Genomic DNA, 71,516 nt, shown 5'->3' with positions numbered 1-71,516 from the left:
GGAAGCAGCACCTCCAGTGAGAAACTGGAACTGAAAGGACCAGGAACTGAAGAAGGGGATGGAGGAGCCAAGGATTCTGGCCTAAACCACGCAGTCGTGACAGTGCTGTGACCTAAGAGGCTGAGATCGATAAACAGAAAAAGGAAGGTGGGCCATCAGATGACGAACTCCCCCAACGGGCATCAGATCTTCTCAGCCCAACGAAAGCGGTTTTCCCAGCGGTCCCGGGCCAAGCCGGCACCCGAGAGGAAGTCTACAAGGACAAAATGGCGGCCCCAGAAAAAGCGGATCATCCTAGGAGCCAGCTGCCCTATCTAAGGAACTCAGGACTCTGCCGCTTGTTTGCTGTGTGACTTTGGGAAAGACCTTTCAATTCTTTAAGCCTCTGTTCCCTCAGCTGTAAAATGGGGATTGACTGTGAGTCCCAAGTGGGACATGGACTGTGTCAGCTCTGACTTGCTTGTATCTACCTCGGTGCTTAGTACAGGGCCTGGCACATAGTAAATACGTAACAAACACCACTGGAAAAGAAAAGAGTCCTGGGGAGGCCCCCTCAGGGAGAATGCCGTAGGTTACAAGAACAAAGCACAAATACGACAACTCCGAACAGCGCTCATCCAGCTGAATAAATTGCAGGCGCCACGGCAACCCCTTATGAGGATGGGGGTTTGCCCAAGGAAGACAGTCGACGCTGTAGCTTGGTCCCCTGAAGATGATGAAGCTTCAGTTCATCGGACCCAATTGAGAAGTGTTCCTAAAGCAAGCGACGCGCTTCTACATTTTGGCTTTAAAGGTACCAGAAGATTTGAACTACTTTGTAATTGTGTGTGTGTGTGCATTCAGAGCCCTTTGGCGTCAGGGAGTGTATTGGTTGACTCGGCGACAACGTGGGAGCGGTCTGTGGCCAGAAGCCCCCCAACTTTCCAGGGGTAGCTTCATAGCTCTCTAGTCTCTTAGTATTTAATTCCTTTATAAGAGGAAGGAGTCTCATTCAACAGTGTTTTGCACATAGTAAGTGCTTAACAAATACCATCATTATTATTATTATTGCAAAGAGGGGAGGGAGTCTGCCAATTGGCTTGGATGAATTTATTTCATTATTTGACCTTTTATTGTTTACAACCTGTTATCTCTCCTTCTGGAGGGCGGGGATTGGGAACGATAGGTTCTCAGATCGTTTGTCTGAAGTCCGAAGACATATGGGACGACAAGAAATAAGACACGGATAGATACAGATTCTAGGTTGGATGTAAACTAAAAACGCCAACTGTGGTGGTGGAGTGGGTGGCAGAAAATCGGGTTAACCTATGATTTTCCTCAAGGCCTTACCCAAGGGGACCTAAGACTTCACCTGTCCTTTTGTTTCTTCAAACAAAATGATTTAATGAGTTATTTCATTTCCTCTCAAACCCTACCGTGATTGATTTGGGACCCGGGGAGATGAGTGAATGAAGAAATATGTGTACCTGTATTGCGGTATTTAAGTGCTTATTAGGTGCCAACCACTCTTCTAAGTGCTGGAGTAGATACAAGGTAATCAGGTTGGACACAGTCCATGTCCCTCATGGGACTCACAATCTTGATACCCACTGTACAGATGAGGTAAGTGGGGCACAGAGAAGTTGAATGATTTGCCCAAGGTCACACAGCAGAAATGTGGCAGAGCCAGGATTAGAACCAGGACCTCTGATTCCCAGGCCCATGCTCTTTCTTCTAGGTCATGCTGCTTTTCATGATAGGTTCACGGCAACGGGTGAATATTTTCCAGAGTCCACAGAGATAATTGCAAATTTCTAATAATGATGGTTCTCATTAAGCGCTTACCATATGCCAAGCAGTGTTCTAAACTCTGGGGTAGATACAAGATAATCAGGTTGGACACAGTCCCTATCCCACATGGAGTTCACATTCTTCATCCCCATTTTACAGATGAGAGAACTGAGTTCCAGAGGAGTGAAGTGACTTTCCCAATGTCACCCAGCAGATAAGTGGCTGAGTTGGGATGACAACCCAGGTCCTTCTGACTCTCAGGCCTGTGCTCTATCCACTAAAAGACGGACAAATCAATCAATGAATGGCATTTATTAAGCATTTACTATGCACAGAGCACTGTATTAAGCACTTGGGAGAGTACAACACGACAGAATTAGCCGACACATTCCTTTCATTCATTCATTCAATCGTATTTATTGAGTGCTTACTGTGTGCAGAGCACTGTACTAAGTGCTTGGGAAGTACAAGTTGGCAACATATAGAGACGGTCCCCACCCAACAACGGGCTCACAGTCTAGAAGGGAGAGACAGACAGCCAAACAAAACATGTGGTCGGGTGTCAAGTCATCAGAATAAATAGAAGTACAGCTATGTGTACATCATTGACAAAACAAATAGAATAGTAAATATGTACAAGTAAAATAAATACAGTAATAAATCTGTACAAACATATATACAGGTGCTGTGGGGAGGGGAAGGAGGTGGGGGGCAGGGGGAGAGGAAAAAGGGGGCTCAGTCTGGGAAGGCCTCCTGGGGGAGGTGAGCTCTCCCTGCCCATAATGAGCTTATAGGAACAAGAGGGATTACAGGATGCTAAAATACCCCGCTTAAAAGAGCAGGATTGTTTCTGTTTTACTGTATCCTTTTGGTGGAGAATCAGTGGTATTTATTGAGCACTTCCTATGTGCAGAGCACTGTACTAAATGCTTGGGAGAGGACAATACAACAGAATTAGCAGACCCGTTCCCTGTCCATAAGGCGTGGCTCAGTGGAAAGAGCACGGGCTTTGGAGTCAGAGGTCATGGGTTCAAATCCCGGCTACACCAACTGTCAGCTGTGTGACTCCGGGCAAGTCACTTAACTTCTCTGTGCCTCAGCTAACTCATCTGTAAAATGGGGATTAAAACTGTGAGCCCCCCATGGGACAACCTGATCACCTTGTAACCTCCCCAGCAGTTAGAACAGTGCTTTGAACATAGTAAGTGCTTAACAAATACCATCATTATTAATTACAAAGAAGCAGCATGGCTCAGTGGAAAGAGCCTGGGCTTGGGAGTCAGAGGTCATGGGTTCAAATCCCCGCTCTGCCAATAGTCAGCTGTGTGAGCTTGGGCAAGTCACTTAACTTCTCTGTGCCTCAGTTACCTCAACTGTAAAATGGGGATTAATACTGTGAGCCCCCCGTGGGACAACCTGATCACCATGTAACCTCCCCAGCACTTAGAACAGTGCTTTGCACATAGTAAGCGCTTAACAAATGCCATCATTATTATTATAAGGAGCTCCTGGGGCCGTCTTCTTTCAAATGACTGGTGCTGATGCAGGAGTTTTTAATCTTTTAGGACACCAGAGTGATCTTTTGGTTCAAATGGCCCTCGGGGAGTGATTCTATGCGTGTCTACCAAGGGTTAATGAGAGAAAAGGGCCAGTTGACTAAGCAACTTTGTGGAGACATGGCCTTGGGAAGCTGTGATAAGGAAGAGGGAGCAATTTAAATATTGAGCACAAAGAATATTCCTTAAACCAGGACTTACATTGTGTTTTACGAGCACAGGGAATATGGACTGTCTTGCCAGCTGAATTATAATTATAATAATAATAATTATAATAACGGTATTTGATGGGTGCTTGCTTTAGGCCAAACCCTCAACTAAACATTGCAGGTAGATACATGCTAGTCAGATTAGATGCAATACATTTCCCTCAAGGGGCTCACGGCCTATAGGGGAGGGAGAATGGGTTCTGAATCCCCATTTTACAGATAAGGTAACTGAGGTTGAGAAAAGTGAAGTGACTTGTCCAAGGTCACATGGCGGGCAAGTGGCGGAGCCAGGATCAGAACACAGAGCCCCTGAATTCCAGGCCCAGGCTCTTTCCATTACGCCACACTGCCTCTCACTAGGATGGGAATGAACCAACAGGTGCACGCATTTGTCTGGAGTATGAAGGTATTGTGGACGCTCTGAAATGGAACACGGACTCGGATTCTGGGTTAAATGCCCATGTGAAATGCTCACTGAGGTGACAGAAAATCTTATTATTCTTTTATATTCTTCAGGGCCTTACCAGGGCAATTTGAGATTGTATCGGTTGTGCGGACTCTTCACCATAATTTGGGAATAAATGGAATTGGGTAAGAAGGAGCAGCGTGGCTTAGTGGATAGAACACAGGCCTGGGAGTTAGAAGGACCTGGGTTCTAATCCTGGCTCTGACACCTGCTTGCTGTGTGACCCTGGGCCAGTCCCTTCACTTCTCCGGGCCTCAGTTCCCTCATCTTCTCTCCTACCCAGTGCAAATCCAATGGTTGTCACTAATCAGGGAATTTGAATCTAGTGAATGAAAAACGTGTAACTGAACAATCAATCAAGGGTATTTATTGAGCGCTTACTGTGTGCACAGCACTGCAGTAACCGCTTGGGAGAGGACGATAGAACAATATAACAGAGTTGGAAGACTGTGGGCGTTCCTTGCCCACAGTGAGCTTACAGTCTTTGGTCTTAGTATTTGTCAGGCCCCACAAAATGTTTCACCAAATGTTTGTTTCCAAACCATGTGGTGGTGGAATTGTGGCGAGTTTTTGATGTTTAGCCTTGACTGGCTGTCAAAGGGTGAAAGCCTATCATCATCATCATCATCAATCGTATTTATTGAGCGCTTACTATGTGCAGAGCACTGTACTAAGCGCTTGGGAAGTACAAATTGGCAACACATAGAGACAGTCCCTACCCAAGAGTGGGCTCACAGTCTAAAAGGGGGAGACAGAGAACAAAACCAAACATACTAACAAAATAAAATAAATAGAATAGATATGTACAAATAAATTAAATAAATAAATAAATAGAGTAAAAAAATATGTACAAACATATATACATATATACAGGTGCTGTGGGGAAGGGAGGGAGGTAAGATGGGGGGGTGGAGAGGGGGGCGAGGGGGAGAGGAAGGAAGGGGCTCAGTCTGGGAAGGCCTCCTGGAGGAGGTGAGCTCTCAGTAGGGCCTTGAAGGGAGGAAGAGAGCTAGCTTGGTGGATGGGCAGAGGGAGGGCATTCCAGGCCAGGGGGATGACGTGGGCCGGGGGTCGATGGCGGGACAGGCGAGAGCGAGGTACGGTGAGGAGATTAGCGGTGGAGGAGCAGAGGGTGCGGGCTGGGCTGTAGGAGAGAAGGGAGGTGAGGTAGGAGGGGGCGAGGTGATGGACAGCCTTGAAGCCGAGGGTGAGGAGTTTCTGCCTGATGCGCAGATTGATTGGTAGCCACTGGAGATTTTTGAGGAGGGGAGTGATATGCCCAGAGCGTTTCTGGACAAAGATAATCCGGGCAGCAGCATGAAGTATGGATTGAAGTGGAGAGACACACGAGGATGGGAGATCAGAGAGAAGGCTGATGCAGTAGTCCAGACGGGATAGGATGAGAGCTTGAATGAGCAGGGTAGCAGTATGGATGGAGAGGAAAGGGCGGATCTTGGCAATGTTGCGGAGCTGAGACTGGCAGGTTTTGGTGACGGCTTGGATGTGAGGGGTGAATGAGAGAGCGGAGTCGAGGATGACACCAAGGTTGCGGGCTATCTGCTCTAACACCTTCAATAGTCCCCCGAATTCATTCATTCATTTATTAATCGTATTTATTGAGCGCTTACTGTGTGCAGAGCACTCTACTAAGCGCTTGGGAAGTACAAGTCGGCAGCATATAGAGACAGTCCCTACCCAACAATGGGCTCACAGTCTAGAAGGAGGAGACAGGCAACAAAACAAAACATGTAGACAGGTGTCAAAAGCATCAGAACAAACTGAATTATAGCTATATGCACAGCATTAACAAAATAAATAGAAGAGTAATAATAATAATGGCATTTATTAAGCACTTACTATGTGCAAAGCACTGTTCTAAGTGCTATTGTTTTTAGAAAATACTTTCCCATTTATACTTTTATAAACATACTTGGGTCTTAAATTGGAGAGAATTATTAATACCATCATCAATAATGATGGTATTTGTTAAGCGCTTACTATGTGCGAAGCACTGTTCTAAGCGCTGGGGAGGTTACAAGGTGATCAGGTTGTCCCACGGGGGGCTCACAGTCTTAATCCCCATTTTACAGATCAGGTCACTGAGGCACAGAGAAGTTAAGTGACTTGACCAAAGTCACATAGCTGACAGTTGGCGGAGCCAGGGTTTGAACCCATGACCTCTGACGCCAAAGCCCGGGCTCTTTCCACTGAGCCACACTGCTTCTCAATATGTACAAGTAAAATAAATGCAGTAATAATTCTGTACAAATATATACAAGTGCTGTGGTGAGGGGAAGGAGGTAGGGCTGGTCGGGGGGATGGGGAGGAGGAGAGGAAAAAGGGGGCTCAGTCTGGGAAGGCCTCCTGGAGGAGGTGAGCTCTCAGTTGGGCTTTGAAGGAAGGAAGAGAGTTAGCTTGGCGAATGTGTGGAGGGAGGGCATTCCGGGCCAGGGGGAGGACGTGGGCCGAATGTGACCAAGACTAGAACCCTGGTCTCCTAGAATAACGACTGTGATACTTGTTTAGTGTTTACTCTGTGCGAAGCCCTGTACTAAGCAGTGGGGTAGACGCAATATCATCAGGTTGGGCAGAGTCCAAGTCCCACGTGGGGCTCACAGCCTAAGGGAGGACTGAGAACAGGGAGAATGAATCTGCGTTTTACAGATAATAATAATAATAATAATGATGGCATTTATTAAGCGCTTACTATGTGCAAAGCACTGTTCTAAGTGCTGGGGAATTTACAAGGTGATCAGGTTGTCCCACGTGGGGCTCAAAGTCTTAATCCCCATTTTACAGAGCAGGTAACTGAGGCCTAGAGAAGTGAAGCGACCTGCCCAAAGTCACACAGCTGACAAGTGGCAGAGCCGGGATTCGAACCGATGACCTCTGACTTCAAAGCCCGGGCAGATGAGGACACAGTGTGACCAAGATCACCCGGCAGGTCCAGTGGAGAGAGCTTGGGAGGCAGAAGGACCTGGGTTCTAATTCCGACTCCGCCACATACTGGCTGTGTGACCTTGGGGAAGTCAGTCAGTCAGTCAGTCAATAGTATTCATTCCCCAGTTTTTAGAACAGTGCTTGGCACATGACAGTCGCCTAGCAAATACCACAATTTTTGTTAATATAATTACCTCATCTGTAAAATGAGGATTTAGGACTGTGAATCCCATGTGGGACATGGACTGCATCCAACCTGATTAGCGTGTCTCCACCTCGGCGCTTGGTACAGTGCCGGGACCCTAAAAAGTGCTTAACAAATACCATAAAAAAAGGTAGTGATGCTCTAGTGCTCTGGACCCGTAAGTGCTCCATAAGTTTGATTAAATGAATGCTCTAACCCCTGAGTCAACAGCAGGGCTGGGCCCTTATCTCCCTCACAGGGATCTGGTTAAGTTGGCACTTTGTGAGGTCTTCTATGGCGACATCACATGAGGTGGAGTCAGAAGCAGCACTCTGCGGGGCAAAGATCATCCGGGAAGCCCGCCCCACCTCTTACCACGGAGCCTGTTTCTGGGCGGCCGCGTGGCACGCGGCAGAAGGAACCTCAGGAAAAACCAACGCTGCCAACCAGGGTTCAGAGCCTTCCCGCCCTTGGCCTGAGGAGAAGTACAGTCAGGCAGTCAGGCAGTCGGTCAGTCGGATTTTTGACTGCTTACTGTGTGCTAAGTGCTTGGGAGAGGACGATACAACAATGTAACAGGCGCACTCCCTGCCCACATGAGCTTCTAGTCTAGAGGGGGAGATGGACATTAAGAGAAATAAAGAAAATGACAGCTATGGACCTAGGTGGTGTGGGGCTGGGAGAGGGGGATGGATAAAGGGAGCAAGTCGGGGTGGCACAGAAGGGAGTGTTGCCAACTTGTACTTCCCAAGCGCTTAGTACAGTGCTCTGCACACAGTAAGCACTCAATAAATACGATTGATGATGATGATGATGAGTGGGAGAAGAAGAAAGCGGGGCTTAGTCAGGGAAGGCCTCTTGGAGGAGACGGGCCTTCAATAAGGCGTGGGGGTCGGAGGGGAGTCCGTTACCACCACCTGCATCAAGATGGACACCCCACATGTCCACATCCTTAACTTCTACTATTTTCCCCTCTCCACAAATTATAGATTATAAATGTATTGATATTAATGTAACGATAATTACCACTGTGGTAATGGTTAAGCGTGGGCTACTAAATGCCAAGCACTCAGAGCTAGGGTAGACACAAGCTAATCAGGTCCCACATGGGACTCACGGTTTAAATAGGAGGGCAAACAGGTTTGAATCCCCATTTTGCAGATGAGGGAACTGAGGCCCAGAGATGTGAAATGACTTGGCCGAGGTCCCACATCAGGTAAGTGGTGGAGCGGGGGTTTAGGACCAGGGTCCTCTGACTCCCAGGCCTGTGCTCTGGCTCAATGGAAAGAGCCCGGGCTTGGGAGTCAGAGGTCCTGGGTTCAAATCCCAGCTCCGCCAATTGTCAGCTGTGTGACCTTGGGCAAGTCACTTCACTTCTCTGGGCCTCAGTTACCTCATCTGTAAAATGGGGATTAATATTGTGAGCCCCACGTGGGGCAACCTGATCGCCCTGTATCCTCTCCAGCGCTTAGAACAGTGCCTTGCACATAGTAAGCGCTTAACAAATGCCATTATTATTATTATTATTATTATCCACTACACCACACTGCTCCTCAGTTACCATAAATATCTTGTTGCCAAAACCATAAAACAGAATACTGGTCTGGAAGGATGGTTGGCTTAATCCAATAATAGCATTTCCTATGTTCACCTACAGAGGTATAATAATAATAATCACAGTGCTACTTTATTAAGTGCTTACTATGTGCCAAGCATTGTACTAAGCACTGGGTAGATACAGAATAATTTGGGAAGACACGGGCTCTGCGTCACCTCAGTTTCTACATAGCGGGGAGAGCAGGTAATTTAATCCCCATTTTACAGAAGAGGAAACTGACACAAAGGAGTTAAGGCCCTTGCCTAAAGTCAAGCAGCTCAAAAGTGGCAGAGGTGAGATCAAAACACAGGTCCTCCGGCTTCCAGGCTTCGGCTCTAAAACATAAAAATTTCTGTTGACATTATGTTCCACTCAAGAGTGAGATGACATAGTATTTTTCTTCCTGACCTTCTATTTTCATTTCCTGCCTGTTTTGCTTCCTGGTATGGAGAAGCAGCATGGCTCAGTGGAAAGAGCACGGGCTTTGGAATCAGAGGTCATGGGTTCAAATCCCGGCTCCGCCAGTTGTCAGCTGTGTGACTTTGGGCAAGTCACTTCACTTCTCTGTGCCTCAGTTACCTCATCTGTAAAATGGGGATTAAAACTGTAAGCCCCCCGTGAAACAACCTGATCACCTTGTAACCTCCCCAGCACTTAGAACAGTGCTTCGCACATAGTAAGCTCTTAACAAATACCATCATTATTGATGATGGTATTAATAATTCTCTCCAATTTAAGACCCAAGTATGTTTATAAAAGTATAAATGGGAAAGTATTTTCTAAAAACAATAGCTTGGGATAACGCATTAAAAATGAAATGTGGTTAAATATAATACAAGAATCTCCCTCCTCTTGACAGTGTTGGAAAAATCTGTTATCCTCAAATCAATGGCATTTTTGAGCGCTTACTGTGTGCAAAGCACTGTACTAACTGCTCTAGACTGCAAACTTGTCATCTAGACTGTAAGCTCGTTAGGGACGGGAAGCGTGTCTATTTCTGTTGTACTCTCCTGAGCACGGAGTACAGTTTTCTGCACATGGTAAGTGCTCAATAAATACCGCTGATGGATTCAATGGACGAGCAACTTCACGACATTGCTAAAATCTGCCCTTTCCTCACCATCTAAACTGCTGATGCAAATGCTTATCCTAGTCTGTCTTGACTACTGCATCTGCCTCCTCACTGACCTCCCAGCCTCCCATCTCTCCCTACTCCAGGGAAGACTTCACTCTGCTGCCCAGATCCATTTTCTACAAAGAGTCCAGTCTGTGATTCCCCGCTCCTCCAGACCCTCCTTGCCCCCTCCTACCTCACCCCATTAATCTCTGACTCCAATCCAGCCCGCACACTTGGCTCTTCTAATGCCAACCTACTCTGCTGTACCTCAATCTCATCTATCTCGCTGTCAATTCCTTGCCTGTATCTTCTCTCTGGCCTGGAACGCTCTCCTCGCCTTTCCTATCTGACACACAATGATTCTCCCCACCATCAAAGCCTTATTAAAATCACATCTCCTCCAAGAGGCCTTCCTTAATTAAGTCTTCTTTTCCCCTCCTCCCTCTCCCTTCTGCATCCCCCTTAAACTGGACCGGTACCTTTTAAGTACTTGACAGTTACCCCAACCTCGGCCCCAGAGCACATATGTACATATCTGTAGTTTCCATTCATCAAATCAAGGGCATTTAATGAGTGCTTGCTGTGTGCGGGGCACTGTACTGAGCGCTTGGAGGAGTATCACGTGATTTAGTTGGTAGACTCTTTCCCTGCTCACAAGAAGCTTACAGTATAGAGGGGAGGAAGACATCAAAGCACAAACATGGGAAGCAGCAGTGCCTACTGCACTTTACACAGTAATAGTATTATTACTACAAGTTCATTAGGTCGGGCACAGTGCCTGTCCCACACGAGGCTCACAGGCTAAGTAGGAGGAAGAACAAGGATTGGATTCCTGTTTTACAGATGAGGAAACTGAGGCCCAGAGAAGTGAAGTGCTTTGCCCAAGGTCACCCAGCAGACCCTTGGCAGAGCCAGAATTAGAACCCAGGTCCTCAGACTCCCAGACTCCGGTTCTTTCCACTATGCCAAGTTGCTCCTCTAAAAAAAAAAAGCTTCCCAAACATTATCTTAAAGAGAATCACACAGGTCAGTTGGATTGATTTTAAATCACACATACCAGATCATCGGGTAGCCTGCCCCTATTGTCCAATACTTCCTCCTAATAACCCAATTGCATAGTTTTCTGTTCTGACAAAGTCGCTTATCCCAAAAGTTTCTCGGGTTGCAAGGCAAAACAAAGAACTAAGACAGACTGTAAACTCTTTGTGCTCAGGTGAGGCATCTTCTGCCTCTTTCCTCCTCTCCCTAGGCAGTGACTTAACCGAACAGTGACAGATTGAAGCTAAGTGGCCCGATAAAATCCCTGCAGGTATTTCAGTTGGGGTACAACAGCTAAGCTAGTCTTTACCTCAATTCATTTCACGTAAATATGTCCCACTGTTTTCCATTCTTGTCCAGTCACTCCTCCTCGGGTTGCAAGGTAAAAAGCAAAGAACTAAGTTTGACTGCAAACTCTTTGTGTTTGGGGACTGCACCTTCTGCTTCTAGCAAACTCTCCCAAGGCACTGACTGATAGAAAATACGGTGACTGATAGAGGCCAATCGGTCATATTCATTGAGCGCTTACTGTGTGCAGAGCGCTGTACTAAACATTTGGTGGAGTAGGTTATAGCAATGTAACAGAGTTGCTAGGCACATTCTTTGCCCATAAAGAGCTTAGTTACCGTGAAAATTGCCTGCACAAAGTTCAGTTTGGAGACACTAGCTGGTTAGTCGATCTCAATTAATCTCATGTGAAAGTTGGTGATACTCACTCAAGTCCCTGATTGTCAGCTCTGCTGAAATGAAGTCAACCTAGGAGTCCCAAGATCTAAACCAAAATACTTTTAACACCTTCCGACAATAAACTAGTCCCATCAATCAATCTATCATATTTATTTAGACCTTACTATGTGCAGAACACTGTACTAAGTGCTTGGGAGAGTAAAATATAACATAAAGGACACACTCCCTGCCCAGAACAAGCTTCAAGTGGAAGGCAGACACTAATAGAAATAAATATATGAGAGACATGGACATAAGTGGCGTGGGACTGGGAGGGGGGGGATGTATAATGGGAGTAAGTCAGGGTGATGCAGAAGGGAGTGGGAGAGGGGAAAGGGGGGCTTAGTCTGGGCAGGCATCTTGGAGGAGATGGGCCTTCAATAAGGTTTTGAAGGTGGGGAGAGTCGTTGCCTGTCGGATTTGAGGAAGGAGGACGTTCCTGGCCAGAAGCAGGATGTGGGCGAGAGACCGGCGGTGAGACAGAGGAGATGGAGGTCCAGTGACAGGGTTGGTATTAGAGGAGCCAAGTGTGTAGGCTGGTTGGAGGAGAAGAAGAGCGAGGTGAATGAAGTAGGCGCGGGCAAGGTGAGTGAGGGCTTGAAAGCGACGGGTGAGGAGTTTTTGTTTGATGCGGGCGGGCAGGCCCATCTGATTCGAAGCTTCCTGAGGTCAGTGCCCTCTGTTTTGTTTTCCCTTGTAGAAAAAGCCCAGTTGTGGGGTTCAGAAAATTGGGGTTTTAGTCCTGGCTCTGCCTGCATCGAAGTGATACAAAGGGAGTCATCAAAGGTGAATGGCTCGGACCCAAAACCCCACCCCCACCTCTAGGGTGGCCCAAGAGGTGGACAGGTCCAGAGTGAGGAACCTAAAAAAACAGTCGCCCAACATGGGTGGTGAAGTTCACAGTGGCTAACTGTGAGCCCTATGTGGGACCTGATCATCCTGTATCGACCCTAGCTCTTACTACAGTGCTTGGCACAGAAGAAGCGCTTAAATAACATGATGATGATTATCCTTCTTACCGCGACCCCCGTCCGATGGGTCCCGGCCCTGCAGTCCAACACTGTGCTCGCCTTGGCAGGAAATAAGTCCTCAAATCAATCAATCGATCATTGGTACTTATTGAGTGCTAAGTGCAGAGCACTGAACTGAGCACTGGGGAGAGGTCAATACAGACACCTCAAACAACTCTGTGTGCATTTTGCGAAGTATCACACCACTGCCTACCTTCTTTCTCCCCATGTGAGCTCCGACTGTGGGCAGGAAATGTGTCCATTTACTGTTGTATTGACCTCTCCCAAGCACTTAGTGCAGTGCTCTGCAACCAGTAAGCGCTAGACAGATATGAAGAAATGAACCTTTCTCCTCGGAATCACTGTTCTCCTGAGCACTTAGTACAGTGCTTTGTACACAGCAGGGGCTGAATAAATTGTACTGAGTGAAGTTCATTTGCAAATTCTAAGGTACAAACAGGGATGCAATTTCCACATCAAATTTGCCCACAGGGGCGAAAGCAGTGTGGCCCTCTGAACAGACCCTGGGCCTGGCAGTTAGAAGGACCGGGATTCTAATCCCGGCTGTGTCCAACTGGATTTGTCTGTATCTACCCCAGCGCTTAGTACAGCGCCTGGCTCCTAGTAAACGCTTAACAAATACCATAAGAAGGGGGGAAGGCACCATATGTTCTGCATCTAACACTTGCCAGCTACAATGACAAAAGTGACCCCCCAAAACACTGCATTCTTTCGATAATCATGCTGCTGTTATAGTAGTATGCAAATTGGAGAAACAGCTATATCTAGGGCAAAATGGCTTGAGTGTGAATTCATTAACCCAACCCATTAACCAAGTGGAGACGTCTTAAATGAAGTGGATTTTCTAAGCGAACAGTTACTGATTCAGACTGATCCCCCTTTTCCTCTGCTCCTCCTCCGCTCATCACCCTCACTCCCTCCTTCTGCTCCACCTCCTTCCCCATCCCACAGACTTGTGTATATTTGCACATACTTATTATTCTGCTTATTTAATTAATGATGTGTATCTAGCTATAATTCTATTTACCTATTTTGATGCTTTTGGCGCCTGTCTACTTGTTTTGTTTTGTTGTCTGTCTCCCCCCTTCTGGACTGTGAGCCCGTTGTTGGGTAGGGACCACCTCGATCTGTTGCCGAACTGGACTTTCTAAGCGCTTAGTACAGTGCTCTGCACCCAGTCAGCGCTCAATAAATACGAGAAGCAGAGAGGTCGCGTGGCTCCGTGGAAAGAGCCGGGGCTTGGGCGTCAGAGGTCGTGGGTTCTAATCCCGGCTCCACCACTTGTCCGCTGTGTGACTTTGGGCAAGTCAATTCACTTCTCTGGGCCTACAGTTCCCTCATCTGGAAACCATGGATGAAGACTGTGAGCCCCACGTGGGTCAACCTGATGACTCTGTATCTCCCCCAGTGTTTTAGAACAGTGCTTGGCACATAGTAAGCGCTTAACAAATGTCTCTATGTTGCCAAACTGTACTTTTCAAGCGCTTAGTGGAGTGCTCTGCACAGTCAGCGCTCAATAAATTCATTCATTCATTCATTCGTATTTATTGAGCGCTGACTGCGTCCAAAGCACTGGAGTAAGCACTTGGGAAGTACAAGTCCGCAACATAGAGAGACGGTCCCTACCCAACAACGGGCTCACAGTCTAGAAGCAGCGTGATTCAGTGGAAAGAGCCCGGGCTTTGGAGTCAGAGGTCATGGGTTCAAATCCCGACTCCGCCAATTGTCAGTTGTGTTACTTTGGGCAAGTCACTTAAGTTCTCTGGGCCTCAGTTCCCTCATCTGTAAAATGGGGATTAAGACTGTGAGCACCCCGTGGGACAACCTGATCACCTTGTGTACCCCCAACGCTTAGAACAGTGCTTCGCACACAGTAAGCGCTTAACAAATGCCATTATTATTATTATACTGTGAGACATATGGGACAGGAACTGTGTCTAACCTAATTAACTTGTGCCAACCCCATCAATTAGAACACTGTTTGATGCTTAGTAAGCACTTAACAAATACCATAAAAAAACCCTTGTAACCTCCCCAGCGCTTACAACAGTGCTTTGCGCGCATCATCATCATCATCAATCGTATTTATTGAGCGCTTACTGTGTGCAGAGCACTGTACTAAGCGCTTGGGAAGTACAAGTTGGCAACATATAGAGACAGTCCCTACCCAACAGTGGGCTCACAGTCTAAAAGCATCAATTAGAACACTGTTAGACACTTAGTAAGCGCTTAACAAATACCATAAAAAATACCTTGTAACCTCCCCAGCGCTTAGAACGGTGCTTGTCTCCCCCTTCTAGACTGTGAGCCCACTACTGGGTAGGAACCGTCTCTCCCCCTTTTAGACTGTGAGCCCACTGCTGGGTAGGGACTGTCTCTATATGTTGCCAATTTGTACTTCCCAAGCGCTTAGGACAGTGCTCTGTACATAGTAAGTGCTCAATAAATACGATTGATGATGATGATGATGTTGCCAACTTGTACTTCCCAAGCGCTTAGTACAGTGCCCTGCACAGAGTAAGCGCTCAATCCGATTGAATTAATGAATGACTATGTTGCCAACTTGTACTTCCCAAGTGCTTAGTACAGTGCCCTGCACACAGTAAGCGCTCAATCCGATTGAATTAATGAATGACTATGTTGCCAACTTGTACTTCCCAAGCGCTTAGTACAGTGCCCTGCACACAGTAAGCGCTCAATCCGATTGAATGAATGAATGACTATGTTGCCAACTTGTACTTCCCAAGCGCTCAGCACAGTGCTCTGCACACAGTAAGCGCTCAATCCGATTGAATGAATGAATGACTATGTTGCCAACTTGTACTTCCCAAGCGCTTAGCACAGTGCTCTGCACACGTTAAGCGCTCAGTGAATACGATTGAATGAATGAATGAATGAAAGTAAGCGCTTAACAAGTGCCATTATTATTATTAGAAGGGATGAGAATACGAATGAATAGGAATAAATGAGCCCACTGTTGGGTAGGGACTGTCTCTATATGTTGCCAATGTGTACTTCCCCAGCGCTTAGTACAGTGCTCTGCACATAGTAAGCGCTCAATAAATACGATTGATGATGATGATGACAAATACCAAAATGATGATGATTATTCTTACGATGGAGTGAATGGATGGCATTGGAGGAGCGCGTCCCCCGTGCGGGGCAGTGTAGTAGGCCCTGGGGGGAGGGGGGAAAAGGGGGAGGGTCTCCCACAGCCCCTCCCTCCCCCCCGGGGAGAAATGGTGCGCACAAACTGGGGGGCGGGGGCAACTCACCGGGGCTGATCGCCTCCTCCACGACGCCCTCCAGGCCGCCCAGCACGTCCATGCCCCTTCGCCCACGGGGACAACGCACACCGGGCACCTGCCGCCGACACCGCCGCCGCCGCCACTGCGCCTGCGCGCTTCCCCTCCGGGGGGCGGGGCCACGAACGGGGGGGAGGGGGGAAGCGCCTCCGTCGCCGTGACAACCCCAGCCCGGCGGCGCCTGCGCGGAACCGGGAGAGGGCGGGGCCGCACTCCTCCGGGGGAGGGGGGACGCGCCTACGTCGCTATGACAACCCCAGCAGGACGGCGCCTGCGCAGAGCCTAGAGAGGGCGGGGCCGCAGTCGAAGGGCGGAGCCCGCGTCGGGGGGGACGCGCCTCCGTCGCTATGACAACCCCAGCACGACGGCGCCTGCGCGGAGCAGGGAGAGGGCGGGGCCGCACTCGAAGGGCGGAGCCCGCTCCGGGGGTGGGGGGACGCGCCTCCGTCGCCATGACAACCCCAGGCTGACGGCGCCTGCGCGGAGCTGGGACAGGGCGGGGCCACACTCGAGGGGCAAAGCGTCTCCGTCGCTGTGACAACTTCTGTACTTCCCAAGCGCTTAATACAGTGTTCAGCACACAGTAAGCGCTCAATGAATACGATTACCTCCTTCCCTTCCCCACAGCACCTGTATATATGTATGTATGTTTGTACATATTTGTTACTCTATTTATTTCTTTTACTTGTACATATCTATTCTATTTATTTTACTTTGTTAGTATGTTTGGTTTTGTTCTCTGTCTCCCCCTTTTAGACTGTGAGCCCACTGTTGGGTAGGGACTGTCTCTATATGTTGCCAACTTGTACTTCCCGAGCGCTTAGTACAGTGCTCTGCACACAGTAAGCGCTCAATAAATACGATTGATCAATCAATCAATCAATCAATCAATCAATCGTATTTATTGAGGACCCTAGATTGATGATGATGATTGATTGATTGACAACCCCAACACTAAAGCGCCTGCGCGAGGCTGGGAGAGGGCCGTGCCAGCCTAGTGGGGCGGGGCCTGGGGAGGGGGACGCGCCTCCGTCGCTATGACAACCGCAGCCCGACGGCGCCTGCGCAGGGCCAGAAGAGGGCAGAGCCGCCCGACAGGGGCGGGGCGCGGCGCCACCGTCGCTATGACAACCCCAGCCCTTCCGCGCCTGCGCCATGCAATACAATCATTGCGCGGTTCTCTCCTAAGCGCTTAGCACACAGTAAGCGCTCAATAAATACGAATGACCGCCTGACCTTACTCATGCACACAGGAGACCCTCAAATACCCCCGGTGGATTGGTAGGGTTAGTTCTGTAGCAGGGGAAAATAATTCCTTTTGGTCTTCTATGATGATTTTGATTGTCAATAATGACAGTAATAATGGTATTTGGGAAGCATTTCCAACGTGCCAAACACTGTTCACAGCACTGTAGTATATATCAATCGATGATAATAATAATGATGGCATTTGTTAAGCGCTTACTATGTGCGAAGCACTGTTCTAAGCGCTGGGGGGGATACAAGGTGATCAGGTTGTCCCATGTGGGGCTCTCAGTCTTAATCCCCATTTTACAGATGAGGCAACTGAGGCTCAGAGAAGTTAAGTGACTTGCCCAAGGTCACACAGCAGACATGTGGTGGAGCCGGAATTAGAACCCACGACCTCTGACTCCTAAGCCTGGGCTCTTTCCACTTGGCCACGCTACCATAATGATGATGGTATTTGTTAAGCACTTACTATGTGCCAGTCACTCATTCAATCGTATTTACTGAGCGCTTACTGTATGCAAAGAACTGTACTAAGCACTTGGAAAGTACAAGTCGGCAAAAGATAGAGACAATCCCTACCCAAAAACGGGCTCACACTGTTCTAAGCGCTGGGGGAGATACAAGGTAATCAGGTTGTCCCCCGTGGGGCTCACAGTCTTAATCCCCATTTTACAGATGAGGTAACTGAGGCCCAGAGAAGTTACGTCACTTGCCCAAAGCCACCCAGCAGACAAGTGGCAGAGCTGGGATTAGAACCCACAACCTCTGATGCCCAAACCTGGGATCTTGTTAATCAGACTATACGCAGCCCTTACGTGGGGGTTCACAGTCTAACGAGGTGGTATTGAATTCCTGTATTACAGAGGAGGAAAACAAGGCACAGAGAATTTACGTCACTCGCCCAAGGTTACACAGCAGGCCAGTGGTGGAGCCGAGACTGGAACCCACGTCCTCTGATTTCCCTTTCATTGCAGCAGTCGGACCACTACAGGAAGGAAGAGACGTTAAGGCGGAAAACCTTCAAGTGAGGGTGAGATAAAGTGGTTTGATAGTGAAGGTGAGATGTTTTCTTTTAAGTGGCATTGGTAGCTTCCGTCTGTTCGATTGTCAACAGCTCGCAGGCAGGAATGGGTGTCATTTTTGTTTTTGTTTTCTTTTAAATGGCACATGTTAAGTGCTTATTATCTGCCAGGCACTGTACTGAGCACGGGGTAGATACCAGCTAACCAGGTTGGACACGGTCCCTGTCCCACCTGGGGAGCAAAATTCTAATCCCCATTTTCCAGATGAGGGAACTGAGGCCCAGAGAAGTGAAGTGACTCGCCCAAGGTCACACAGCAGACAAGTGGTGGAGTCGGGATTAGAACCCAGGTCTTTCTAACTCCCAGGCCAGGGCTCTAGCCACTCAGGCACACTGCTTCTCCTTTCCCTCCCAGCGGCTGCAAACTCAACCGGATCCTGAGGCAGTGTCAAGCAACAGGAATTGTGTGTGTGCAGAGATGGCACCACAACTACACAACTAGAGGGGCAGCATGGCCCTAGTGGCAAGAGCGTGGGCGTAGGAGTCAGAGGACCTGAGTTCTGATCCCGGCTCCCCCAGCTACCCGCGGTGTGGCCTTGAGCAAGTCACTTCCCTCATCTGTAAAATGGAGAATAAGACTTTGAGCCCCGATGGGACATGGACTGTGTCTAACCTGGTTGGCTTGTATCTATCCCAGGGCTTGGTACACTGCTTGGCATGTAGTAAGTGCTTAAGAAATACCATTTAGAAAAAAACAAAAAGTTACAACTATCAGGTTAAGAAAATAAAAAGAAACTGTCATGTTATCCGTTGGTACTACTTCAACTCCTCCCTCTTTCTCTCTCCTCTCCTGCTGCCACACTTGACTTCCACGCACCATTCGAGAACAGAGTCATAAAATCAACAACCTGGAATGATTTTTATTCTCCTGAAAATACAGACACCGTAGAGAATATAGTGTGCATTTGTCTTTCTCAACAGAACAACCATTTACATAAATAACAAAAGCATAAATAAAATATAAAACAGACCATAACACAGAGTGAAATTCCAATAGGCTGAGTCTAGCAACACTTGTACAAATGTCATCTTAAGAGCTACAGTGCTAACTGATCTCATAAAGAATTCATGTCAGACCAGGTTAAAGAAAAAATACCCACTGTAGAAGAATAGAAGTTTTAATATGGATTTCAAACTGCATATTCACTACGCCAACATTCATTGTTCTCCTAAAAGCAGCCTCACAAAAACACTGAGGTTTTCATTCGGTATGGCCTTTCTTGAAATTCTCATTGAGCTAGTTCATCAAAGCACTCATTGGTGAATTATTTATTATAAAATCTAAATAAAGGCCATGGGTCAGGATTAGATGTTCTTGGGAAGAGACAGGAGGAGTTCAAAACATTTTTTTTCCTTACAATGGAGAGACTGTGTTGGGCTTTCACAAAGTGCTGTCGATCTATAAAGGTTGAAAAATCAGCGTCACGGCACTAAGATATGAAATCAATAATTAACAAGAGAGGGTACCGTTCTTGAAATTAGCCTCAAGAGGTGAGCCTCCCCTTCTAGACTGCAAGTTCTCCGTGGACAGGGAACACGTCTACCAACTCTGTAACACCGTACCCTCCTGAGCGCTTAGTCCAGTGCTCTTCTGGCAGTAAGCGCTCAATAAACAGCAATGGTTTAAATTTGAGTCCTTTGGTGGCCTGATAATCAGAGGACAGAAAATATGGATGGAAAACTGGCTCTTCAAAAGTATCAAATTGTGCTGTTCTCATCCCTGTTTTTCCGTTGGCCTCCCCTATTAGAGCATCAGCTCCGTTGAGGACAGGGGATGTGCCTTGTGCTTCTGTTGGGTTTTCAGGAGCGCTCAATACAGCGCGTCACACCTGGTGGGCGTGCAATGAATCCCCCGACAGCCCATCTCAATCTGGGCCAGTGCTCCCCACAAATCCCCCCCCAGACCCCCAGTGCTGCTTGCTGAAATTTTTTTAAACCGTATTTGTAAAGCACTTCCTACGTGTCAGGCACCGTACTAAGCGCTGGGGTAGATACAAGGTTATCAGGATAGACACAGTCCCCGTTCCATACAGGGCTCACAAAATTCAAAAAGACCTCCAAATCTCGAAGCCTCTCTCATCCATAGGATGCCAAGGTGAGAATGGATCTGGCAAAGCCATGAGGTGAGGCCGAAAGATTCAAGCTATCCGTAGTCCTCTCTGCTAGAACTGGGGTTTAAGAGAAGCTGGAGCAATGAGACACTGTTTTCTGTCAGAAGGGGAAGCAACGTGGCCTAGTGGAAAAAGCAAAGGCCCGAGAAAGTCAGGGGACCTGGGTTTTAACGCCGGCTCCGCCACTTGCCTGTCATGCGAACTTGGTCAAGTCTCTTCTCTGTGCCTCGGTTTCTTCATCTATCAAATGGGGATTGAGACTGGGAGGGTAGGTGCCCTCCGGGTAATGAACAGGGGCCTGCAAAGCATCCCTAGGCCAGAGACGCACCCCACCAATGCGAAGTAGCAAACAGCTGAAAAGGTGGGAAAATCCAGACTCTTTCCCCAAACTCTTTGCATTTCCTGACTTTCCAGGAGTCGGTGCAAGGGCTCCGCTCCAAGCATTGGTTCCTTTGACCTCAGGCCCATCAGCCCAAGAGGTGGACAGAACCGGTAGGGCTTGGGGCCCAGAAGCCTAACGGGGTTGGGCCGTGCTGCCAGGGTCTTTTCGAGAACAGATCCAACCCACGGCAAAATGGCCCCGGCACCTGTGGGTACCACAAACCTGTCGGCGCCGGCCGGTATCTGTGGGTACCGCAGATCTCTCTGCCCTGGCATCAGTGGGTAACGCAGATGTGTCGGACCTGGCATCCACGGGTACCACAGACCTGTCAGCTGTGGCATCCCCAAGCAGGGAGTGCCAGCCGGGACCCACAGACGTAAGAGGGTGAGAACAGGACTGACGAGAACGAAGGAGCCCCCCACCGCCACCACCACCCCCGCCCCAGACGTTTCGCAACCGAGACCCTGTGCCGAGGAGTTCATTCACGAGAAGCAGCACGGCCCAGTAGCAGAGCCCGGGCCTGTGAGTCAAGGCCCTGGGTTCTAATCTTGTATTGTACTCTCCCAAGCGCTTAGTACAATGCTTTACACACAGTAAGCGCCCAATAAATACGATTGAATGAATAATCCCGGCTCCGCCACTTGCCTGCTGGGGGACCTTGGGCAAATCGCTTCACTTCTCTGGGCCTCAGTTCCCCCTTCTGTAAAACAGGGATTAAGACTGTGAGTCCCATGGGAGACAGGGACTGGGTCCAGCCTGATTAGCAGGTATCTACCCCAGTGCTTACTACAGTGCCTGGCACCTAATAAGCACTTAACAAAAAGCATTTAAAAAGAAATCAAATGGTGGCAGTGGCTTACGCAGAACCAACTGTGCCCTGTGGTCTCTGTCCGTAAAACACCCGCCAGGGCAGCGTGGAGCAAGAACCCACGCCACAAAGCTAAGGTGGACAGAAAACTGGACCTGATGTAAGGGGGTCTGTCCTCCCTCGACCCAACCCACCCTCTGGACCCCGGGGCCTCTGAGATGCCTCTCTCTGTGCTTTTCTCAAACCAAAGGGGACCCTGCCTCTGACTCCGAGAGGAACACGACATCCAAAACGGCTGTTTTCAAAATGGTCGTTGTCCGTTCTGTGCCACGGATCATTTCCAGCAGGAAACTAGCAGGGGGCAAACAGCGTTGAGGGTGAGAGGGCTGGGAGAGCCCCGATAGAGATCATAGTAATATTTTTCCACCCAAACCAGTCTCCCACCTTCCCTCAAGCAGACACAACTCGACTACCAATAACTCTTTTGCAAGCCAGTAGAGTCCTGATGGACAGTTAGTCCCTCCCCCTGCACCCGGACAGAAAGGCCATCCTCTTGCCCTGCCAGAGGGTAATAATAATAATAATTTTGGTATTTGTTAAGCGCTTACTATGTGCAAAGCACGGTTCTAAGCGCTGGGGAGGATACAAAGTGATCAGGTTGTCCCATGTGGGGCTCACAATCTTAATCCCCATTTTACAGATGAGGTAACTGAGGCACAGAGAAGTTAAGTGACTTGCCCAAAGTCACACAGCTGACAAGCGGCAGAGCCGGGATTTGAACCCATGACCTCTGACTCCTAAGCCCGTGCTCTTTCCACTGAGCCACGCTGCTTCCCTGAAAAGCTCCTGGAGGGCAGGGAATGTGGCAATGTCTCAGTTTTCTCATTTCCCAAGCGCTTAGTACAGTGCAGTGCACCTAGTGGATGCTTAATAAACAGTAATGGGAGCCCCAGCATTTGCAGGTGGAAGGCACTCAGGAAATACTGTCCGTTCACTGACGGATTGGGACGGAACGAGAATGGAGGATATTGAAGTTCTTTTCGGCTAAAGGAAGCCCTGGCCTTGCTGCCGAAAACCTGGGTCTCTCCTTTCCCAAAGGGAATTCGCTTTAGAGCAGAGGTGGGAGGGAGGGGATCGGGAGAGAGGGTCGGGATTCCAGGATCTCTACTCCAAAGCCAAGTTGTGTTCCAGGCAAGACTGGGTTTGGGGTACCCAACTTTAGACCACCGGACCAGGAAGAGGGAGAAGTACTGTACAGCCTCCCAAGTGCTTTGTACAGTGCTCTGCACATAGTAAGTGTTCAATAAATACCACTGATTAACTGAGTGATTGACTGGGGCCCCATTCTTTCACTCTGGGTCTGGGAGAGTCCTGACAAAGCATGATTTTAATCGGGAAAATTTATCGGCCTAGGTTCACCCTCTCTCACAGATATGTCTCGGAAGCAAAATGGATGACCAGAGTATCATTTGCCTCACCCAGGCCTTGATGGCGCTCCCCAAAGACCAGGAGAAGCAGGGTGGCCTAGTGAAAAGAGCACAGGCGGGGAGCCAGAGGAACTGGGTTCTAATTCCGACTCTGCCACTCATCTGCTGTGTGACTTTAGGCAAGTCGCTTCACTGGGCCTCAGTTCCCTCTTCTATAGAATGGAGATTAAGACTGTGAGATCTATGTGGGATAGGGACTACGTCCAACCTGATTGTCTTGTATCTACTCCAGCACTTAGTACAGTGCCAAGCACATAGTAAGTGCCTAACAAATACCACAAAAAGAGCAAGAGGGGGAGACAGAGAGAGAAAAAGATAGATAGAGAGCAGGCACTATATCTATGGCTGGTTTAAACCTCCCAAAAAGGATAATTTCCCCTCTTCAAGCCAGGTGGGATCATAAATAAACTTAGTGGACACTTCTTTCACTACATACATAGATACACTGACACTTACATACACTGAGTGCTCAGTTGCGGTGACAGACCGTGTCAAAAGTACAATTGCCATCAAAAATCAGGTTCGGGAGTCCTTTACCTGTGTTCAACTTTAGGTGGAGGGATCAGGACAGAGGTCACAAGACAAAAATCACACTTTGGCACGTGTCATTAAGAGGAGACAGAGGGAACCCCACAATTCTCAGAAGCAAAAGTTTCTTCAAAAAAATAATACCCCACTTTCACAGATTTTTGTTTTCTCTATAGATAGATACAAATCTCTGGTCCACATTTACAAGATACGGTTGCGACACTGAAAGGGTAATTCTCCATTTACAGTACAAATTACACACACTGTAGAACTCTGGTTCACGAGGACACACAAAAATGTACAGAAAATTGAATAAATACAAGCTAGTTCTTCGACAACACAAGCTACTGCAAAGCCTAGAGAGCTCCTCTCTGAAATATTAGATAATTCCGAGAGGTGGGTTTTGTGCGGGATTTTCCAACGTTATTGTCTGAAAAAAATAAGTGCCTTCAGAACCGTTTCTTCATAAAATATTCTGTTTTGGAACCAATGTGGAGAATATTTAAAAATTTCAAGAGGTGCTTCTTGAGCTCCTGCCCTTCAGAATCAACAACATTTACTGAGCATCTACTGTGTGCAGAGCAAGGAAAGCATGGCAGAGACCAAGAAGAGGAAGTGTGTAGAGGGCAAGGAGAGAAAGCGCAACTGAGAGCAGGGAGAGAAAACATGACGAAGCAAGGAGAGAAAACAACAGTGAAAATGGGGAGAAAGCAGGACAGGGAAAGGGTAAAGAGAGCATGACAGAGGGAAAGGAAAGGAAATGTGACCGAAAGGAAAGGAAGTGTGACAGAGAGGAGAGAAAGGAAAGGAAGTGCAATAGAGAAAAAGGAGAGAAAGCACGACAGAAAGGAGAGAAAGCGTGACAGAGAGAAAAGAGAGGAAGTATTATAGAAAAACGAGAGAAAGTGTTACTGAGAGGAAAGCGTGACAGAGAAAAAGGAAAGAAAGTGTGACAGAAAGGAGAGAAAGCGCGACAGAGAAAGAGGAAGTATGACAGAAAAATGAGAGAAAGCATTACTGAAAGGAAAGAGCAACAGAGAAAACAGAAAGCATGACAGAAAGGAGAGAAAGCATGACAGAGAAATGAGAGAAAGCATTACTGAAAGGAAAATGCGACAAAGAAAGGAGAAAACGTGACAGAAAGGAGAGAATGACAGAAAGGAGAGAGTGTGACAGAAAAGAGAAAACACGACAGAAAGGAGAGAAAACACGACAGAGAGAAAGGAGAGAAAGCACGACAGTGAGAAAGGACAGAAAGCACGACAGTGAGAGAGGACAGAAAGCACGACAGGGAAAAAAGAGAGCGCGACAGAGAAAGGAGAGAAAGCACAACGGAGAAATGAAAGAAAGCATTACTGAAAGGAAAGCATGACAGAGAAAAGAGAAAGCATGACAGAAAGGAGAGAAAGCGTGACAGAAGGACAGGAAGCATGAGAGAGATAGGAGAGAAAGTGCAACAGAGAAAGGAGAGAAAGCACGACAGAGAAAGGAGAGAAAGTGTTACAGAAAGGAAAGCGTGACAGAAAAGAGAAAGCACGAAAGATAGGAGAGAAAGCGAGACAGAAAGGAGAGAAAGCATGACAGAAAAAGGAGAGAAAGCACGACAGAAAGGAGTGAAAGCACGACAGAGAAAGGAGAGAGTGTGACAGAGACGAGAGAAAGTGTTACTGAAAGGAAAGTGTGCCAGAGAAAAGAGAAAGCACGACAGAAAGGAGAGAAAGCATGGCAGAGAAAGGAGAGAAAGTGCAATAGTGAAAGGAGTGAAAGCACGACAGAGAAAGGAGAGAAAGTGCGATGGAGAAATGAGAGAAAGTGTTACTGAAAGGAAAGCGTGACAGAGAAAAGAGAAAGCATGACAGAAAGGAGAGAAAGCATGACAGAGAAAGGAGCAAAATCATGACAGAGAGGAAGCATAACAGAGAAACGAGAGAAAACACTACTGAAAGGAAAGCACGACAGAAAAGAGAAAACATGACAGAAAGGAGAGAAAGCACGACAGAAAGGAGAGAAAGCTCGACAGAGAAAGGACAGAAAGCACAAGAGAGAAAGGAGAGAGCACAAGAGAGAGAAAGGAGAGGAAGCGTGACAGAGAGAAAGGAGAGGAAGCATGACAAATGAGAGAAAGCTTTACTGAGAGGAAAGTGCAACAGAGAAAGGACAGAAAGCGTGATAGAGAGAAAGGCGAGAAAGTGACAGAGAGAAAGGGGATAAAATGTGACAGGAAGAAAGGGAGAGAGGGAGAGAGCAAGTGAGATAGAGAGAGAGACAGAGAGACAGAGCCAGCATTCACCTCCCTGGGGAAAAGAACAGGGGAGAAACAAAGACAGTCCATGTTCTCTGAAAAACCCTTTTCCAGCTGGATGTGCCTATCGCCCCTTTCCAACACACTGGGGTGGGGGCCTTTGGCTGTCAAGCCAAGAAGACTTTGCCGTTCTCTCCTCATCCCAACCCTGTCACCCTTGCCCCCGACAATCCCCAATCCCAGGGTGATTTGGAACAGGCTCCCCAGAAACCACGGTCCCCAGAAACCTCAATCCCCAAGTGACTGCCCCGGACCCTTCCCTTTGGAAAGGGAAGTTCTGCGTCTGCCCTGTCCCTCCTTTGGATCACAAACTCCCTGAGGGTAGGGATTGTGGCAATCTACCTCTTTTAGACCTGGACTGTCAGCTCACTGTAGGCAGGGAATGTGTCTGCCAACTCTGCTCTACTGTCCTCTCCCAAGCGCCCAGTATGATGCTCTGCACACAGTAGGCGCTCAATAAATACCACTGAGTAATTAACCAACTCCCCCAAGCACTAGGTACAGTAGGCTGTATGCTGTAGGCGCTCAATAAATACCACTGATTGGCACACTTCTCATCTAGACTGTAAACCCCTTTCATGCAGCATTTTTTGTTTCTGGGTAACCGACCTCCCCCTTACCCCCCGCACAAGACACACTCAGCAAATACCACTGGCTCACTGAAGACCAGTTGGAGAAGGGTGAGAAAGGAGAGGAAAGGAGGAGGCAGAAGGTCTGGAACCCGGGCTCCCAGAAGGAAAGCTTTCCTTACGTTTTCAGCAACTCGGGGATAGAAAATGGCAGCGGCCCGAAGCTCCCCGCACCTCCGGAGAACGAGACGTCTTTGGTTAAAACATGGAAAAATAAGGCCGAACTGAAGAAATCGATCCCTCGCCTCCCGCCCTCCCGACGGCAAAGATATGAGAATCCGTCTCTGAACAGCAGAGCCTGGGCCCGTGGTCGGCTAGCGAGGGTTCTTTTTTTCCCCCTCAGGAGCGGTACCTGGAGAAGGAAGCGACACGGAACCCAAGCGTGAGAGGGTTGGGGGGTTTCCGTCGGGCGGGGTGGGGGAAGGTCTGCCCCCCGGCTTCACTTGTTTTCGATCAGAGTCTGAACCCTGTACACCAGGTCTCTGGCCAGCTTGACGATCTGCTTGATGTTGTGTCGTTCAGCCATTTCTGAAACACAGAACGAAGGAGACGGAGAGGTGTCAAGAGATAGTTTCCAGACTCCTGGTGGGCGAGAGAACTTCCAATGACCCTTTTTCATGGCATGGATCAAGCCCCCTGCCCTGTTCCCGAGGGACCTGCCGTCAATCGATCTATGGTATTTAACGAGTGCTTACTACATGCAAAGCACTGGACGAAGGGCTGGGGAGAGGCAACAGGGAGAGAGACAACCGGTCTCCGGTCGAGTCAAAGTCGAGTACTTTCTCATGGGGTCTCTCCAACAGAATATAATAATAATAATAGTATTTGCTAAGCACTTACTATGTGCCAAGCACTGTTCTAAGCGCTGGGGCAGACACAAGGTAATCATGTCATCCCACATGGGGCTCACCGTCTTAATCCCCATTTTACAGATGAGGTTACTGAGGCCCAGAGAAGTGAAGTGACTTGCCTAAGGTCACAGCGCAGACAAGTGGTGGAGCGGGGATTTGAACCCATGACCTTCAGACTCCCAGGTCCATGCTCTATCCACTGAGCCACGCTGCTTCAATTGCTTAATACAGGGCTCTCGAACCCAGGAGGTGCTCAGCAAATACTGAGCCCCCTTTTTCCTCCCCACAGCACTTGGGTATATTTGTACAGATTTATTAATCTATTTATTTTACTTGTACATATTTGCTATTCTATTTATTTTGGTAACGTTGTGCATATAGCTATAATTCTATTTGTTCTGACCATTTTGACACCTGTCTACATTTTTTGTTTCGTTGTCTGTCTCCCCCTTCTAGACTGTGAACCCGTTGTGGGATAGGGACCGTCTCTATATGTTGCCGACTTTTACTTCCCAAGCACTGAGTACAGTGCTCTGCACACAGTAAGCGCTCAATAAATACGATTGAATGAAGGAATGAATGAATGAAATCCTATCGACGGATCTCCCTCAGGCCCGGGACGTGTCAGGCCCTCGGAATCCCACCGAATCGGAAAGACCTCCTTCGTCCAAATCTCTCTGCCCACCCCCTGCCCAGCCCACGCCCGGCCAGGGCCTTCTGGTACCGTTGAAGAATTTGATGATGTCTGTGAAATCCATATTGTTTTCAAGAATGATATCCCGATACACTTCCACCAGGGCCAGGGCGATGAACAGGACGTAGTGGGACGAAGAAACGTGCTTAGCCGCCCAGATGGTCTCCCACACGGAGAAGACGTCATCGTAAACCAGCTCTGCGGAAACAGCCACCGATCGATCGATCAATCGATCAGCCGATCAACGGTGGGGATGGGTGCCTGGCCTGTGCGGAGCACCGTACTACCAATCGATCGATTGGTGGTATTTACTTGAGCCCTGCAGCAGGATTCTGGAGATGGGGAGAGCAGTGGTCTCCGGATGGGAAGCGGGGAGGGAGCAAGTTCCAGGCGGGAAAAAGGGCGTGGACAGGAAGAGAGGGGAATGAGGCCTGGAGAGGAGAGCAAAGCATACGAGCTGGGGTGTAGGGGGAGAGGAGGGAGAGGGGTTACTCCGTCTCCACTAGTGAGGGCAGCCGGCAATCCGTCCAGCTGGGACTGGACACCCCCGGACCCGGACTCCAATGTGGACCTGCCTTCCGCACCCCAAATATCCTGTACCTCGCTTGAAGTCCAAGAGGAACCACCGATAGCAGAAGTAGAAGTGCGTGTAGTCGCCATTCTGATGCATCAGTTCAAACAGCTCCGAGTCCAAAATCTGCCAGGAAATGTAAAGGCAAAACAGGAGAGGATCAATCATATTATTAATGATAAAAATAATAATAGTATTTGTTAAGTGCTTACAATGCGCCAGGCTAGGGAGGCTGGGTCCCCAAGTACAAAGTACCCAGTATCATCCGTTCTGCCCAACAGGGGACTTGGCTTGGATTTTTTTGATGGTATTTTTTAAATGATACTTGTTAAGCGCTTACTATGTGCCCAACTCTGTTCTAAGCACTGGGGCAGATACAAGTTAATTAGGTGGGACATAGTCCCTGTCCTGCATGGGTCAATCAATCAATCAATCAGGTCTCACTAAGTAGGAAGAAGGAAAGGAGAACTGAGTCACGGAGAAGTGAAGTGACTTGCCCAAGATCACACACTGAGCACTCGGCAGAGGTGGGATTAAAACGTGGGTCCTCTGACGCCCGGGCCCCGGCTCTTTCCACGAGGCCATGCTGCTTCTTATTAAGCCTTCACTATGTGCCAAGAACTGTGTTATGCACTGGGGTGATACAAGGTGAGGAGATATGAACCAGTCCCTGTCCCACTCAAGATCCAAATTCTAAGTGGTAGAGAGAGCAAGGATCTTACCCCCAATTTACAGATGAGAAAACGGACCCCCAAAAAGGCTAAGTCATTTGTCCAAGGGGACCCAGCTTTCCAAGGGCAGAGCTGGGGTGAGAACCCAGGTTTCCCGCCTCCCAAGCCTGGCCCACTGTACTTCTCCGTTTCTTTAGAGAGGGACAACAGAGAAGCCGATATAAAGTCCTCTCAGCAGGGAAAAATAATAATAGCAAGTCATTAAAACAAATGCCATTATTACTTGCTGTTGCTATTACTAGTGAGAATAAGAATAACAATTATAATGGTATTTGTTAGGCATTTACTATGTGCCAAGCACACAGGAAGACACAGAACACGTGGAGCTCACAGTCTAAGTAGGAGTCTAAGTAGGAGTAGCAGCAAGAACAGCTATTGAATCCTATTTTACATATGAGGAATCTGAGGCCCAGAGAAGCCAAGTGACTCGCCCAAGGTCACACAGCCGACAAGTGGCAGGTCTTCTGGGTCCCAGAAGACGCTACTTCTCAGCCCAGCGACACAGCAGCAGCCAGAAAGGCTGACAGGGTGTTGGCAGGCTTCTTCCCCGCCCCGGACCCAGAGAGTTGAGGCCACCCTCCCCCGGGGGGCTGTGGGGGGACCCTCCGGAGGGGCAGACGAGGCACCTGGATCAGAGACCGCATGTTGGCGAAGTGCGTGTCCATGGCACCTCCGTGGGGGAAGTTCTGGTTCATCCTCTTCATGAGTTCGGTGAAGCAGCTGAAAGCAAGGGCCTCTGGGGGAAACAGCCCAGAAGCAAATAGTAATAAAAATAATAACCACAACAACAATAATTAATCGACTGTAACCCCTGACCTCCAGAGCGGCACGTCACACTGGTCCGAACTCACCCAGACTATTGGGTCCTCTCCAAGTTAAAGCAGAAAACTGACCCGTGGACTGGGTGGACCCTACTGCCCCATCATTCATTCATTCGATTATATTATTTGAGCGCATACTGTGTGCACAACACTGCACTGAGCACTTGGGACAGCATAATAAAACAATAGACACATTCCCTGCCCACAACGAGTTTACAATCAGTGGCAGTGATTGAGCGCTTCCTGTCCCACATAGTAAGTGCCTAGTACAGTGCTTTGCACGCAGTAAGCGCTCAATAAATACAATTGAATAAATGACTAGGGCTCATAGTCCTAATTCCCACATTACAGATGAGGTCACTGAGGCCCAGAGAAGCAAAGTGCCTTGCCCAAGGTCATACAGCTGACAAGTGGTAGAGCTGGGATTAAATAATAATAAAATAATAATTATGGTATTTGTTAAGCACCATAATTTGTTATGTGCCAAGCACTGTTCTAAGCACTGGGATAGATACAAGGTAATCAGGTTGTCCCACGTGGGGCTCACAGTCTTAATCCCCCATTTTCCAGATGAGGGAACTAAGGCCCAGAGAAGTGAAGTGACTTGCCCAAGGTCACACTGCAGACAAGTGGTGGAGCTGGGATTAGAACCGATGTCCTTCTGACTCCTGGGCCCGGGCTCTATCCACTAGGCCACACTGCTTGGGAGGGGACAATATAAGTTAAAGACCCAATCCCTGCCCCTGAGGAGCCGACAATCTAACAGCATAGACGGACGGGCCCGAAGTATCAACCAAAACGGGGAGGAGGAGAGAGGACAATGATGAAATGAAACCTCTAATAATAGAACACGTCTGTCTTCGCTAGATTCAAAGCTCCTCAAGGGCTGGGAGCGGGTTGACTAGCTGTTGTACTGGTCTCTCCTGAGGCGCTCAGTATGGTGCTCTGCTCCGAGGAAGGGCTCAATAAATAATATACTGATTGAACAGGGAGAACTGAATACACGAGTAAGTGCAAATGGATGAATATAGATGCGTGAGTAACTTTTTGAGTTCAGCTCAGTGAGCCTTTCATGAGCCAGGGTGCTGGAAACATAACTGATCAGTGGTACTTACTGAGCACTTACTGTGGGCAGAGCATAGTACTAAGCACTTGGGTGAGTAATAATAATAATAGAAAAAATAATAATGGTATTTGGTAAGCGCTTACTATGTGTCAGGGCACTGTTCTAAGTGCTGGGGTGGACACGAGCAAAGGGGGTTGGACACAGCCCCTGTCCCACGTGGGGCTCACAGTCTGAATCCTCATTTTACAGATGAGATAACTCGGGCCTAGAGAAGTGAAGTGACTCTCCTGAGGCCGCACAGCAGACAAGTGGCGGAGCCGGGATTAGTGCCCGTGACCTTCTGACTCCCGGGCTCTATCCACTAGGCCACAGATGAGAGCTGGTAGATATGTTTCCTGCCCACAGCGAGCGAACAGTCTGGAGGGGGGACTACTGCTTCTCTGTCTTGCCCTCGTTAACGACACCCTCTCTCCTAAAGGAAACAAACGCATCAGACCCCGGAGGTCGGGGCAACTGGTCTGAAAAACTGAGCGAACCCACAATGACCCGGGGCGTTGAGAGGCGGTCACTCACCGTCATCCAGAATGACCAGGAGCGGTGCCAGTAGGTCACACATGCCCTGGACGTAGCCGATCTCAATGTGCTGCCAGATGTAGCTGTGGGAGGGAACGCGGGAGGAAGGGAATGAGGAGGCCGCCAGCCATCCAAGATGGGGGGAGACAATTTTAGGCAACACTGGAGTCCAGCCCCAACTGGGAACCCGCATTTTGTTGTATCGTCCTCTCCCAAGCACTTAGTACAGTGCCCTGCACACAGTAAGCTCTCAATAAATACCACTGATCGATTGGGAAGATGAAGTAATATTCCCCCCTCTAATAAAAATAATAATGATGGCATTTTTTAAGTGCCTACTATGTGCAAAGCACTGTTCTAAGTGCTGGGGAGGTTACAAGGTGGTCAGGTTGTCCCACGGGGGGCTCACAGTCTTCATCCCCATTTTCCAGATGAGGTCACTGAGGCCCAGAGAAGTGAAGTGACGCGCCCAAAATCACACAGCTGACAACTGACAGAGCGGAGATTTGAACCCATGACCTCTGACTGCAAAGCCCGGGCCCTTTCCACTGAGCCTCATGGTGGGCAGGGAATGTGCCTGTTTATTGTTGGATTATGCTCTCCCAAGAGCTTAGTACAGTGCTCTGCACACGGGAAGCGCTCGATTAATAGCACTGATTGATTGGGAAGATGAAGAGGAAATATCCCCCATTGACTGATCGGGACACAAGCACTTCTCTGGCCCCTCCCCCAGCACCCCCTTTCAGGGCAGTTGGAGGCCGGGACACTCACTACAGTCCCAGGGGCATGATCTTTGATCCCTGAGGAGGCCCCAGAGGAGGCCACCTGGAACCAAGCACATGGGGGAGACAGGGCCACCTATCTATCGGGAGCCCTGGAGGCCCGCCTGCTTGGCGTGGGTGGTCAGGGGGGGTGGGGGGGCCAGGACACGGCGAGGGGCTGAGGGCTCGGCACCTGCACATAACGTTGCGCAGTTTCTCCAGGTTAGCGGCGGTGAAGTACCAGTAGTTGCGGTCGCACCTCTGCACGTCCTTCTCGATGCGATGCAGGTTCACCGTGTACATGTCCAGAAGCTCCGGCTAAAGAGGAGGAACTGGGCTATTTGTTAAGCGCTTACTACGTTCCAGACACCAACTGAGCACTGGAGTGGATACAAGCACATCGGGTTGGATACGGTCCCTGTCCCACGTGGGGCTCACGGTATCAATCTCCATTTTACAGATGAGGGAACTGAGGCCCAGAGAAGTGAAGTGACTTGCTCAGGGTCACAGAGCAGACACGTGGCAAAGCCGGAATTAGAACCCATGACCTTCTCGCTCCCAGGCCCTTGCTCTAGCCACTACATTGGGCCACTTCTCTAACTGTGCAGAGCACTGGACTAAATTCTCAAGAGAAGACAATCACCCCCCTTAGACTCCCCGTGGACCCGGATTCTAATCCCAGCTCTGCCATCGGCCTGGTGGGTGACCTTGGGCCGGTGACTTTACTTCTCTGGGCCTCAGCTTCCTCGTCTATAAAACGGGAATCCAATAGCCAGGTCTCCCTCCCACTTCGACTGCAAGCCCCATGTGAGGCAGGGATCAGGTCTCAAAACCGTAATAATAATCACTGTGACATTTATTAGGAGCTTATTAAGTGTCAAGCACCATGGTAATCACTGGGGCGGATACAAGATGATAAGGTCGCACATGAAGCTCACGTTCTAAGTAGGAAGGAGAAAAGAAATTGAATCATCATCAATCGTATTTATTGAGCGCTTACTATGTGCAGAGCACTGTACTAAGCGCTTGGGAAGTACAAATTGGCAACAAATAGAGACAGTCCCCCTTTTGAGAGGAAACTGAGTCACAGAACTATGAAGTGACTTGCTCACAGTCACATAGTGGATATGTGGCAGGGGTGGGATTAGAACCCAGGACACCTGACTCTCAGCGTGCACTCTTTCCGCTAGGCCACGCTGCTTCTCTGCTCTGATTGATTGTACTATCTCTACCCCAGAGCAGAGTACAGCATTTGGTTATTTTATCATTATAATTAATAATAACAATAATAATGCTAATGATGTTGATGATGAGACTAATGATGAGAGAACTGAAGCACAGAGAAATGAAGTGCTCACAGTCACACAGCAGCTATGTGGCAGAGCGGGGATTAGAACCCAGGACCTCTGACTCCAAGCCCACACTTTCCACTAGGCCACCCTGCTTCTCTGTTCCAATTGTACTGTATCCAACCCCTGAGCTTACTACAGCGCTTAGCACTTCATTTCTCTGTGCCTCAGTTCCCTCATCTATACAACGGGGATGAAGACTACAAGCCCCAAGCAGGACATGGACTATGTCCAGCCTGATTAGCTTGGATCTACCCTGGCACCTAACAGGCGCTTACCGGATACCACAGAGAAAACCAAAAAAAATCCAACTTACGGAGTAGGTCACCCCAGTGGATGACACCGGAGAGGTTTCCGCGTGAGCCGACTGGGCCACGGCCAAGGAGTCCAGCTGAGGGTACAGGCTCTCCATCTCCGGCTCCTCGGACAAGTCGTCTCCACTTCCCAGCAGGCTCCGCTTCCCCGCCTCCCGGCCCCCCCAGCTCTCCCTGGCGTCTCCCAGAGCCCCCTCCTTGTCCGGCAGGTCCACCTCCATGCTCCCGGGGATGGACATGAACTCATCCAAGCTTTCGTTGGCGAGGAAGTCCCCCTCCAAGCTGTCCTGGACGTCCAGCTCCTCCCGGAGCACCCCCCGCCCCTCGGAGAAGGTCCCGTCCGAATCCGGAGGGTCCTGGCTGCCGGCTTCCCGGGGCGGGGCTGAGCGGGGGGCTCCGCGGGTGGTCTCTAAGGCGCTGTCCTCCGTGCTTAGGCTCGGTTCCGACTGGCCCGAGGAGAAGTTGTGGGAGGAAGGGTGCCCGGAGTCGGGGGAGCACGTGCCGTTGGCCGCCATCCCGTTGGCCATCTTGGGCGGCCTCCCGTCTTCCTGCCTGGAATCCGTCTCCGCCTGCTCTGCCTCGTCCACCGACTCGAACACCTGTCGGGAGAGGAGCATGAGGTTCCAGTGGGCCCTCGGGATTCTGGGGGGGTGGGGAAGGAGTGGAGAAGCAGCGTGGCTCAGTGGAAACGAGCTCAGGCTCGTTCTCTCCTGTCCCGCCATAAACCCCCGGCCCACGCCATCCCCCTGGCCTGGAATGCCCTCCCTCTGCCCATCGCCAAGCTAGCTCTCTTCCTCCCTTCAAGGCCCTACTGAGAGCTCACCTCCTCCAGGAGGCCTTCCCAGACTGAGCCCCCTCCTTCCTCTCCCCCTCTTCCCCCTCTCCATTCCCCCCGCCTTACCTCCTTCCCCTCCCCATAGCACCTGTATATACGTATTTATGTTTGTATGTATTTATTACTCTATTTGTTTATTTTATTTGTACATATTTATTCTATTTATTTTATTTTGTTATTATGTTTTGTTTTGTTCTCGGTCTCCCCCTTCTAGACTGTGAGCCCACTGTTGGGTAGGGACCGTCTCTAGATGTTGCCAACTTGTACTTTCCACGTTCTTAGTACAGTGCTCTGCACACATTAAGCACTCAATACGATTGAATGAATGAATGAACGAATGGAAAGAGCATGGCTCTGCCAATTGTCAGCTGTGTGACTTTGGGCAAGTCACTTCACTTCTCTGGGCCTCAGTTACTTCATCTGTAAAATGGGGATGAAGACTGGGAGCCCCCCGTGGGACAACCTGATCACCTTGTAACCTCCCTAGCACTTAGAACAGTGTTTTGTACATAGTAAGCACTTAATAAATGCCATTATTATTATTATTATTATTACAGTGCCTGGCACATAATAAGGGTTTATCAAGTACCACCGTTATTGTTTCTGTTAGCTACTATCTACTAAGCACTGGGGTAGATAAAAGAGTATCACTCAGCCGCGGTCCCTGTCCCTCACAGAGCTCACAATCTAAGAGCACTTAGTACAGTGCTGGGCACACAGAATGTGCTCGATACATATGATTGGATGAATGAATCAAAGAGGGCAGGTATTTCGTTCCCGTTTTACGGATGAGGAAGCCGAGGCCCAGAGAGGTTAAGGAGTTTGCCCAGGGTCACCCAGCAGGTCAGTGGCAAAGCTGGGACTAGCACCCAAATCTCCTTTCATTCACTCATTCAATCGTATTTAAGGTGCGCTTACTGTGTGAGGAGCACTGAACTAAGCGGTGGGAGAGTACAATTCAGCAATAAAAAAAGAGACAATCCCTGCCCACACCGGGCTCACAGTCTAGAGGGACTCTCGGGCCTAGGCTCTTCAACTTGTGCCGCTGTTAAAGAAACTCTCTGAGGTGACAACAACATCAGATGAGTTGAAGAACGACAGCAGATGGCTTGTAGGTGGATGCTGGACTCAGAACCCAGTGTTTTGGGTATGGGAATAGGCCTCCTGACACTGCGTATGCCGCAGCGTGGCCTAGTGGCTACAGCCTGGGAGTCCGAAGGACCTGGGTTCTAATTCTGATTCCGCCACCTATCTGCTGTGTGACCCTGGGCCAGTCACTCCAATTCTCTGGACTTCAGGTCCCTCATCTGTAAAATGGGGATACAGATTGTGAGCCCCATGGGGATACAGACTGTGAGCCCTATGGGGGACAGGGACCATGTCCAACCTGATTAGCTTAGCTTAGCGCTTAGCACAGTGCCTGGCACATAGTAAGCGCTTAAATACCACAAAAAAAAAATAAAGAGGGCACATCCCCAGGAGCTGTTAGCTCCTCCTCTTCTGGTCACCTGAGTACTGTTGCTGGAGTCGCTCTGGAGGCGGCGGTGGTTCTGTTGGCCGGAACTGCAACTCTGCGATGACTGAAACGACAGAGAAAGGATTCATTCGTTCATTCACTCGTTCGATCGCATTTATTGAGTGCTTAGTATACGCAAAGCACTATACTAAGCACATGGGGGAGTACTATATAACAACGAAGAGGGCCATTCTCTGCCCACATCGGGTTTACAGTTGGATGAATTCCCCCTGCTGGGATCCAGACGTCTTTTCCAATCAATCAACCAATCGATGGTATTTATGGAGCACTTACGGTGGGCAGAGCACTGTACTAAGCACTTGGGAGAGGGCGATACAATAGAATTAGCAGACGTTCCCTGCCCACAACAAGCTTCCAGACTAGAGGGGGAGATGGACATTACCACCAATAATAATAATAATGGTATTTCTTAAGCTCTTACTATGTGCAAAGCACTGGGGAGGTTATAAGGTGATCAGGTTGTCCCACGGGGGGCTCACAGTTTTAATCTCCATTTTACAGATGAGGTAACTGAGGCACAGAGAGTTAAGTGACTTGCCCAAAGTCACAAGGCTAACAGTTGGAGGGGCCGGGATTTGAACCCATGACCTCTGACTCTATAGCCCGTGCTCTTTCCACTAAGCCACGCTGCTTCACCAATCAATCTAGGGTATTCATTGAGCCCTCACTAAATGCACAGCACTGAACTGAGCACTTGGGAGAGGACAATACAACCTAATTAACAGACACGTTCCCTGCCCACATGGTGCTTCCTCTCAACATACCGACCCAGGCCTTTCTCAGTCAGTCAGTCGCATTTATTGAGCGCTTTCCATGCGCAGAGCACTGTACAAAGCACTTGGGAGAGGACACTAAAACAGACACATTCCCTGCCCTGGGGGTAATGCGCTGGGCATTATTACTATTAATGTCTGTCTCCCCCTCTAGATTATAGGCTCACTGTGGGCAGAATGTGCCTACCGTTATACTGAACTCTCCAGGACAGTGCTCCGCACACAGAAAGCATTCAATAAACATGACGGAATAAATGATTCTGCTCGGGAAAAAGTGTGACGGACCGCCAGGGGCACAGTTTCCTGCCCACAAGGGGCTTACACTTGGACGGGAGAGCTAGTTGACGGGATTCCCGCTGGTCCGGACGGCCCCGCAGAACGCCGTAGGTCGGAACCCTCCATTCCTAGTGGCTGATCCCGTCCCCCACCCCGACCTCGGCCAGCCTCTCCCCCATCGCCCCGGCGGGGAGGAGAAGGCACAGACGGACAACGCCATCTAAATCGCCAAGTCCGGGGCTCGGGGCAGGGGTGGGCTCCCTCAGGTGACCGCCCCTTGCCCCATCCTCGACCTCCCCCCGCCGGCGGCGGTCCTCCCGCCCGGCCTGACCTCGCTGCTGATGGTGGAGTCCCGGTGCATTAGCCTGTGCAGGGGTCCGTCCAGGCTGGCCCCGGAAGAGCACTTGGCCAGAGCGGCGGCGTGCGTCTCCTTCTCCCGCTGCCGGACGATGGCCTCGCAGCCCAGCCACTCCGCCATCGTCTGCTCGTAGCACGCCTGCGTCTGCTCGTCCACCTGCCTCCCCCACACACCCAGGGCCCGCCAGAGACCGTCAGGGCTCCTCCTGGCCCGTCGGAGCCGCGCGGCGGTGGTGGGTAGGGCCAGGCCGGGGCAGGAAAGAGAGGGATGGGGGGATTTGCAGGGAGAGAAGCGTGGGGACCAGGGACAGAGGTGGTAGCTGGAAGTGGCTGCCCTATAGGAACCTCCCATGGGGGGAGGCCTCCGTGCCCACCCTCTGCCAAGCTCCCTGGGGTCTCCTGCCTCGGTGCCCCCACCCCGCCTGCCATCCAACACGCACTGTCCCCCCACCCCGGGACCCCGTGCTCCGGTGACGGAACGAGTCCCTGTTGGTGGCCCTGAGGTTGGCCCACCTCCTTCCTCTCCACCTCCGTCATCCCGAACTGGTAGTGGCCCAGCAAGAAAGGCCACACGGCTGGGCGGATGGCCGGCTGGACGCCCCCATAGTAGATCAGACGCAGAAGCTCCTGCTCCTCCAAACTCTACAGTGGGAAGAGGTGGGAGGATGGTGCAGACAGGTTGTCAGGGCCGGGCCACTCACAGGAGACGCCCCGCCGCTCCGGCCTCTGGGAACGTGCTATGTTTCCACAACACAGCCCCCCGGCCCGGCCTGGGACAATTGGGGACCCTCCCCCTCCTCTCCTTCCTCCCAATGCTGCCCTGAGACGACTTTAACCCCTCTCATGCCATTTATGAAGCAGGGGGCAGAGATGAGGTCATCAGATCAGATGCCATCCTTGTCCTAGATGGGCCTCACTACAGAAAATTTGTGTTTTTGTTAAGCGCTAAGTGCCAAGCACTGTACTGAGCCCTGGAGGGGCTACATGGTAATCATTCACTCCATTGTATTTACTGAGCACTTACTGTGTGCATAGCACCAGACTAAGCGCTTGGGAGAATATAATAGAACAGTAAACAGACACATTCCCTGCCCAAAATGAGGTTAAAGTCTAGAGCAGGGTGAGACAGGTGCTAATAAAAATAAATTACAGATAAGTACAAAAATCCTGTGGGGCTGGGATGGGGCAAATAATCAAGTGGAGCCCAGTGCCTGCCCCACATGGGGCTCACTGTCTAAGGGGGAGAAAGTACAGATATTGACTCTCTATTCTGCAGATGAGGGAACTGAGGCCCAGAGAAGTGAAGCAACTTGCCCCGGCCCCCACCGTAGGCAGGTGGTGGTGCCAGGATCAGAACCCAGGCCCTCCGGCTCCCAGGTCCTGGACTATCCACGAGGCCACATGTCTTCTCCCTATTTTATAGGTGAGGAAACCAAGGCCCGGGGGGATGTAGCGAAGGTCGCCCGGCAGGTCAGTGGCAGAGCCGGCATTCAAACTTGGGTCTCCTGAGTGCCCCAGCCCCGAGGCCCTAGGGCAGCCGGCCTACCTTGCTGTCGCGCAGGTAGCCTTCCCAGATCTCGGCCGTCAGGCCGGCGCTGGCGTCGCAGGGCACGTCCGGAGACACGATCCGGTGGTTCACCAGGGCCGACAGGTGAGTCCTCACCGTGCACAGGTGCCTGCAGTAGGCCAGCCCTGCGGGACGGAGCGCCGACCGTTAGGGACGCCCGGACAAGCAGTGTGGCCTAGGGGGTAGAACCTGGGCCTGACACTCAGAGGGACTGGGTTCTAATCCTGGCTCCGTCACTTGTCTGCTGTGTGTGTTTGTTTTACTGTACTTGTTAAGCACTTGTGCGTCCAACCCTGTTCTAAGCTTTGGGGTACGTAGGTAGGGAAGCAGCGTGGCCTGGTGGATAGAGCTTGGGCCTAGGAGTTAGAAGGTCATGGGTTCTAATCCTGACTCTGTCACTTGTCTGCTGTGTGACCTTGGGCAAGTCACTTCACGTCTCTGGGCCTCAGTTCCCTCATCTGTTAAATGGCGATTAACACTGTGAGCCCTGCGTGGGACAGGGACTGTGTCCAACCCAATTATTTTGTAGCTACCCCAGTGCTTAGACCAGTGCCTGGCACACAGTATGTGCTTAAGAAATACCATAACAAAGCCACTTCACCTCTCTGTGCCTCAGTTCCCTCAACTGTAAAACAGGAATTAAGACATGCGCTCCATGCGGAACATGAACTGCATCAAACCTTACTGGCTTGTGCTTAGAACAGTGCCTGGCACATAGTAATCGCTTAACAAATTACAAAAAAAATAAAAACACAAGGAGTTTCCTCACTACAGATGAAGTGGCCTCTGCTTGGCTGGAGACCAGAGGGGAAGCAGTTAATAACAAATCTATGTTCTTATATCTTTTTAGCTCCTCAGTGACTTCTGGCTCAAAGCACTTCCAACTCACCAGACTGTAAGCTCCCCGAAGGTAGGAATCGCATAGTCAGCTGCTTCCACAGTTCCTGAGGCACACCGCGGTCACTCAGTAAATAATACCAACTGATTCCTAGAGGGTAGAGGAGCAGCATCTCCAGCTTACGGCAGAGACACTAAGGCACAGAGAGGCTAAGTGCCTTGACCAAGGTCACACAGTGAGTCGGGAGGGAAGGCAGAACTAGAACTCGGAGGCCAGCTGGGTATATCCACCAGGCAGCACAGGGCGATTTGGTCTGGGTGTTCTAGACCTTTTCTTCCAAAACCCTGCCACCTGCCAGGAATAGGGCTGGGTTCCCCCAAAGGCTCCAGGAAATCAGGGGGGCCATCGATACTATTGCTGTCCCCCTCCGATGCCCAAGTCTCACGTTTCTGCAGGCTGCTCCTCTTCTGCAAAACTACTCACTGTACCAGCGCTTAGAAGAGTGACTGGCACATACTAAGTGCTTAACAAATACCATCATTATTATTATTACCTCAACCTCATCTAGCTCACCGCCGACTTCTCGTCCACATCCTACCTCTGGCCTGAAACGCATTCCCTCCTCAAATCCCGCAGACAATCACTCACCCCACCTTATTGAAGGTACGTCTCCTCCAAGAGGCCTTCCCTGACTGAACCCTCTTTTCCTTTTCTTCAACTCCTTTCCGCATGGCCCTAACTCGCTCCCTTTATTCACCACCCCCTTCCAGCCCCACAGCACTTATGTCCGTATCTCTCATTTATTTATTTCTATTAACGTCTGTCTCCCCCTCTAGACCTTAAAGCTCACTGTGAGCAGGGAATGTGACTGTCACATTGTTATGTTGTACTCTCCCAAGTGCTTAGTACAATGCTCTCCACACAGTAAGTGTTCAATAAATGCGATAGGTTGATTGACTCGGAAAAGCAAGTTGCCACCCACCCCATCGCTAGCCCTGCTGGCTGCAGTAGCCCAGAGCTGAGGACTTTATAAATTCTTCCTTCTCTTGGTTCAAGGCAAAGTGTCCTGGCAGGCTACAGAGGCTACTCATATGGATGAATTCTCCCCTGAGGTCCACCCTTTTTTCTTTTATGGTACTCTTTAAGCACTTACTATGGCCCAAGCACTGTTCTAAGCACTGGGGCAGATACAGGATCATCAGCTGGGACACAGTCCCTGTCCGGTACTGGGGCTCTCAGTCTAAGTAGGAGGAAGGCCCAGCTCCATTTTACAGATGAGGGAACTGAGGCCCTCAGAAGTGAAGTGACTAGCCCAAGACTACCCAGTGGCATGTGGCAGAGCCAGGATTAGAACCCAGGTCCTGTGATTTCCAGGCCCGTGTTCTTTCCACTAGGCCACACTGCTTCTTGTTTGGTACTCCCTTGGCATCTGGAACTGAACAGACACTGCCTTGGGCTGCCCGCCTAACAAAGTCTCTCTGATGAAGGGCTCCCCCACACCCGACCCCAGGGGTCGGTAGACCACTCCAAGAAGCCCCGGGAGCTGGGGTGGGGGAGTGAGGCCCAGTGGGTCGCTCAGATCGGCTCCCCACAACAAGAGGTCGGATTGCCTGCCGTGTGACCTGGGGCAAGGCACTTCCCTTCTCTGGGCCTCCATTCCCTCATCCGTAAAATGGGGATTAAGACTGACAGCCCCATATGCGACAGGGACTGTGTCCAACCCTATTACCTTGTATCTACCCCAGCGCTTATTACAGTGCCTGGCACACACTAGGGGCTTAACACATACCACAATTATTATTGTTGAGATTATTAGTCAGTCCCACCTCGCCCCTCCCTGGCCAGGCAGGGCCTCCTGCCTTCTCCCCAAGAGACGATGAGGGGCGCGTCTCTGACGCCGATGGAGTCCAGGGGAGCGACGTCCAGTATCAGCAGGCTGGATACTCGCCCGCCCCCCGTTCCCACCGAGCAGCCCTCTTCCTCCCTCCTCTTTCCTCCTCCACCTCTCACCCTAGATTAGCCGGGCCTTTTCCGGTCACGACCATGTGACTCCCGCTCCCGGGCAGACCCCGGGCGGTCCGGAAAAGGCAGGCAGATGGACAGATGGACGGGCGGGAAGGCAGACCAGAGAGAGGCCAGGAATTACCAAGCCTCCATCCCTCCCTCCTTTCTTCCTTCCCCCGACCCCCACAGAGAGCCACGCTGGAGGGGGTGGCTACGTACAGCCATAGAATGCCCTGGACAGGATCTGGTACTTCATGTTGTCACAGAGGAGTTTCAGTGGGGCCCTGGAGGACGGAGGAAGGAGGGGGAAGAGAGGGAGGAAGGAGGAGGAAGAGGCAGAGGAAGAGGTGAAGGAGGACCAAGAGGTAAAGGAGGATGAAGAGGTAAAGAAGGAGAAAGAAGAGGTGGAAGAGGAAAAGGAAGAGGCAGAGAAGGAGAGGGAAGAGGCAGAGGAAGAGAAGGAAAAGGAGGAGGAGGAGAAGAAGGCAAAGGAGGAGGAGAAGGAGGAGAATGAAGAAGAGAAGGAAGAGGAGGAATAGAAGGCGGAGAAAGAGAAGGAAGAAGAAAAAAGAGGAAAGTTGGATTAGGAAAGAGAAAAGAAGAAGAGAAAGGGTCGAGAAGGGGGTGGACAAGGAGAGGAATAGGAGAAAAGGAAAAGGAAGAAAAAGAGGCGGGGAGAAGAATGAATAAAAGAATGAAGGGGGGCGGAAGAGGGGGAGGTTAAGGAGAGGAGGAGACAGAGGAAAGGAAGAGGAGGAAAAGAAAACACTTAGGAGAGAGTATCCATAGGACAGGCCCCGGCCCCTCCCTCCTCCCTAGCCCTAGTCACAGACTCAGGCTTAGAAGCCAGGCTGGGCAAGCCCAGTGGGCAAAGAGGCCCTGGGGTTTGGCATGGTGGACATTTGGGGTCAGGAGGGGAGCGGCGGTGGCCAGTGGCTGGCTGCTCGGTCCTGCTGCCCCGGGCCCTGTTGGGTTTAACCTCTGAGAACGCCTGGAAACTGGACAAGGCACAAGACCCTCTGGGGACCGTTTGGGCCATGCCCACCCCGGGCACTGCCCCTCCCGAGCCCCGCCCCGGCACCTCTCGTGGTTGCAGCCGTTGGTGGGTCCGCCGTCCGACGAGCCGCTGTGAGAGCAGGAGGAGCAGGAGGCCTTGCGGGCGTTGGGCTGCCAGGTGGCCGGGAGGCCGGGGCCTGCCGCCACCTCCATCAGGTCCTGGGCCACTGTGGGGGAGGGGCACGGGTCACGGGCCACTGCTTAACCCGGCAGGACCGCGGCCGGGCGCATCCAGGGCCACCGCGGAGGAGGGTGGAAAAAACACAGCCCGCAAGTCCAACCATGCCCACACCACCCCCACCGCCCCTCACCACACCTGAGATGGACAGAACAAGCCAGGCTGAAGCCGGGCAGAGGCCGGGCTGAGGCCTGAAAGAAGCCTGACAGAAGCCTGACAGAAACAGGGCAGAAGCCCGACAGAAGCCAGGCAGTAGCCCGGACAGAAGTCTGACGGAAGCCAGGTGGACAGCCGGGCAGAAGCAGGCCAAAGCCCAGAGGAAGACAGATAATAAACCGCGCGGAAACCCGAACGGAAGCCGGCAGTAGCCGGAGGCTTGGGGATTAGAACCCAGCTCCGCCACTTATCTGCTACAATCTCCAAACTGCTGCTGTCAACAGCTGGAACGGCCATAACTTCCTCCTCTAAATATTGGTAATGTACAATTTGGCTCTGTCAGCCAGTCCCGTTAGACGGGATGCTCCTCGAGGAGAGGGACCGTGTCCCTCACGCAACTAACTCTCCTAGGCATTCGGTTTCGTGCTGTGTACACAAGCGGTGCTCAATACACACACCCAGTCTTCCTGTAAAACAGGAATTGCATGCCAACAAAAACTGCAACCTTAAGGGAGACCAGCTCAGCAGGACTGTACTGAAGCCGTGTGGCCTAGTGAATAGAGCCTGGTCTGGGGGGTCACCTTTTTTTTTAATTTGCGAAGCCCTTACTGCATGCCAGGCACTGTTCTCGGTGCTGGGGTAGATACAGGCTAATCAGGGTGGACACAGTTCATGTCCCACATGGGGCTCCTGGTCTTCAACCAATTTTCCTGAAGAGGAAACTGAGGCACAGAGAAGTGATTTCCCCAAGGGATTAGAACCTACATCCTTCTGACTCCCGGGCCCATGCTCTATCCACTAGACCACACTGCTTCCCCATGTGTTTAACAAATACCACTAGTATTACTTCTACTATTCCATCTCCTTGTCTATTGAAGGGAGGAGCCATGGGTGAGTTGATATTTGCAGGGCAAACACAGAACTCCCTGTAAGGTCTGCTACACAGTCAGCTTCCTGAGGGCAATGATCATATCTACTTTACTGGCCTCTCCCAAGCGCTCATTACAGTGCTTTGTCCCCCGTAAGCATTCAACAAACCCCACTGATGGATGGATTGCCCTCTCCCAAGCGTTCAGTGCAGTGCTCTCCCTCTACTGAGTGCTCGATAATGGATGGATGGGTTGCCAGGGTCGGCCCGGTCCCTGAGGCTGTACCCCCACCACCGGCTGTCCCCCACCTCCTGCCCCAGAGCCGGCCCCCCACCCCTGCCCGCCCGGCCCCTGCTCACCGAAGTCGGAGCGCATGCCCGGGTAGACGATCCGGAAGACATAGTCGGCGGCCTCGTCGTCCTCCTTGTCGGAGGCGGAATCTGCTGAGCCCTGGGGGCTCCGTTTGCGCAGCTTGGGGAAAACCTTGCCCTGGGGAACGGCAGGTCCTGGAACCCCTGGCTGAGCCCGGAGGAGCGGATGGCCGCCCCGTCCCCCTCCCCAGCCCCATCAGCCTGCTCTCTTCGGGCCCTGGGGCCGATATTATTATTATCACTATAGTATCTGTTAAGCGCTTACTCTGTGCCAGGCACCGTACTAAGCACAAATCGGGTTGGACACAGTCCCCGGCCCGCGTGGGGCTCACAGTCTCAATCCCCATTTTACGGGATGAGGGAACAGAGGCCCAGGGAAGTCAAGGGACTTGTCCAAAGTCACACAGATAACAGATAACTTCCGCCCTGCCAGACTCCGGGGGCCCCGGGCTGACCTGGGCTACGCGACGTGGGTCGGGGTGAAGGGACAAGGGAAAGAGTGACCTTACCTTGCCCCTCTGGGACCAGAGAGGGGGGTCGAGCTGGCCGTGGGGGAGCAGCCCGTTCTCCAGGCAGGACAGGAACTGCAGCAGGTGGCCGCCCTTGGGGAACCGCAGCGGCGGCCTCTGGATCCCGTCCTGGCTCACTAACACCACCGTCCCACCGCTGTCCACTGTGGACAACACCACCCCAAGCCAAACACCACACCGCACCCAGTTGACTGTCAAAGCCCGAAACCGCAACCCCGGGCCCCGTGGCCAAGGATTAGAACCCAGGTCTCCCGACTCCGGGTCCCACGGAAAGAGCTGCTGCTTCTCGGGGGAGTGTAGGTTGTGAAGGCAGAGGGACGATTCCCTTCACATCAGCCAAGTCAGATGCACCCTTCCCCTGACCCCTACACCCCTGGGGAGAGCAGGAAGGGTCCAAGCAGCAGTCCGGGGAAAGATGGGGGGCGGTGGGCTCCCGGCCGGGGGCGTCCAGCAGACCCTGGGCCCGGAAACTGATGCCCAAGGCCACCCACCCTGGCGGGGAGAGCTTACCCTGCTGGTGGCAGTGCAGGTAGACGATCTCTTCAAGGCGGATGGTCATGGCGTAATCCCAGTAGACGCTACGAGCGAGGGGGGCGGCATTAACACCCAGTCCTGGGCTTCGCCCCCCGCCACACCCCCACAGCCCCCCGGACTGTTTCCTGCCCCGGCTCACGCTCTCCGCTCGCCTTCCCGGAATCCCCCACTCTCCCGGCTCCGGCCCCTCCCTTGCGCTCTTCTCCCGACCCGGAGGTCCCTCCCTCTCCCCTAGGCCTACCAGACTTCAGCCCTCCCCGGCCTCCAGAGCCCTCCCATAAACCCGCTTCCTGGAGGAAGCCTTCCCCGATTGATCCCCGACACCCCGGCCGGCTCATCCCCAGGCACCCGCTGGCGGCCCTCGCAGAACGAAGAACGTTTTTCTTTCTCTGGAGATTTATTTGCACTTCCCGTCACGCAGCCATGCGTTTCATCCCGATGGATTCCTACCACTACGATCAGCTACGGCCTGGCTTCCCCTCCAGCCCCCATTACTGGGAGGCGACTCGTGTCTGCCTGTCTCCCCGTTTTAGGATGGAAATTGGGTAAGGGGTGCTGGGAGTTCGGGGCCGGGGAGACCCTCTACTCACAGCGGCTACAAGCCACCTACACCCCGACAGCCCCCAGCCGAGGAGCGGTGCGGCCTAAGGGAAAGAGTCCGGGCCCGGGAGTCAGAGGACCTGGGTTCTAAGCCCCATTCTGCCAACTGATCGCCATGTGACCTTGGACAAGTCACTTCACTGGGCCTCAGTTTCCTCAACTGTAAAATGGGGATTAAATCCCCATTCTCCCACCACTTCGACTTGATCCCCACGCGGGGCAGGCACTGTGTCCTACCTAATTAACTTGTAACTAGCCCAGAGCCTAGAACAGTGCTTGATACATAGTCAGTGCTGAAGAAATAACATTAATCCAGGCTCTGCCACCTGTCTGCTGTGTGATCTGGGGCCAGTCACTTCACTTCTCTGAGCCTCACTTTCCTCCTATGTAAAAGAAGAATCTGATGCCCTCCCTGATAGAGTGTGAGCCCCATGCGACCGACCTGATCATCTTGGATCTACCCCAGCGCTTAGTACAGTTCCCGGCACAGATTAAGCGCTTAATGATGATGATGATTACGGTACTCGTTAAGCGCTTAACCACATTCTAAGCGCTGGGGAAGATACGAGTCAATCGGGTTGGACACAGTCCCTGTCCCACATGGGGCTCAAACTCTTGATCCCCACTGTACAGTTGAGGGAACTGACGCCCAGAGAAGTGAAGTGACTTCCCCAACGTCACACAGCAGACAAGGGGCGGAGGGGGGATTAAAACCCCCAGTCTTCTGGCTCCCAGGCCCGGGCTCTAGCCACTACACCCCTCTGTCCGCCCCAACCTGAACTCTAAATAGGAGGGAGAATGGGGATTTAATCCCCATTTTACAGTTGACAGCAAGATTGTGAGCTGTGAAGAGGAAGGAGGAGCTCTGGCATCCCACCCAGAGCCGGGGAGGAAACTGGGGACCGGGATGCTGAGGGCGGGAAGGGGGAAGGGCGATCCTGAGGGAGGGGGACACCGAGGCCGGGGCCGGACAGCGTGGTGGAGGAGGTCATACCTTTTCTCATAGTCCACGTCCCCCACAGAGCCGTTCATCAGCTGGTTGGGAGTCCACTTCAGAGCCATGGCCTCAGCAGTCTGGTGCAGGGACAAGTAACCGGGCACCGCTTCCATGTCGTCTCTCTGCGGGGCGGGGGAGGCGGGGACAGAGACCGAGACCGGGATGGAGAGACTCAGTCCAAAGGGGCATGGCCGGGGCCTAGTCAGATGCCCGGGGTTCTCAGCCCGGCTCCGCCACTTGCCGGCTGGGTGACCGTGGGCAATTCACTTGACCGATCAATCAATCAATCAATCGTACTTATTGAGGGCTTACTGGGGGCCGAGCACTGTACTCTGCGCTTGGGAGAGGATGATACGACAGAATTGGGAGACGGTTTCCCGGCCCTCAGTGAGTTTCTGGTCTGGAGGGGGAGACGGCCATTACTGTGAATAAATATATAAATGACGGAACTGGGCAGGAGGGCTTTGGGGCCGAGGGAGGGGGCAATAATGGCAGCAAATCCAAGTGCCAGGGTGACTGACTTCTCCGGGCCTCAGTTTCTTCTTCTGTAAAATGGGGATTAAATACCTATTTTTCCCTCCTCCTCAGACCGTCAGTCAGTCACTCGTATTTATTGAGCGCTTACTGTGTGCAGAGCACCATACTAAGCGCTTGGGAGAGCCCCGTGCCAGGGTAAGACACGTTTTCTTCCAGATTGCACCGTCTCGACCCCGGCGCTAAGCACAGTGCTTGGTACCTGACAAATGCCTTACAGATGGGCACCCTTACAATTACCGTTATCCGAAGAGGCTCCCAGCTCTCCTCAGGCTCACTCCTGACTGCCCACCAAAGAAGGGGGCTCTGATGCTGATTGTGCCCACCAGGTCCTCGGGGAGACCCTCCTCCCTCGACCACTACCAGCTCCGCCGGCCCCCTACCCAGTCATGCCAGCCTCCAGGAGGCAACCGGATTTCAGAGGGCAGCTGAGCAGAGCTGGGAGTGCCGGGAGAGCCTGAGGGGATCGCCGTCATCCTTCTCCTCCGGCTGGCTCCGGCCCTGGCGGGCGACGACCCTGGCCCGGGTGACCCCTAACCACTGACAGACCCCGGCCCAACCGACTCCGACACCGTAAGTTCGTTGTGAGAAGCAGTGTGGCTCAGTGGAAAAAGCATGGGCTTTGGGGTCAGAGGTCATGGGTACAAATCCCGACTCTGCCAATTGTCAGCTGTGTGAATTTGGGCAAGTCACTTCACTTCTCTGGGCCTCAGTGACCTCATCTGTAAAATGGGGATGAAGACTGGGAGCCCCTCGTGGGACAACCTGATCACCTTGTATCCTCCCAGTGCTTAGAACAGTACTTTGCACATAGTAAGCGCTTAACAAATGCCATCATCATTATTATTATAATTATTATTATTATGTGTCTGTTGTTAGTCCAGTAAGTGCTCAATAAATACTACCGAATGAACCCCAGCCATGACCGACCCCTGGCCAGACCACGGCCCGGAGACCCCAACCCACTGGGCGCCCCCTGCCCCTACTGACTCACCGGCTGCACCAGGACGTTGTTCTTGCCGTAGAGGAGGGCGGCCCGTGAGTTCTGGTGCAGGGACTCCACGTAATCCCGGGCCGACAGCCCGGGTCGCTCGTCCAGACTGCCCCCGCCCAGGCCCACGCCCGCGCCACCACCTCCACTGCCCCCGCTGCCCCCGCCGCCGCTCGAGTGTCTCTTCTGGATCTACACACATACACACGATGGGACCGACCCCAACCCACCCGTCCGGACGGGCCACAGCCCCCGACGGCAGGGTGAGGAGCGGGTGGGACAGAGCCGGGAGGAAGAAGATGAAGAAAAAGAAGAAGAGGAAGAAGAAGAGAAGGCAGGAGCTGATCAATGGAGGGCCCGGACTCGGCATGTACCGACTGAAGCGCCGAAGGAGGACAGCTCGCTGCCCTGTGGACCGTCTAAGGGCCAGGTCGGCCCCTCCCACCCGGGGGTTTTCTGCCAGCCCGCCCGCCCCCCACCCCTCCGGACGGGCCGGGGCGGGACTGACACAGAGGGCAGGGCGCTTGGTGGGTGACTCCTGGCGGCAGCGGGAGCTGTGGATCCGATGGCGCTGCACCAGCTCGTCGGCCGAGGGGTCTGTCCAGAAGTGGTCCGCCGTCTTCATCTTCGTGTACTCCAGGGCGCAGGGCCCCACTGTGGGGACAGGGGGGTGGGGGGGGGGGGAAGGGGGCGATCATACACACACACACACACACACACACACGTCCCCCACCCCTTCTGTCCCCCAAACCCACTTCAAAAACCTCAGCCAGAGACGAAAAGGTGGTTGGACTTCAACGGCCCTGAAACACACTCGATGACTATAATCCCCACCATACGTTGCAAGGTACCGATCGAGCACCTTTACTCCACCCCAAGCGCTGCGCTAAGCGCCAAGGTAGATGCGAGATCATCGGATCAGCCCGTTAGGCTTGGTTCCCTCCCCTGTGACACGGGCCTCACTGTCTTAGCGGGAGGGAGGGCGGGTGTTTCAGCCTCACCTCCCTTCTCTCCTTCTCCAGCCCAGCCCGCACCCTCCACTCCTCTGCCACCGCTCACCTCCTCACTGTACCTCGTTCTAACCCATCCCGCCGTCGACCCCTGGCCCACGTCCTCCCTCTGGCTTGGAATGCCCTCCCTCCGCACACCCGCTCAGCTAGCTCTCTTCCTCCCTTCAAAGCCCTACTGAGAGCTCATCTCCTCAAAGGGGCCTTCCCAGACTGAGCCCCCCTTTTCCTCTCCTCCTCCCCATCCCCCCCGCCCTACCTCCTTTCCCTCCCCACAGCACTTGTACATATATTTGTACAGATTTATTACTCTATTTTACTTGTACATATTTACTATTCTACTTTTGTTAATGATGTGCGTATATCTATAATTCTATTTGTTCTGATGGTTTTGACACCTGTCTACATGTTTTGTTTTGTTGTCTGTCTCCCCCGTCTAGACTGTGAGCCCGCTGTTGGGTAGGGACCGTCTCTATATGTTGCTGACTTGTACTTCCCAAGCACTTAGTACAGTGCTCTGCACACAGTAAGCACTCAATAAATACGACTGAATGAATGAATGAATGAATTTTAGAGGCTTGGACACGGCAGCCCAGAGAGGTTAAGCAGCTGGCCCCAGATCACCGGGCAGACCAGAGGGAGAGCTGGGACTAGAACCCAGATCTTCAGACTTAATGATAATAATAATGACCCTATTTGTTAAGCACTTACTATGTGCCAAGCACTGTTCTAAGCGCTGGGGTAGACAGTAATTAGGTTGTTCCCCGTGGGGCTCACAGTCTTCATCCCCATTTTACAGATGAAGTAACTGAGGCACAGAGAAGATAAGTGACTTGCCCAAAGTCACCCAGCTGGCAAGTGGACGAGCCAGGATTAGAACCCACGACCTCTGACTCCCAAGCCTGTGCTCTTTCCACTAAGCCACGCTGCTTCCGCTAGACTGCACCATCTCCCCGGACTTCTTAAAAGAGCCACGGGGGAGAGAGCCAGAGTGTAAGTTGGAGGAGATGTGCTGGCCAGGAGCATGCTGGGGGAGATGAATACACTCCCCCCTTCAACTAGCCTTGCAAACATGAACCAAACATTCGCATTTGCAAGGCTAGTCAAAGGGGTGAGTGTTTTCATCTCCCCCAGCACGCTTCTGGCCAGCCCACAAGAGAACCTGGAGAAGGCATATTCAAATCTTCAGCGGGGCAAGGACAGAGTCTGTTATCTGTTATGAGAAGCAGCGTGGCTCAGTGGAAAGAGCCCGGGTTTTGGAGTCGGAGGTCAGGGGTTCAAATCCCGGCTCCGCCAACTGTCAGCTGTGTGACTTGGGGCAAGTCACTTAACTCCTCTGTGCCTCAGTTACCTCATCTGTCAAATGGGGATTAAGACTGTGAGCCCCCCATAGGACAAACCGATTGCCCCCTAACCTCCCCAGTACTTAGAACAGTGTTTTGCACATAGTAAGCGCTTAATAAATGCCATTATTATTATTATTATTATTATTATTATTATCTTTGGCTTCTCTCTACTCAAAGTGCCTGGGCCTGGGAGTCAGAAAGACCTGGGCTCTACTTCTGGCTCCACCACTTGTTTGCTGTGTGACCTTGGGCAAGCCACTTCACATCTCTACGCCTCTGTTCCCTCATCCATAAAGTGGGGATTAAATCCTCCTACCTAGACTGTGAGCGCCATGTGGGAAACGGACTGTGTCCAACCTGATAAACTTGTATCTACCTCAAGTCTTAGAACAGTGCCTGACACGTGGTAAATGTTCAACAAATGCCATTAGTATTATCCTTACTACCACAGTGCTTGGCACCCGATTATCATTCATTCCTTCAATCGTACTTATTGAGTGCGTACTGTGTGCAGAGCACCGTACTGAGCACTCACTATTTACCCCCCCCCTTTTAGACTCCCCCTTTTAGACTGTGAGCCCACTGTTGGGTAGGGACTGTCTCTATATGTTGCCAACTTGTACTTCCCAAGCACTTAGTAAAGTGCTCTGCACACAGTGAGCGCTCAATAAATACGATTGATGATGATGATGATGATGTGCCGAGCACTGCACTAAGCACTGGGGAGAGTATAAGAGAGTAAATAGATATGATACCTGCAAGACAAATAATAATAAGAAGAATAAAAACATCTGTTAAGTGCTTACTCTGTGCCAAGAACTGAGGCCCAGTTAAGTGACTTGTCCAAGGTCACACAGCTGACACATGGCACGGCCAGGATCAGAACACACGACCTTCTGACTTTCAGGCCCTGACTAACCTCTCCGAAGAGTCGCACCCCCTCCCTCCACCTCTAAGCCGGGACCCCCGTGCTAGAGGGTAGGAAGGGTCCACTCACCCAACAGGGATGCGAGGATGGGGCCATCGACGGGGTCCATGAGCAGAGCTTCCTTCTCGTAGTATTTGCTGGGAGGAGGGGGTCGCCCCCAGGAAGGAAGGGGAGGGGGTGTCCATCAACGGGGGCAGAGAAGAGAGAGGGGAGGGGGCAGCCCGGTTAGCTAGGCCGGCTTCGGGCTGACCCGTCGGGAGTCCCATGTTGCATATCAATCAATCAATCAATCGTATTTATTGAGCGCTTACTGTGTGCATATGGACTGCGTCCAACCTGATTAGCTTTCATCTCACCAGCGTTTAGTACAGTGCTTGGCCCATAGTAAGCCTTAATAAATACCGTTAAAACAACAGAAAACATAAATTGATCTGGCCTTCTCAAACAAGGAGGTGAGTGGGGCGGCGGGTGTCAGAACGGCCACCAGGGGGCGCCAGGACACAGTCACCGTGGCCGTCCGTGTAAATTCCGGAATGGCCACCGGGGGGCACCAGAACCCTCATTTAGTCATTCAATCGAATTCATTGAGTGCTTACTGTGTGCACAGCACTGTACTAAGCGCTTCGAAAGTACAATTCAGCAATAAAGAGAGACAATCCCTTCCCACTACGGACTCACGGCCTAAAGAAGGGGAGACAGACGTCAAAACAATCACCGACCCTGTGTGAATTTAGAAGTAGCCACCAGGGGGCAGCAGAACACAGTCACCTTCTCCGTGTGGATGATAAAAATAATAGTAATGATGGTATTTCATTCATTCATTCAATCGTATTTACTGAGCGCTTACTGTGTGCTGAGCACTGTACTACGCGCTTGGGAAGTATAAGGTATTTGCTATTAATAATAATAATGTTGGTATTTGGTAAGCGGCAGACCAGTCACCGCCTCCGTGTGAACTCCGAGATGGCCAGCAGGGAGCAGCAGAACACAGTCACCATCTCCACGTGGATAACAATAATAATCAATCAATCAATCAATCAATCGTATTTATTGAGCGCTTACTGTGTGCAGAGCGCTGTACTAAGCGCTTGGGAAGTACAAGTTGGCAACATATAGAGACGGTCTCTACCCAACAATGGGCTCACATAATAATGGTATTTGTTAATAATAATAATAATAATGGCATTTATTAACCACTTACTATATGCAAAGCACCGTTCTAAATGCTGGGGGGATACAACGTGATCAGGTGGTCCCACGGGGGGGCGAGGGGGGGGCGCTCAGTCAATCCCCATTTTACAGATGAGGTAATTGAGGCACAGAGAAGGTGGCTGTGTGGATTTGCAGGTGGCCACCAGGGGGCAGCAGAACCAATCACCGCCTACGTGTGGATGATGATAATAATAACAATGAGGGTATTTGTTGTTGATAATAATAAAAATAATAATGTTAGTATTTGTTGCCAACAGAACAAAGCCACAGTCTCCGTGTGGATTTGCAGGTGGCCACCAGGGGGCAGCAGAACCCAGTCACGGCCTCGGTGTGGATTCCTGCCCCACCAGCAGGGGGCGCCCTGCCCAGGGCTCTCCGGGGCGGAAGGTCAACCGTCACTGACCTGCTGTTCTCCACCAGGTAATGCACGATTTTGTCCAGGACTTTTTCAAACAGGGCGGTGCGGATCCACAGGTGCTTGATGGCCTGCGGGGACAGGTTGGGCAGCTTCGGGGGCTTCCGCACGTTCTCCGGGACGCCCTGGATCTGGTTCCGCCTGCACGTTGGGGATGCAAGAGGGGACAGAGAGAGTCGGCTCCCGGGGAAGTTACCAAGGGCCAAGCGCAGGAATGTGTCCTGTCGTTATACTGTGCTCTTCTAGGCGCTTAGAACAGTGCTCTGCTCACAGTAAGAGCTCAACAAATATGACTGAATGAATGACTGACAGGACGGCATTGTGGGACTTGGTATTTAGTAGTAATAATAATAGTAACTATGGCATTTGTTTAAAAAAATGATGGTATCTGTTAAGCCCCTTCCTTCCTCTCCCCCTCGTCCCCCTCTCCATCCCCCCATCTTACCTCCTTCCCTTCCCCACAGCACCTGTATATATGTATATATGTTTGTACGTATTTATTACTCTATTTATTTATTTATTTATTGTACTTGTACATATCTATTCTATTTTATTTTGTTAGTATGTTTGGTTTTGTTCTGTCTCCCCCTTTTAGATTGTGAGCCCACTGTTGAGTAGGGACTGTCTCTATATGTTGCCAACTTGTACTTCCCAAGCGCTTAGTACAGTGCTCTGCACACAGTAAGCGCTCAATAAATACGATTGACTGATTGATTGATTAAGTGCTTACTAAGTGCCAGGCACTGTTCTAAGCGCTGGAGTAGATACAAGCTAATCGGGTTGGACACAGTCCTTGTCCCACATGGGGCCCAGAGTCTTAATTCCCATTGTACAGATGAGGGAATTGAGCCACAGAGAAGAGAAGTGATTTGCCCAACACTGCACAGCAGACATGTGCTGGAGCTGGGATTAGAACTCGGGTCCTTCTGACTCCACAGGTGCTTAGAACAGTGTTTAACACACAGTAAGCGCTTAACAAATACCCTCATTATTATTGTCATTATGGAGCGCTTTACCGTGTGCAGAGCACCGTACTAAGCGCGTGGGAGAGTACAATCCAACTGAGTTGGCAGAGACGTTCCCTGCCCATTATGAGTTTACATCATCATCATCACCAATTGTATTTATTGAGCGCTTACTATGTGCAGAGCACTGTACTAAACGCTTGGGAAGTACAAATTGGCAACATATAGAGACAGTCCCTACCCAATAGTGGGCTCACAGTCTAAAAGGGGGAAACAGAGAACAAACCAAACATACTAACAAAATAAAATAAATAGAATAGATATGTACAAATAAAATAAATAAATAAATAAATAGAGTAATAAATACATATATACAGGTGCTGTGGGGAAGGTAATGAGGTAAGATGGGGGGATGGAGAGAGGGACGAGGGGGAGAGGAAGCAAGGGGCTCAGTCTGGGAAGGCCTCCTGGAGGAGGTGAGCTCTCAGCAGGGCCTTGAAGGGAGGACGAGAGCTAGCTTGGTGGATGGGCAGAGGGAGGGCATTCCAGGCCCGGGGGATGACGTGGGCCAGGGGTCGATGGCGGGACAAGCGAGAGCGAGGTACGGTGAGGAGATCAGCGGCGGAGGAGCGGAGGGTGCGGGGTGGGCTGTAGAAGGAGAGAAGGGAGGTGAGGTAGGAGGGGGCGAGGTGATGGACAGCCTTGAAGCCCAGGGTGAGGAGTTTACAGTCTCGAAGGGGAAACGGACAGCGATATAAAGATGGATACGTATCCGGCTCCAGACTGGGGGTGGTCCCAGGGTGCGGGGAGGTGGAGGGACTCACGTGCTCTCGATGAGCTGCTCCAGCTCCTGGACGGTGCGCGACAGCTGCTCGGCTGGGGGGAAGCTCTTCCCCACCTTGAGGAACAGTGCGGCCATCTTGTTGCTCCTCAGGAAGCCCGCCGCTCGACGCCTCAGCCCGTGGAGCACGCAGGCCTCCACGGCCGCTACGGGGGAAAAGATGGGCGGAGGGGCGGCGGGGGGGGGGGGGGTTAGGAGAAGGGGTGTCCTGAGTGCATCCCCTCCCCTAGTTCCTCCCCGGGGCCAGAAGCGCCCAGAGGGCAGGGTTGGGGTCTACTGGCCACCTCAGGCCTAGCACCCAGCACAGCTCTTCATAAACACACTGGGGGCAACATGGGCGCGGGACAGCCCTCCTTCTCACTCCAGGCCTCCTCTCCCCCCAAAAAACCCCCTCCCAAGGTCATGCCCCCCATCCCCAAAGCCCACCTTCCCCCTGCAACCATCATCATAACCGTGACAAGTGGGGGATCTGCGAAGAGCTTACTAGGTGACGAGCGCAACGTGAGGTACGAGACCATCAGGTCAGAACCAGTCCCTGCCCCAAACGGGGCTCTTGGTCAAAGGGGAGGGGCGCTGGGTATTGAACCCCCATTTTACAGATGAGGACACTGAGGCACCGAGAAATGAAGTGACTTGTCTAAGATCACGCGGCAGGTAAGGCCTGGAGCCGGAATTAGCACTTGGGCCCTTTGACTCCCAAGCCCGGACTTCCTCTGCCTGAAACTTCCTGGGCTGGTGAAGCTGTCACTCAAATGAGATCCTCCCCTCAAGGACCCCTCCCCTAGAGGAGGTCAGTAAAAAGCTGCTTCTGTGGCCAATCCAGGAGAAGGGTTGGGGAGTCGGGCATGCTTGGTGAGGGGCAGAAAGAGCCCCTCGACCACCTTCTTTTCTTTTTTTCATTTTCTTTAAATGATATTTGTCGAGCACTTACTATGTGCCGGGCACTGGTCTAAACGCTGAGATAGATTCACGCTAATCCGGTTAGGCACAATCCATAACCCACTTGGGGCTCACAGTCTTAATCCCCATTTTATAGATGAGGCAACTGAGGCCCAGAACAGTGAAGTGACTTGCCAGCAGACAAGTGGCAGAGCCGGAATTAGAACCCAGGTCCTTCTGACTGTCAGCGCAGGCTCTATCCACTAAGCCACGCTGCTTCTTCTTGGGGCCGGAAGACTCGGACTGCAACCCCAAGAGGGCCTGGGGCACAGAGAGAGGTCTGAGCATCCATCACGGATTCATTCATTCAATCGTATTTATTGAGCGCTTACTGTGTGCAGAGCACTGTACTAAGTGCTTGGGAAGTACAAGTTGGCAATATACAGAGATGGTCTATATTGCGGATAGTGTGGGCACCCAGAAGAATAGTAATAATGATAACTGTGGTACTTGTTAATCGTTTACTGTGTGCCAGGCACTATATTAAGTGCTGGGGTGGATACAAGTAAATGGGGTTGGAGACCGTCCCTGTCCAATATGAGGCTCACAGTCTCCAACCCCATTTTCCAAATAAGGTCAATGAGGCACAAAGAAGTCAAGTGATTTGCCCAAGGTCACAGAGCAGACAAGTGGTGGAGGTGGAATTAGAATCCAGGACCTTCTGACTCCCAGGCGCAGGCTCTAGCCACTAGGCAATGCTGCTCCCCTGAAGATGAAGCAGCAGCCGATGACACGGGAGATGAAAGCACATGACTCCCAAGCCCAGGCTCTAGCTACTAAGCCATGCTGCTTCTCAAAGATCTGGGGTCTGGCAACAAGGATTCCAGAGCAGCCAGGGAGGGTGGGCAGACGGAGCTGGGGAGGACCAAAGGGAAGAGGAGGGAGATGAGGAGGCTTGACAGTGGCCAGTATGGCAGAGAGAGGGAGTCCAAAAGGTACCCCCTCCCCTCCACCCGCCATGTCCATTCCGACTTCCAGAAGAGGAGCTGGGCAAGAACAGAAAAGCTGGGGCTCGCCTGCCCTTCGGCCACAAAGGCCAGGCCCTGGACTCTGTTCTCCGGGACCCCGGCCCCTTGCCCGCTCCCCCTACCCCACATTCCTGCCTCCCCGCTCCACAAAAGTCAATCTATGTCATCAAAATGGCAGCAGGAAAGTTCCCCGGCTCCCTCCCCGGCTCCCCGTTGGCTCAAACCTAAATAGTGGCACAGGGTTTGGGGGGGAGTAGAAATCCACAAATGCAGTTGCAGGTGAAGACCGACGGATTTCTGGCCCAAGACGGCCGCTGAGGAGGCCCCTCCTGGACCGTCTGGTGCCTGCTCATCGACTCCCGGTCCGCTCCTTCTTTTCTTCCTCCTCCTCCCTGCACTTCTCTAAGGGTGCTCTCCACAGATACTCCCCAAGGGATCAGCCAAAGCCAATTAGCAGGTGCAACTGGTTCCGACCCTTCCTCCCAAAATCCCTGAGGAAATCTCTGAGGGAAGCCAGAAGGGCTAATAATAATAACTGCATTTGTTGTGGTATTTGTTAAGCGCTTATGATGCACCAGGCACTGTACTAAGCCCTGGGGTGGCTACAGCAAATGGGATTGGACACAGTCCCTGTCCCATGTGAGGCTCACAGTCCTCATCCCCTTTTCACTGATGAGGGGACTGAGGGCCAGACCAGGGAAGTGACTTACCCGAGGTCTCACAGCAGACACTTGGCGGAGCCGGGATTAGAACCCAGGTCCTTCTAGCTCCCAGGCCCCGGCTCTACCCAGTAGGCCACACCACTGCCCCCTCCCCGCCCTGCTGCCGCCTCCCTCGATGAGCTTATCTCCCCTGTCTCCCAACCCACCCCAGCACTCCTCAGAATCCCCAGACTCACCACAGAAGGAAATGATGTGGCTGCTGTCTTCGTGGACAAACTTCCTGGTCACTGCCTCCTCCATGATCTGCTTCACCTGCCGGGCAGAAGGGTCGGGGAGTGGGGGGTGGGAATCACAGAGAAGGAGATGGTGTCCACCCACGGGCTTTCGTGACTTGCCCGTGCTCTGCTCTGGGAGTGGCGGAGCTGGAGGAAAGATTTCCTTTCGTCCTTCGGGAAAGGGTCCCCAACCTCAGCAGGAATGAGAGAGTAAAAGGCACAAACACGGGGTGGGGGGAGAGGAGAGAGAGGAGGGGAGAGAGAGAAGACCGAGGAGAAAGGAGAGGAGGAGAGAGAACACAGGAGGAGAGGAGGAGAAGAGAGAGAAGAGAGAGCAGGAGAGAGGAGGAGAGGAGGAGGAGAGAGAGAAGAGAGGAGAGGAGAGGAGAGAGAAGGAAGACAGAAGAGAGGATAGGAGTGCAGAGGAGGAGAGAGAGAGAGAAGAGGGAGAGGAGGAGGGGGAGGAAGACTTGGGGGGAGTGTGTGTGTGTGGCACAGAAGCAAAGATCCAGGTAGACTGTCAGCTCCTAGACGGCAGGGATCATGTCTACTAACTCTGTTGGACTCTTGCAGGCATTTAGAACAGGGCTGTGCAATCAGTAAGCACCGGATAGATACCAATGATTGACTGTTTGGATTCACCCAAGCATTTAGTACAGTGGCCTGCCCTCAATAACTGCCTAAGGAATACACTCATCGATTGGTTGGGCTGATGAGGGTCCTGGCCTAGCGCAGCCAACAGCAAACACCACAACACACCAGTGATGGCCTTTTTGTGCACAATAGGGTCTTTTTGAACACACATACACACACACACACTCTCTCTCTCTTTCTGTAAACTCGTTGTGGGCAAGGAACATGTCTGTTTAATGTTCTATTGTATTTTCTCAAGCACTTAGTACAGCCCTTCTGCACACAATAAGCGCTCAGTAAATATGACTGAATGAACACAGAGTAGTATCTTCTTTGGGTAAAAGGGACAACTACATCTAGGAAGCACATTTCCATTATCCATTACAAAGTAAGCACTCAATAAATACGACAATGAATAAATGAAGGAAGGCCTGTTCAGCCAGGGCCAGCGGCCAGAAGACGAAGCCTTCTACCTCGAGCCACCAGGGTATGGTCTCCTTAGTGGGTTCCTGACACCCGGCTATCTTTAGGCCATTCAGGAAAACTGGGCTTTCTCCCCTGCCCACGTGACTCCAGACTTCAACCACCTCTCCACTAGGCAAATATTTAGACACCAAAGTAGTAATTCCACCTCAGAGACCTGGCCAGGAGAATGAAGGATAGGTGAGGAGAAGGTCAGGTCTCCTTAGCCTCTCTTGCGGGCTTTGGAAAACTGGGCAAACAGAACGGAAGACAGAATCAACATGGATTACACACAAAGGATTTTAGAGGTTTTTTTATATGGTTTTTGTTAAGCACTTACTATGTGCCAGGCACTGTTCTAAACACCGGGGTGGATACAAGCAAATCAGGTTGGATACAGTCCCTGTCCCTTGTAGAGCTCACAGTCTTAATCCCCATTTTGCAGATGAGGTAACTGAGGCCCAGGGAAGTGAAGCCACTTGCCCAAGGTCACCCAGCAGACAAGTGGCATAGCCGGAATTAGAACTCAGGACTTTCTGATTCCCAGACCTATGCTCTATCCATTAGGCCCCGCTGCTTCCTCAAATACTATCTTCCAGATAGCTGCTAACAAATCCACCACCATCTTCTCAAACTCTTTCACGTCCCGCCTCTTCAGCCGGCAGCCTGGTCGCTACCATGCCGCTATAGATAATCCCGAGCTTTGGTAGGCGGAACAGGATCATTACCGAAACTAATGTCACCTTCCACTTTGAACTGTAATTGGAATAGTTTCGGGGAGATTTATCCCTGGTAGTGAACAGACTAAGCCCCCAGTTTAAAAATCAGCCTTCCCTTTCACACCGGCTTTTCTCATCTACAACGTCACCTCGGCCAATGCGGGCGTGTGATTCTCTCCTCTCAGACACGTCCCGTGCCTACCTCCCTTCTGCTGTCCTAAACGCTGTGTTTGGGCCAAGATAATTCGGTTGAACCCAGTCCCCATCCCACAGGGGGTTCCTGATCTAAGGGGGAGGGAGAACAGGTATTTCATCCCCATTTCACGGAAGAGGAGACAGAAGCCCAGAGAAGTGAAGTCATTGACTCAAGGTCACACAGCAGGCAAGTGGCAGAGCTGAGATTAGAACCCAGATCCCCTGACTTCTGGACTCGGGCTCTTTCCACTAGGCCGCACTGCTTCTCACGCATGAGGCAGAGGAACATCTCACCCGTCATCCTTAGCCAGCGGCTCCATCAGGATAAGCGCTCAATAAACACAATTGAATGAATGAATGGTCATTTCCACCTTCAGGTACCAGAAAACGTTGAGATGCCACGTAGCCTGGTGGCTAGAGCCCGGGCCTGGGTGTCAGAAGGGTCAGGGTTCTAATACCAGCTTAGCCGCTTGTCCACCGTGTGACCCTGGGCAAGTCACTTCTCTTCGCTGAGCCCCAGTGACCTCATCTGTAAAATGGGGATTAAGATTACAAGCCCCACAAGAAACATGGACCTAAACATCTCATATCTACCCCAGTGCTTAGTATAGCATCTAGCATCTAACATATAGTAAGCACTTAATAAATACCATTTAAAAAACCCACAATGAATTTCCCTTCCAGTGACGTAGCCGGGGACTTAAAAACAGTTGAGCATCTTTCCTGAATTAACGCATTTCCTCCTATTGGCTACTCTCTTCTTCTTCTTCCTGACAGGATATTAACCACACTCCAGAAATCAGCTCAGCACCTGCTCTGGTGAAGAGATGACCTCACTCTCCACCAATCGGACGCCTCCTCTCAACAGGAACCCGCTGACCGAGGTCCACTGTGGCATCCCTTCAACGTCAAAGATAACGCCACAGTCCAGACGGTGAGATCCGGGCTTACGTTTTATCTCCAATCCTCTTCCCTTTTCCTCCTCTCCGTGGCCCGTTCCCCGCCCCGCTTGGCTCCCCGGAAGTTAACCAGACCGGCCCAGGACTCCCATCCCGGCTAACAAGGAAATCCGGAGCTCCAGTTGGGTTTACAGCGGGTGGCCTGCCTTCTATCCAGTTAATAGCTGACTGGCGAGCTATAAATAGCCCGCTGCACTGTGTAGTCCCAGAGACCACAGTTGCAGCTAGCCTTGTAGCTTTAGTTAGCGTTAGTGTGGCCACTAACGTCCAGGGCTTCCTGGGGCCTCTAATAAGGTTCATCCAACTTCCGCTTCCTAACATTTTCCACTTGCCATTGCCAAGATCTTCCAGCTACATGATTCTACCTCGACCGCCGGTATTTTGGAGGTGAGGATGCAGACGAACACAGGCACACAAACACAAATGCTCACACACACACACACACACACACACACACACACACACACACACACACACACACACAGAGTTCCCTTGAAGGTAGCAGCATCAATGACTTAAAAAGCCAAGTTTGCCCCAGTCAACAGCGATGGCAGTCGCCCACGGGGAGTGTTTTTTATGTGTGCTTTTATGATATTTCTTATATGCTTACCATGTGTCGGACGCTGTGCTAAGTGCTGGGGTGGATACAAGCTAATCAGGTTGGACACAGACCCTGTGCCCCCCAGGGGGCTCACCGTCTTCATCCCCATTTTCTAGATGAGAGAATTGAGGCCCAGAGAAATGAAGTGACTCATCCGAGGTCACCCAGCGGTCAAGGGGCAGAACCTGGATTGGAACCCAGGTCTTCCTGACCCCCAGGCCCGGGCTCTAATAATAATGATGGTATTTGTTAGGTGCCTACTACGTGCCAAGCACTGTTCTAAGCGCTGGGGTAGATATAAAGTAATCAGGTTGTCTCAAGCGGGGCTCACAGGCTTAATCCTCATTTTAACAGATGAGGTAACTGAGGCACAGAGAGAAGTGAAGTGACTTGCCCAAAGTCACACAGCTGACAAGTAGCGGAGTCGGGATTACAACCCATGACCTCTGATTCCCAAGCCCGTGCTCGTTCCACTGAGCCACGGCCTAGAGCCACTGGGCCACGCTGCTTTTGACGGATGGGACCCCCCGACGGCCATGGTGACCACAGCCGGGCCGCAGCGCCTGGGCCCCGAGGGTGGGGGCCTCAGTAGCCACCACAGTCTTCCCCACCAGGGAAGCCCCTTCAGGCTTCCCGCTGGGCCTGTCCACCTTGCGGAATGTTGTTCTTTCCCAAGCGCTTAGTACAGTGCATTGCAAACAGTAGGTGTTCAAAAGTACTCTTGACTGATTCCCATCCAGATGGCAAAGTTCCAGAAAAATCAGCTGGAGCAACACAAAATCTCCAGGACAATCGATTCAAAAGCTAAATCCAAGAGGTGTAATCAAAGTAAAGCATGGACCACTTAAAAAGAACCCTGCCTGTCCCATGAAGACCTAACCAGAAAAGAAATACTGCTGTAGACGCGGGTAAAAAAAGAGCAATAGTTATTTGAAAGCCAATTTCTAGAGAGAATAAACATCTAAACGACAACGTGATTTCATTATTCATGAGAATTTCTTCAAGCTACAGCTTGCGTAGACAGTGGAGAAGCAGCTTGGCCTAGTGGCTAGAGCCCGGGCCCGGGAGTCAGGAGGGCCTGGGTTCTAATCCCAGCTCTGCCACTTGTCTGCTGTGTGACCTTGGGCAAGTCGCTTCGCTTCTCTGGGCCTCAGTTCCAGCATCTGTTAAACGGGGATTAAGACTGTGAACCCCACGTGGGACAGGGCCTGCGTCCAACCTGATTATCTTCCATCTACCCTAGCGCTTTGAACAGTGCTCGACACATAGTCAATGCTTAACAAAGACCATCATCATTGAAACGAACCAAGATGTAAGTCCCTTATGACGAAGGAGAACGTGGGCCGCAATTCCACCTGATTTTCCCAGCTGGTCAACGGGAAATGAACAGCTGTGGCCTCATTAAGACAGAGGGCCCCGTAGCTGCCTTCTCTCCCACACTCAGAGCGACCTTCAGGCGCTAAGCAAGTAGAACCATCACCTCAGAAAGTTCCCGCAGACAGGCCTCGGGGCACCTACTACAGCCAGCAGCACCGCCCGGCCCTACGTAAGGATGGTGGCCACCCGGTCCTAATCAAAGACGGTGGCCAACTAGCCCTATTCAAAGATGGTGGAAGGATGGAAAGCCCCTGTTTGTGAGGAGTAGGTCGGGGTCCCAGAGCCAAGCCACGCCGGATGATCAGTTGAAGGGGGGCTGAAGAGGAGGGGGGGGTGGTTAATAATAATAATGATGGTATTTGTTAAGCACTTACTACAAGCAAAACACTGTTCTAAGCGCTGGGGCTGATACAAGGTAATCAGGTTGTCCTACGTGGGGCTCACAGCCTAAATCCCCATTTTTCAGATGAGGTAACTGAGGCACAGAGAAGTTAAGTGACTTGCCCTAAATCACGGCTGATAAGCGGCAGAACTGGGATTAGAACCCACGATCTCTGACTCCCAAGCCCGGGCTCTTTCCACTGAGCCACGCTGCTTCTCTTAAGCAACTGCAGAGAAATTCTCTTCCACCGGACACTGCGAATGGCATCATTCGGTGACAAGCGTGATGTGCGGAACTTGGAGGGGAGCAGGGGTCGCCCTTCGGACCCAACATGAGTGCAGGGGGGGCGGGGGGTGACACGATCTCCCAAGTGTCATTCATTCAATCGTATTTATTGAGCGCTTACTGTGTTCAAAGCACTGTACTGAACGCTGGGAAGAGTACAATATAACATCAAACAGACACATTCCCTGCCCACAACAAGCTCCAGTTTAGAGGGTCAAAATCAAATTTTCCAAGCAAAAACAAAAGCATCATTTGACCAAATACTCACTTCTATATCTCGCTGATATGACAGAATTAACAATAATGCTCTTACTGTGTCAAGGCAGGAGCCAATTTGGTGTCAGGGTGAGACGGCACTTATGTCCATATCTGTAATTTATTACGTCTATTTACGTCTGACTCCCCCTCTAGACTGTCAGCTTGTTGCGGGCAGGGAAATTGCCTGGTTATTGTTCTATTGTCCTCTCCCAAGCGCTTAGTACAGTGTTCTGCACACTGTAAGTGCTCAATAAATGACTGAATGAACAAAGGGTGAGGATACCCTCAACCAGGCCTCTGCCCTGTGGGGGGGGGGGGGGGGGGGGGGCGGGCAGTTGGAGAGACAATAGGATCTCTAATCTGGCAACCTTGCTAATATTACAGGGATTAATCAAGAGTTCACAGTTCCGAAAGACAGTCTGTTTGTTTGTTTATTTTTACAGTATTTGTGAAGGCACTGTACTAAGCACTCATCAGGCTCATCAGGTTGGCATGGCCCCTGTCAACCGCCCACCACGCCCCCCACCTCCCCCCGCCGGCTCAGGATCACAATCTTAATTCCCATTTTCCAGATGAGGTAACTGAGGCAAGAGAAGTGAAGGGACTTGCCTAAGGTCTCAAAGCAGACAAGTGGTGGAGATGGGATTTGAACCCTGGCCCGTTTTCTGGCCACTAAAGCCACACTGTTTCTCTGGGCTTCATGTGGCTCATCTCAAAGGTATTTATTGAGTGCTTCTTGGGGGCAAAACACTGTTCTAAGTGTCTGGGAGAGTACAAAACAACAGAATTGGTAGACACGTTCCCTGCCCACAACGAGGTTAGAGTCTAAAGGGGGAGTTCAGTCTACAGTCTCCTGCAAACTCACCCCAGCAGATAGCTTGCCCCCATTTTACAGATGCGGAAACTGCAGCCTACAGTAGTGAAGTGACTATTTAACGGGGAAACAGGGTGGCCCGGCGGGTAGAACCCATGCCTGGGAGTCAGAAGCATCTGGGCTGTCATCCCGGTTCTACCACTTGCCTGCCGTGTGATTATGGGCAAATCCTCAAGCGCTTAGTACAGTGCTCTGCACACAGTAAGCGCTCAATAAATACGACTGAATGAATGAAGTCCCTTCACTTCTCTGTGCTTCAGTTCCCTCATCTGGAAAATGGGGATGAAGACTGTGAGCCTCATGTGGGACAGGGACTGTGTCCAACCTGACATCCTCATAACCACCCCAGAACTCAGTACAGTGCTTGGCACATAGTAAGCCCCTAAGAGATACCATATTATTATTATTATGAGGAGCAGCATGGCCTAGTGGCAATTGCATGGGCTTGGGAGTCAAAGGATGTGGGTTCTAACCCCACCTGTGCCACCTGTCTGCTGTGTGACCTTGGGCAAGTCGCCCCCTCATCTGTAAAATGGGGATTAAGACTGTGAGTCCCATGTGGGACAACCTGATGACCTTGTATAATAATAATAATAATAATAATAAAGATGGTATTTGTTAATCAATCAATCAATCAATCAATCGTATTTATTGAGCGCTTACTGTGTGCAGAGCACTGTACTAAGCGCTTGGGATGTACAAGCTGGCAACATATAGAGACAGTCCCTACCCAACAGTGGGCTCACAGTCTAGAAGAGGGAGACAGAGAACAAAACCAAACATACTAACAAAATAAAATGAATAGAATAGATAGGTACAGGTAAAATAAATAAATAGAGTAATAAATATGTACAAACATATATACATATATACAGGTGCTGTGGGTAAGGGAAGGAGGTAAGATGTGGGGGATGGAGAGGGGGTCGAGGGGGAGAGGAAGGAAGGGGCTCAGTCTGGGAAGGCCTCCTGGAGGAGGTGAGCTCTCAGTAGGGCCTTGAAGGGAGGAAGAGAGCTAGCTTGGTGGATGGGCAGAGGGAGGGCATTCCAGGCCCGGGGGAGGACGTGGGCCGGGGTCGACAGAAGGGCTGAGTAGGTGCGAATGAGGCTGTCGTTACTGTAACTTGTTGATAACAAGGGCCTTTTTCCCGCGGTGGGGGCCGGGGAGGGGGAGAATCAGTCAGGACCGGACCCGAAAGGGGGGTTGGGGGGCACTATTAGGAAGGTCGCTTTAGTGGGGGGGAGGTGGAAGCAGGGGGTGTCTATGGCGGCGCTTAGAGGAGAGGATACTTCCGGGAGCAGCCAGGGCCACGAGGTGTCATGGCGGGCGGGCCTCTCGGTAAGGGAGTCCAAGTTGTTAAGTGCTTACTATGTGCCAAGCACTGTTCTAAGGGCTGGGATGGATACGAGGTGATCAGGTTGTCCCACGTGGGGCTCACAGTCTTCATCCCCATTTGACAGATGAGGGAACTGAGGCCCAGAGAAGCGAAGTGACTTGCCCAAGGTCACACAGCTGATAAGTGGCGGAGCCGGGATTAAAACCCATGACCCCTAATTCCCAAGCCCGGGCTCTTTCCACTGAGCCACGCTGCTTCTCTACCCCTTGGATCTACCCCTAGTGCTTAGAACAGTGCTTGGCATATAGTAAGCGCTTAACAGATACTATAATTATTATTATTCTCTGTGCCTCAGTTACCTCATCTGTAAAATGGGTATGAAGACTGTGAGCCCCACGTAGGACAAGGACTGTGACCAACCTGAATAGCTCGAATCTACCCCAGCAGTTAGTACAGTGCCTGGAACGTAGTAAGCACTTAACAAATACATATTAGAAAAAAATAACAAGTATCTAAAGGCCTCAGAGGCCGCCCCATCCAAAGTAAATAAGGCGCTGCTCACCTCAACTCCTCCTTCCTGCCCCCTCAGCCTTCCCTGGGCCTCACCCCTTCCCCGGCTTTTCAGCAGCTGGAATTCTCACGGTCAGTTCACATATCCCCTTCCCTGGGGTCAAGGTCTGTTCACGGTTCCGAAATCACTAACCCAGGCCTTCGGTCAGCTGCGTCCTTCTTTCCTCCACTCTGGAAATTATTTCTGTGTCTCGTCTCCCTGGCAAGACTGTCAGATCCCTCTACTATCTCCTCCCAGGGGCTTAGCACAGTGTCCTGCACACAGTAAATGGTAAAATCCACGAGGACAGAGATCAGATCTTCAATCTCTATTGCATTCTCCCAAGCCCTTAACAGGCATTCAGATAAGACTGACAGATTTTCCACATTTCAGGGGTCAGCAGGGAATCCAAAGGACGTGGTCCTCAACACAGTGGAGCAGAATAAGCGCTTAATAAATGCCCTCATTAATCCTGGGGTGAAGAGAAGGAGCCCTTTTCCTTTTTTACGGTATTTATTATTAATAATAATAATTGCAGTATTTGTTAAGCACTTACTGCGTGCCAGACACTGTACCAAGCGCCGGGGTGGAGTCGAGATAATTGGGTTGGACACGGTCCCTGCCCCACACTGGGCTCACAGTCTTAATCCCCATTTTGCAGACGAGGTAATTGAGGCCCAGAGAAGTTCAGTGACTTGCCCAGGGTCACAAAGCACGCAAGTGGTAGAGCTGGGATCAGAATCCAGGTCCTTCTGACTCCCATTACGAGGTGCCCCAACCAGGGGCAGGTTTCGGCACACACCCCATTCCAGACGGGAGGACAATCCAGAACTCCCGGGCCTCCCCCGGAGACCGGCCGGGATCAGAAGGGAGCGGAGGCCGTTCCCAATCCTTCCGGGAGGGAGGAGGCTGTTAAGAGTATCACATTTGGCTACGTTCATACAGTAGGGGAAATAATCCAATTCATTGAGTGCCTCCTGAGAGCAATGTGAAGCGCTTGGGAAGGTTCAATGAGGCCCAGTGGAAAGAGCCCAGGACTGGAGAGCCAAGAGGCCCCCGGTTCTCATTCCGGCTCTGCCACTGACTGGCTGCGTCACCTTGGTCAAGTCACTTCACTTTCAGTTTCCACTTCGGGATAATCAATCACATTTATTGAGTGCTTATTATGTGCCGAGCACTGCTCGAAGCACTTAGAGGAATAAGATACCGGCTCTCTCTTTTGGACCGTGAACCCTGTCCGTCCGTCTGACCTCTTTTTTTCGCTTCATTTCACAGCACTTAGGGAAGCAGTGTGGTCTAGTGGTGAACTGCACAGGCCTGGGAGTGAGAGGATGTGGGTTTTAATCCCGGCTCCTCCATTTGTCTGCTTTGTGACCTTGGGCAAATCACTTCACTTCTCTGGGCCTCAGTCATCTCAACTGTAAAATGGGGATTAATGGGGATTAACAACCTCGTTGTGGGCAGGGAATGTGTCCATTATAGGGTACTCTCCCAAGCATTTAGCATAGTGCTCTGCACACAGTAAGCACTCAATAAACTCAATTGATTGAACCACCCCGGCACTTAGTACAGTGCCTGGACACACAGTAAGCACTTAAATACCATTTTTTTAAAATCCCGAGTCCTTGTCCTTGGGCAAGTCATACATACTTGCTAAATGCCTACTATATGCCAGGCACTGGACTAAGTACCGAGACAACCTGGTTGGGCACAGTCCCTGTTCCACACGGGGCTCACTGTCTAAAACAGAGAACTGAATCCCCATTTGACAGATGAGGTGACTGAGGCCCAGAGAAACCAAGAGACATGCTCAGGGCAAGCAGAGAAGTGGCAGAGCCTGGATTAAAACCCAGATCCTCTGACTCTCAGGCCCGGGCTCTCTCTGCTACCATCATCCAACTACCCCGGCACTTGGCCCATAGTAAGCGCTTCATAAATACAATTCCCACAGGACCATGAGACACGGGGAGTTTATGCTCCGACAGGGGAGACGTGACGGAGAGAAAAGACACCCGACCGGTGGAATCAGCGGAATCCAAGGTAACAAATACGTATTTAAGGACCGGAAGTGCGCGAGAGTATGTACGGGTGATGCCTGCCTGACACTCGGTCTCCTGGCAACCCCATCACAGGCCGCCGTAGGTACCGCTCCCACCTCCTCGGCCATCCTTCCCGACCAGCTGGTCTACCTCTGTGCCGACAGGCCCGGCGATGAGGTTGAGTCCATCGGGGACACACTGGTCCCAGCTGAACAGTCGGGCCAATTATCTGGCCATCACAGGTCTTGGAACAGCTCCGCCTTTCAGGCTCGAAAGGGTGTTTTCCCCCCAGGAGGACTCTTCTCGTTTTCCCCTTCTTCAGGCTCACCACCAATCCCTCCCCCGACCTCCTCTCTGCCCACGGACCAATGTGATCTGACCACCTCCTTGGACCCCCCCACCACCAACCCCCATTTCTTCCGAGACCATCGGAAGGAGGAAAACAAAATATCCACTGCAGATCGGACCATAAACAGACGTCACGCGGTTCTTGAGTTTAATGACTGTTGCTACGGTGACGGAGAGTCGCCGTTAGGCCCTCTCCCCATAAAATGAAGGCTGCTGGAGCCACCAGAAGGGGTGGACCGGCCCTTTGCGGAGCCAACCAACGGGGCAGGTGATGCCAGCATCCGGGCCGGACTGGCCTTCCCCAGCCCTGAGGGGGAGGAGGGAAGATGGGCAATTATCGGAGGGTGAGGGGGTATATTTGGGCAGGATAGATGGTCAACCTGGATCGCGGGGTGCAAGTGTGGAAGGAAAAGCTGGGGGTTTCTGGGAAATTCAAACTCAGTGGATCCTTGGGCCTCGAGCCCCAAGGGCCGTGGCCCATCCGACTACCCTGTAATCCACCCCAGTGCTTGACACAGTGCTTGATGCATAGCAAGCGCTTAATAATCACCACTGGTATCATTCATGTCTGGCTAATCCCAGTCCCACAGCACTTACCTCTATATCTGTAATCTATTTACTTGTATTAATGTCCGTCTCCCCCCTAGATTGGAAGCTAACGGTGGGCAGGGAATGTGTCTGTTTTATTGTTCTCTCCCAAATGCTTAGTACAGTGCTCTGCACACAGTAAGTGCTCAGTAAATATGACTAATTGCAGAATCTGCTCCCCATTGCCATCGATACCTTGGGGTCGTCCAGGCTACTCCAACCTGCACCCCCGGGGCAGCCCCGAGAACTTGCAACAAACCCAGAAATCCCGGAACCGCCTCCTGCCCCTGTCAAGAATCAACAGTGTCACCGGCCACACCACTGGAATACAATAATCATACTTACTCTGTGCCCAGCACTGGGCTAAGCATTAAAATCAAACCAGAATAATCGAAATGGACACAGCCCCTAGCCCACAAGAGGCTCACAGTTTTGTGGGTTGGCGGGGGTTGGTATTTGTTCAGTGCCCGGACACTGAACTAAGTGCCGGGGAAGATACAAGCTAATCAAGTCGGACACTGTCCCTGTCCCATGTGGGGCTCACACTCTTAATCCCCATTTTACAGATGAGGGAACTAAGCCCCAAAGAGGTGAAATGATCCGCTCAAGGTCACCCAGCAGACAATCGGCGGAGCCAGGATCCTTCTGACTCCTAGGCCTGTGCTCTAGCCACCAGGACACACTGCTCCTCTAGTCTCCAAGACTATCCCAGTGTAAGCGGTTGGGAGAGCAAGTGTCTTATCCCCATTTTACATATGGGGAAAGCGAAGCCCAGAAAAATCAACATCCCCCACAGCAGGCGAGTGGCGGAGCCGGAATTAGAACCCGGGTCTCCTGACTCCCAGCCCCCCATTCTCTCCGCTAGGCCACTCTGCCTCCCTAAGGGGCCCATGGAGGGGTTCGACATTTAGACGGCGGAGAGTCCGATGGGGACTCGGCCCATTTGAGGCTGTGAGAGACTCCTGCCCAAACCTAAGGGCTTTGATCTCTCTCCCCCTCTAGCCTGGAACCTAGTTATTGTCAAGGAATCTGTCCCCTAATTCTGTGGTAGTGGACTCTCCCAAGAGCTTAGTACAATGCCCTGCACGTACCGAGCGCCCCG

General features: G+C 51.3%; 1 protein-coding gene across 1 annotated transcript; it reads right to left on the bottom strand.

The window, feature by feature from the left end:
* Positions 1-26,400: 26,400 nt before the first annotated feature.
* On the bottom strand, positions 26,401-62,917 carry SGSM1 (small G protein signaling modulator 1). Its single transcript, XM_038762377.1, has 25 exons — positions 62,912-62,917; positions 61,631-61,843; positions 58,772-58,847; positions 55,950-56,112; positions 54,149-54,301; positions 52,603-52,670; positions 49,761-49,906; positions 49,256-49,444; positions 47,725-47,849; positions 46,107-46,174; positions 45,576-45,739; positions 45,055-45,184; positions 43,518-43,659; positions 42,656-42,720; positions 39,574-39,719; positions 38,541-38,669; positions 38,002-38,184; positions 36,593-36,664; positions 34,252-34,848; positions 32,780-32,904; positions 31,826-31,908; positions 29,992-30,101; positions 28,664-28,760; positions 28,094-28,261; positions 26,401-27,046 (listed from the first exon to the last, which is right to left on the bottom strand). The coding sequence occupies exons 1-25, from the start codon at positions 62,915-62,917 to the stop codon at positions 26,958-26,960; spliced, it is 3,507 nt and encodes a 1,168-aa protein (XP_038618305.1). The 3' UTR covers positions 26,401-26,957.
* Positions 62,918-71,516: the final 8,599 nt, after the last annotated feature.

The sequence above is a fragment of the Tachyglossus aculeatus genome, chromosome 21 (genome assembly GCF_015852505.1).
Source record: "Tachyglossus aculeatus isolate mTacAcu1 chromosome 21, mTacAcu1.pri, whole genome shotgun sequence".
In the NCBI taxonomy this organism is placed as follows: domain Eukaryota; kingdom Metazoa; phylum Chordata; class Mammalia; order Monotremata; family Tachyglossidae; genus Tachyglossus; species Tachyglossus aculeatus.
This window is presented reverse-complemented; position numbering and strand designations above follow the sequence as displayed.

Coding starts and splice junctions, on each gene's coding strand:
- SGSM1 (XM_038762377.1), bottom strand. Junction 49,907..52,602: donor CATCCTCGCATCCCTGTTGG/GTGAGTGGACCC, acceptor CTGTCCCCACAG/TGGGGCCCTGCGCCCTGGAG. Junction 36,665..38,001: donor ACTCCACCATCAGCAGCGAG/GTCAGGCCGGGC, acceptor CTGTCGTTTCAG/TCATCGCAGAGTTGCAGTTC.